Source organism: Condylostylus longicornis, unplaced genomic scaffold (assembly GCF_029603195.1).
Source record: "Condylostylus longicornis isolate FDR11 unplaced genomic scaffold, ASM2960319v2 ptg000117l, whole genome shotgun sequence".
NCBI lineage: Eukaryota > Metazoa > Arthropoda > Insecta > Diptera > Dolichopodidae > Condylostylus > Condylostylus longicornis.
Window position 1 is genome coordinate 1 of NW_026578085.1, and position 72,089 is coordinate 72,089.

Genomic DNA, 72,089 nt, shown 5'->3' on the forward strand with positions numbered 1-72,089 from the left:
TTATTATTATTTATTGTTTATTATTTATTATTATTATATTTATTATTTACTATTTATTATCTGTTATTTATTTATATTATTTATTATTTATTATTTATTATTTATTATTTATTATTTATTATTTATTATTTATTATTTATTATTTATTATTTATTATTTATTATTTATTATTTATTATTTATTATTTATTATTTATTATTTCTTATTTATTATTTATTATTTATTATTTATTATTTATTATCTATTATTTATTATTTATTATTTATTATTTATTATTTATTATTTATTATTTATTATTTATTATTTATTATTTATTATTTATTATTTATTATATATTATTTATTATTTATTATTTATTATTTATTATTTATTATTTATTATTTATTATTTATTATTTATTATTTATTATTTATTATTTATTATTTATTATTTATAATTTATTATTTATTATTTATTATTTCTTATTTATGATTTATTATTTATTTTTTAATTATTATTATTTATTATTTATTATTTATTATTTATTATTTATTATTTATTATTTATTATTTATTATTTATTATTTATTATTTATTATTTATTATTTATTATTTATTATTTATTATTTATTATATATTATTTATTATTTATTATTTAATTTTTATTATTTATTATTTATTATTTATTATATATTATTTATTATTTATTATTTATTATTTATTATTTATTATTTATTATATATTATTTATTATTTATTATTTATTATTTATTATTTATTATTTATTATTTATAATTTATTATTTATAATTTATTATTTATTATTTATTATTTATTATTTATGATTTATTATTTATTATTTATTATTTATTATTTATTATTTATTATTTATTATTTATTATTTATTATTTATTATTTATTATTTATATTTATTATTTATTATTTATTATTTATTATTTATTATTTATTATTTATAATTTATTATTTATTATTTATTATTTATTATTTATGATTTATTATTTATTTTTTATTATTTATTATTTATTATTTATTATTTATTATTTATTATTTATTATTTATTATTTATTATTTATTATTTATTATTTATTATTTATTATTTATTATTTATTATATATTATTTATTATTTATTATTTATTATTTTTTTATTTCTTATTTACTATTTATTATTTATTGTTTATTATTTATTATTATTATATTTATTATTTACTATTTAGTATCTGTTATTTATTTATATTATTTATTATTTATTATTTATTATTTATTATTTATTATTTATTATTTATTATTTATTATTTTATTATTTATTATTTATTATTTATTATTTATTATTTATTATTTATTATTTATTATTTATTATTTATTATTTATTATTTATTATTTATTATTTATTATTTATTATTTATTATTTATTATTTTATTATTTATTATTTATTATTTATTATTTATTATTTATTATATATTATTCATTATTTATTATTTATTATTTATTATTTATTATTTATTATTTATTATTTATTATTTATTATTTATTATTTATTATTTATTATTTATTATTCATTATTTATTATTTATTATTTATTATTTATTATTTATTATTTATTATTTATTATTTATTATTTATTATTTATTATTTATTATTTATTATTTATTATTTATTATTTTTTATTTCTTATTTATTATTTATTATTTATTGTTTATTATTTATTATTATTATATTTATTATTTACTATTTATTATCTGTTATTTATTTATATTATTTATTATTTATTATTTATTATTTATTATTTATTATTTATTATTTATTATTTATTATTTATTATTTATTATTTATTATTTATTATTTATTATTTATTATTTATTATTTATTATTTATTATTTATTATTTATTATTTATTATTTATTATTTATTATTTATTATTTATTATTTATTATTTATTATTTATTATTTATTATTTATTATATATTATATATTATTTATTATTTATTATTTATTATTTATTATTTATTATTTATTATTTATTATTTATTATTTATTATTTATAATTTATTATTTATTATTTATTATTTATGATTTATTATTTATTTTTTATTATTTATTATTTATTATTTATTATTTATTATTTATTATTTATTATTTATTATTTATTATTTATTATTTATTATTTATTATTTATTATTTATTATTTATTATATATTATTTAATTATTTATTATTTATTATTTATTATTTATTATTTTTTATTTATTATTTATTATTTATTATTTATTATTTATTATTTATTATTTATTATTTATTATTTATTATTTATTATTTATTATTTATTATTTATTATTTATTATTTATTATTTATTATTTATTATTTATTATTAATTATTTTTTACTTATTATTTATTATTTTTTATTTATTATTTGTTATTTATTATTTGTTCTTAATTTTTTATTATTTATTATATATTATTTATTATTAATATTTATTTTTTATTATTTGTTATTTATTAATTATTATTTATTATTTTTAACTTATTATTTATTATTTTTTATTTATTATTTATTATTTGTTCTTTATTTTTTTTTATTTATTATATATTATTTATTGTTAATATTTATTATTTGTTATTTTTTTTATTATTTGTTATTTATTATTTATTATTTATTTTTTTTTTTTTATTATTTATTATATATTATTTATTATTTATTATTTGTTGTTTATTATTTATTATTTATTATTATTATATTTATTATTTACTATTTATTATTTGTTATTTATTATTTAATATTTATTATTCATTATTTATTATTTGTTATTTATTATTTATTATTTATTATTTATTATTTATTATTTGTTATTTATTATTTATTATTTATTATTTATTATTTATTATTTATTATTTATTATTTATTATTTATTATTTATTATTTATTATTTATTATTTATTATTTATTATTTATTATTTATTATTTATTATTTATTATTTATTATTTATTATTTATTATTTATTATTTATTATTTTTTATTTCTTATTTACTATTTATTATTTATTGTTTATTATTTATTATTATTATATTTATTATTTACTATTTATTATCTGTTATTTATTTATATTATTTATTATTTATTATTTATTATTTATTATTTATTATTTATTATTTATTATTTATTATTTATTATTTATTATTCATTATTCATTATTTATTATCTATTATTTATTATTTATTATTTATTATTTATTATTTATTATTTATTATTTATTATTTATTATTTATTATTTATTATTTTTTATTTCTTATTTATTATTTATTATTTATTGTTTATTATTTATTATTATTATATTTATTATTTACTATTTATTATCTGTTATTTATTTATATTATTTATTATTTATTATTTATTATTTATTATTTATTATTTATTATTTATTATTTATTATTTATTATTTATTATTTATTATTTATTATTTATTATTTATTATTTATTATTTATTATTTATTATTTATTATTTATTATTTATTATTTATTATTTATTATTTATTATTTATTATTTATTATTTATTATTTATTATTTATTATTTATTATTTATTATTTATTATTTATTATTTATTATTTATTATTTATTATTTATTATTTATTATTTATTATTTATTATTTATTATTTATTATTTATTATTTATTATATATTATTTATTATTTATTATTTATTATTTATTATTTATTTTTATTATTTATTATTTATTATTTATAATTTATTATTTATTATTTATTATTTATTATTTATGATTTATTATTTATTTTTTATTATTTATTATTTATTATTTATTATTTATTATTTATTATTTATTATTTATTATTTATTATTTATTATTTATTATTTATTATATATTATTTATTATTTATTATTTATTATTTATTATTTATTATTTATTATTTTTTATTTATTATTTATTATTTATTATTTATTATTTATTATTTATTATTTATTATTTATTATTTATTATTTATTATTTATTATTTATTATTTATTATTTATTATTTATTATTTATTATTTATTATTTATTATTTATTATTTATTATTTATTATTTATTATTTATTATTTATTATTTATTATTTATTATTTATTATTTATTATTTATTATTTATTATTTATTATTTATTATTTATTATTTATTATTTATTATTCATTATTTATTATTTATTATTTATTATTTATTATTTATTATTTATTATTTATTATTTATTATTTATTATTTATTATTTATTATTTATTATTTATTATTTATTATTTATTATTTATTATTTATTATTTATTATTTATTTTTTTTTATTTCTTATTTACTATTTATTATTTATTGTTTATTATTTATTATTATTATATTTATTATTTACTATTTATTATCTGTTATTTATTTATATTATTTATTATTTATTATTTATTATTTATTATTTATTATTTATTATTTATTATATATTATTCATTATTTATTATTTATTATTTATTATTTATTATTTATTATTTATTATTTATTATTTATTATTTATTATTTATTATTTATTATTTATTATTTATTATTTATTATTTATTATTTATTATTTATTATTTATTATTTATTATTTATTATTTATTATTCATTATTTATTATTTATTATTTATTATTTATTATTTATTATTTATTATTTATTATTTATTATTTATTATATATTATTTTTTATTTCTTATTTATTATTTATTGTTTATTATTTATTATTATTATATTTATTATTTACTATTTATTATCTGTTATTTATTTATATTATTTATTATTTATTATTTATTATTTATTATTTATTATTTATTATTTATTATTTATTATTTATTATTTATTATTTATTATTTATTATTTATTATTTATTATTTATTATTTATTATTTATTATTTATTATTTCTTATTTATTATTTATTATTTATTATTTATTATTTATTATCTATTATTTATTATTTATTATTTATTATTTATTATTTATTATTTATTATTTATTATTTATTATTTATTATTTATTATTTATTATTTATTATATATTATTTATTATTTATTATTTATTATTTATTATTTATTATTTATTATTTATTATTTATTATTTATTATTTATTATTTATTATTTATAATTTATTATTTATTATTTATTATTTCTTATTTATGATTTATTATTTATTTTTTATTATTTATTATTTATTATTTATTATTTATTATTTATTATTTATTATTTATTATTTATTATTTATTATTTATTATTTATTATTTATTATTTATTATTTATTATATATTATTTATTATTTATTATTTATTTTTTATTATTTATTATTTATTATTTATTATATATTATTTATTATTTATTATTTATTATTTATTATTTATTATTTATTATATATTATTTATTATTTATTATTTATTATTTATTATTTATTATTTATTATTTATAATTTATTATTTATTATTTATTATTTATTATTTATGATTTATTATTTATTTTTTATTATTTATTATTTATTATTTATTATTTATTATTTATTATTTATTATTTATTATTTATTATTTATTATTTATTATTTATTATTTATTATTTATTATTTATTATTTATTATTTATTATTTATTATTTATTATTTATTATTTATAATTTATTATTTATTATTTATTATTTATTATTTATGATTTATTATTTATTTTTTATTATTTATTATTTATTATTTATTATTTATTATTTATTATTTATTATTTATTATTTATTATTTATTATTTATTATTTATTATTTATTATTTATTATTTATTATTTATTATTTATTATATATTATTTATTATTTATTATTTATTATTTTTTATTTCTTATTTACTATTTATTATTTATTGTTTATTATTTATTATTATTATATTTATTATTTACTATTTAGTATCTGTTATTTATTTATATTATTTATTATTTATTATTTATTATTTATTATTTATTATTTATTATTTATTATTTATTATTTATTATTTATTATTTATTATTTATTATTTATTATTTATTATTTATTATTTATTATTTATTATTTATTATTTATTATTTATTATTTATTATTTATTATTTATTATTTATTATTTATTATTTATTATTTATTATTTATTATTTATTATTTATTATTTATTATTTATTATTTATTATTTATTATTTATTATTTATTATTTATTATTTATTATTTATTATTTATTATATATTATTCATTATTTATTATTTATTATTTATTATTTATTATTTATTATTTATTATTTATTATTTATTATTTATTATTTATTATTTATTATTTATTATTTATTATTTATTATTTATTATTCATTATTTATTATTTATTATTTATTATTTATTATTTATTATTTATTATTTATTATTTATTATTTATTATTTATTATTTATTATTTATTATTTATTATTTTTTATTTCTTATTTATTATTTATTATTTATTGTTTATTATTTATTATTATTATATTTATTATTTACTATTTATTATCTGTTATTTATTTATATTATTTATTATTTATTATTTATTATTTATTATTTATTATTTATTATTTATTATTTATTATTTATTATTTATTATTTATTATTTATTATTTATTATTTATTATTTATTATTTATTATTTATTATTTATTATTTATTATTTATTATTTATTATTTATTATTTATTATTTATTATTTATTATTTATTATTTATTATTTATTATTTATTATTTATTATTTATTATTTATTATATATTATATATTATTTATTATTTATTATTTATTATTTATTATTTATTATTTATTATTTATTATTTATTATTTATAATTTATTATTTATTATTTATTATTTATGATTTATTATTTATTTTTTATTATTTATTATTTATTATTTATTATTTATTATTTATTATTTATTATTTATTATTTATTATTTATTATTTATTATATATTATTTATTATTTATTATTTATTATTTATTATTTATTATTTATTATTTTTTATTTATTATTTATTATTTATTATTTATTATTTATTATTTATTATTTATTATTTATTATTTATTATATATTATTTATTATTTATTATTTATTATTTATTATTTATTATTTATTATTTATTATTTATTATTTATTATTTATTATTTATTATTTATTATTTATTATTTATTATTAATTATTTTTTACTTATTATTTATTATTTTTTATTTATTATTTGTTATTTATTATTTGTTCTTAATTTTTTATTATTTATTATATATTATTTATTATTAATATTTATTTTTTATTATTTGTTATTTATTAATTATTATTTATTATTTTTAACTTATTATTTATTATTTTTTATTTATTATTTATTATTTGTTCTTTATTTTTTTTTATTTATTATATATTATTTATTATTAATATTTATTATTTGTTATTTTTTTTTATTATTTGTTATTTATTATTTATTATTTATTTTTTTTTTTTATTATTTATTATATATTATTTATTATTTATTATTTGTTGTTTATTATTTATTATTTATTATTATTATATTTATTATTTACTATTTATTATTTGTTATTTATTATTTAATATTTATTATTCATTATTTATTATTTGTTATTTATTATTTATTATTTATTATTTATTATTTATTATTTGTTATTTATTATTTATTATTTATTATTTATTATTTATTATTTATTATTTATTATTTATTATTTATTATTTATTATTTATTATTTATTATTTATTATTTATTATTTATTATTTATTATTTATTATTTATTATTTATTATATATTATTTATTATTTATTACTTATTATTTATTATTTATTATTTATCATTTATTATTTATTATTTTTTGTTTATTATTTATTATATATTATTTTTAATTTATTATTTATTATTTATTATTTATTATTTATTATTTGTTCTTTATTTTTTATTATTTATTATATATTATTTATTAATAATATTCATTATTTGTTATTTATTTTTTATTATTTGTTATTTATTATTTATTACTTATTTTTTATTATTTATTATTTATTATTTATTATTTATTATTTATTATTTATTAATTATTATTTATTATTTATTATTTATTATATATTATTTATTATATATTATTTTTAATTTATTATTTATTATTTAATATTTATTATTTATTATTTATTTTTTATTATTTATTATATATTATTTATTATTTATTATTTATTATTTATTATTTATTATTTATTATTTAATATTTATTATTTATTATTTATTATTTATTATTTATTATTTATTATTTATTATTTATTATTTATTATTTATTATTTATTATTTATTATTTATTATTTATTATTTATTATTTATTATTTATTATTTATTATTTATTATTTATTATTTATTATTTATTATTTATTATTTATTATTTAATATTTACTATTTATTATTTATTATTGAATATTTATAGATTATTATTTATTATTTATTATTTATTATTAATATTTATTATTTGTTATTTTTTTTTTATTATTTGTTATTTATTATTTATTATTTATTTTTTTTTTTTATTATTTATTATATATATTATTTATTATTTATTATTTGTTGTTTATTATTTATTATTTATTATTATTATATTTATTATTTACTATTTATTATTTGTTATTTATTATTTAATATTTATTATTCATTATTTATTATTTGTTATTTATTATTTATTATTTATTATTTGTTATTTATTATTTATTATTTATTATTTATTATTTATTATTTATTATTTATTATTTATTATTTATTATTTATTATTTATTATTTATTATTTATTATTTATTATTTATTATTTATTATTTATTATTTATTATTTATTATTTATTATTTATTATTTATTATTTATTATTTATTATTTATTATTTATTGTTTATCATTTATTATTTATTATTTTTTGTTTATTATTTATTATATATTATTTTTAATTTATTATTTATTATTTATTATTTATTATTTATTATTTATTATTTGTTCTTTATTTTTTATTATTTATTATTTATTATTTATTATTTATTATTTATTATTTATTATTTATTATTTATGATTTAATATTTATTTTTTATTATTTATTATTTATTATTTATTACTTATTATTTATTATTTATTATTTATTATTTATTATTTATTATTTATTATTTATTATTTATTATTTATTATTTATTATTTATTATTTATTATTTATTATTTATTATTTATTATTTATTATTTATTATTTATTATTTATTATTTATTATTTATTATTTATTATTTATTATTTATTATTTATTATTTATTATTTATTATTTATTATTTATTATTTATTATTTATTATTTATTATTTATTATTTATTATTTATTATTTATTATTTATTATTTATTATTTATTATTTATTATTTATTATTTATTATTTATTATTTATTATTTATTATTTATTATTTATTATTTATTATTTATTATTTATTATTTATTATTTATTATTTATTATTTATTATTTATTATTAATTATTTATTATTGAATATTTATAAATTATTATTTTTATTACTATTTATTATTTATTACTTATTATTTATTATTTATTATTTATTATTTATTATTTATTATTTATTATTTATTATTTATTATTTATTATATATTATTCATTTTTTATTATTTATTATTTATTATTTATTATTTATTATTTATTATTTATTATTTATTATTTATTATTTATTATTTATTATTTATTATTTATTATTTATTATTTATTATTTATTATTTATTATTTATTATTTATTATTTGTTATTTATTTTTTATTATTGATTATTTATTATTTATTATTTATTATTTATTATTTATTATTTATTATTTATTATTTATTATTTATTATTTATTATTTATTGTTTATCATTTATTATTTATTATTTTTTGTTTATTATTTATTATATATTATTTTTAATTTATTATTTATTATTTATTATTTATTATTTATTATTTGTTCTTTATTTTTTATTATTTATTATTTATTATTTATTATTTATTATTTATTGTTTATCATTTATTATTTATTATTTTTTGTTTATTATTTATTATATATTATTTTTAATTTATTATTTATTATATATTATTTATTATTTATTATTTGTTGTTTATTATTTATTATTTATTATTATTATATTTATTATTTACTATTTATTATTTGTTATTTATTATTTAATATTTATTATTCATTATTTATTATTTGTTATTTATTATTTATTATTTATTATTTATTATTTATTATTTGTTATTTATTATTTATTATTTATTATTTATTATTTATTATTTATTATTTAGTATTTATTATTTATTATTTATTATTTATTATTTATTATTTATTATTTATTATTTATTATTTATTATTTATTATTTATTATTTATTATTTATTATTTATTATTTATTATTTATTATTTATTATTTGTTATTTATTATTTATTATTGATTATTTATTATTTATTATTTATTATTTATTATTTATTATTTATTATTTATTATTTATTATTTATTGTTTATCATTTATTATTTATTATTTTTTGTTTATTATTTATTATATATTATTTTTAATTTATTATTTATTATATATTATTTATTATTTATTATTTGTTGTTTATTATTTATTATTTATTATTATTATATTTATTATTTACTATTTGTTATTTATTATTTAATATTTATTATTCATTATTTATTATTTGTTATTTATTATTTATTATTTATTATTTGTTATTTATTATTTATTTTTTATTATTTATTATTTATTATTTATTATTTATTATTTATTATTTATTATTTATTATTTATTATTTATTATTTATTATTTATTATTTATTATTTATTATTTATTATTTATTATTTATTATTTATTATTTATTATTTATTATTTATTATTTATTGTTTATCATTTATTATTTATTATTTTTTGTTTATTATTTATTATATATTATTTTTAATTTATTATTTATTATTTATTATTTATTATTTATTATTTATTATTTGTTCTTTATTTTTTATTATTTATTATTTATTATTTATTATTTATTATTTATTATTTATTATTTATGATTTATGATTTATTATTTATTTTTTATTATTTATTATTTATTATTTATTACTTATTATTTATTATTTATTATTTATTATTTATTACTTATTATTTATTATTTATTATTTATTATTTATTATTTATTATTTATTATTTATTATTTATTATTTATTATTTATTATTTATTATTTATTATTTATTATTTATTATTTATTATTTATTATTTATTATTTATTATTTATTATTTATTATTTATTATTTATTATTTATTATTTATTATTTATTATTTATTATTTATTATTTATTATTTATTATTTATTATTTATTATTTATTATTTATTATTTATTATTTATTATTTATTATTTATTATTTATTATTTATTATTTATTATTTATTATTTATTATTTATTATTTATTATTTATTATTTATTATTTATTATTTATTATTTATTATTTATTATTTATTATTTATTATTTATTATTTATTATTTATTATTTATTATTTATTATTTATTATTTATTATTTATTATTTATTATTTATTATTTATTATTTATTATTTATTATTTATTATTTATTATTTATTATTTATTATTTATTATTTATTATTTATTATTTATTATTTATTGTTTATTATTTATTATTTATTATTTATTATTTATTATTTATTATTTATTATTTATTATTTATTATTTATTATTTATTATTTATTATTAATTATTTATTATTGAATATTTATAAATTATTATTTTTATTATTATTTATTATTTATTACTTATTATTTATTATTTATTATTTATTATTTATTATTTATTATTTATTGTTTATTATTTATTATTTATTATATATTATTCATTATTTATTATTTATTATTTATTATTTATTATTTATTATTTATTATTTATTATTTATTATTTATTATTTATTATTTATTATTTATTATTTATTATTTATTATTTATTATTTATTATTTATTATTTATTATTTATTATTTATTATTTATTATTTATTATTTATTATTTATTATTTATTATTTATTATTTATTATTTATTATTTATTATTTATTATTTATTATTTGTTATTTATTATTTATTATTGATTATTTATTATTTATTATTTATTATTTATAATTTATTATTTATTATTTATTATTTTTTATTTCTTATTTATTATTAATTATTTATTGTTTATTATTTATTATTATTATATTTATTATTTACTATTTATTATCTGTTATTTACTTATATTAATTATTATTTATTATTTATTATTTATTATTTATTATTTATTATTTATTATTTATTATTTATTATTTATTATTTATTATTTATTATTTATTATTTATTATTTATTATTTATTATTTATTATTTATTATTTATTATTTATTATTTATTATTTATTATTTATTATTTATTATTTATTATATATTATTTATTATTTATTATTTATTATTTATTATTTATTATTTATTATTTATTATTTATTATTTATTATTTATTATTTATTATTTATTATTTATTATTTATTATTTATTATTTATGATTTATTATTTATTTTTTATTATTTATTATTTATTATTTATTATTTATTATTTATTATTTATTATTTATTATTTATTATTTATTATATATTATTTATTATTTATTATTTATTATTTATTATTTATTATTTATTATTTATTATTTATTATTTTTTATTTATTATTTATTATTTATTATTTATTATTTATTATTTATTATTTATTATTTATTATTTATTATTTATTATTTATTATTTATTATTTATTATTTATTATTTATTATTTATTATTTATTATTTATTATTTATTATTTATTATTTATTATTTATTATTTATTATTTATTATTTATTATTTATTATTTATTATTTATTTTTTATTATTTATTATTTATTATTTATTATTTATTATTTATTATTAATTATTTTTTACTTATTATTTATTATTTTTTATTTATTATTTATTATTTGTTATTTATTATTTGTTCTTAATTTTTTATTATTTATTATATATTATTTATTATTAATATTTATTTTTTATTATTTGTTATTTATTAATTATTATTTATTATTTTTTACTTATTATTTATTATTTTTTATTTATTATTTATTATTTGTTCTTTATTTTTCTTTATTTATTATATATTATTTATTATTAATATTTATTATTTGTTATTTTTTTTTTATTATTTGTTATTTATTATTTATTATTTATTTTTTTTTTTTATTATTTATTATATATTATTTATTATTTATTATTTGTTGTTATTTTCTATAAATTTTTGCTACTGATTCAATTCTACCGATTAACATTTTGATTAGAAGAAAGTATATAATCTACTATTTTTTTTTTTGAATGCTTTTAAATTCGGAACATCTTTTAAATGATTTGGCAATTCATTATAGAGTTTTAAACATCTATATAAACAATTTTGTTTTTAGTTATTAGATCTAAATAGAGACAGATAGAAATTAGATCTATTTCTTGTATTGTAATGATACAAGTCAATATTTCTATTCAGAATAAAGCTATGTTTCACTAGGCTATTTATAATTATATTTATGTTCACTATTAAATTCACATATTATATTTATATTCACTAGGTTATTATTATTATAATTATATTATTTATAATTTTATAAGCAGTTAGATATAACTCCCTGAGATTTATGTTATGTAAGCTCATGTAACTTCCAGAGTAGAGTTGACTAGTGGGATGAAGTGGAGAGTAAAAATGAATAATCTTAATAGCTTTTTTATGTGCTACATCCAGCCTATGCATTATTTTTTTTGTAGCACCACTCCAAACCGGATTCAGATACATCAGGTGAGACAGTATAAAAGAAGAGTATATTGAATACAAGGCGTTGGTAGAGACGTATCGACGTAGCCTTCTAAGAATAAAAATATAGGGCGAAATCTTCCCCAAAATATGGTCAACATGATCTACCCAATCTAATTTCTTGTCTAAAACTAATCCTAAATAATTACAGCTATCGACAATTCCTATACGGTTAGATTTAAAAACAATGTCGTCACTACTATAATTTTTGTTCCCTAGAAATAATATTTTAGTTTTATCGAAATTTAGTACCAGTCTATGATGCTCTAACCATTCCTCGATATTTCCAAGATCCTGCATTATAAGCCCCCATAACTCAGCTTCGGATTCAGCAGCATACTTAATACTCGTATCGTCAGCAAATAACTGCAGAGTACCCTTCAACTCCAACTTGGCCAGGTCATTAATATAGATTCTGAATAAGTCAGGCCCCAGAATTGAGCCCTGCGGCACTCCCCTACTACTAACTCTTCCAGAACTAACATAACTGCCATTACGAACTCTCTGGACTCTGCCCCGCAAGTAAGAGTCTAAAAAAGCAAGATGACTAGGTGTAAAATTAAAAGTTCTGAGCTTCTCCAAAAGAATCCTGTGATCCACACAGTCAAAAGCCTTCCTGAGGTCAAAAAGTAAACAAGCGACGAATTTACTCTTATCTAGATTCGTAGTAATAAAGTGAGTCAAACTAAGGCAAGCAGCACCCGTATTAGAGTGCCTTTCGAAACCAAACTGTTCCGGATGAAGGACACCATTATTTGAAATAAAAGTATTAAGACGCGCCTTGATTACCAACTCAAAAATTTTAGAGAAACCATTCAAAATGGATATTGGTCTGTAATTAGACGGATCCGTAGTACTTCCCCCCTTAAAAATCGGAACAACAATTGCCTCTTTCAACGATTGCGGGAAAGTGGAATTCTGGAAACACCTGTTTATCAAATTTGCTAATACAAGAGCCAATAAATTAGAGTACCTTTGAATAAATAATGTTGAAATATGATCATAGCCCGTAGCAGCAGAAGGCTTTAATGAAGAAATCACATCTTTGACTTCCCCGGAGCTCGTAGGGCACAAGTCAAAACCACTATGAATTGTTCTACTAAAACTCCCTATATAATTCAGATCCAAACTACCTGTGACAAAATTATTATTGACAGCTATTATTGTTGACAGCTATTACAATTTCTTCGTCCAAAGACTCACCATTAATATTTAATACCTTTATTGTGGACCTAGCAACTGATCTTTTGTTGTACATAATTTCGTTGTATGTCCTCCATACTTTCCTGCCATCAGAGCCACCACTCAACAGTTGGTTCGAAAAATAAACTTTTTTGGCCTGGTCAATCAATTTATTTACCTCATTCCTATATTTACGGTACAATTCTAATATATGTTCATCATCTCTATATTTTCGCGAGAATCTATAAAAGGAATCCCTAATTTTCATTTTTGACAAAATTTCTTCTGTCATCCACTCTTTTTTTTCCTAATATATCTGTTAGGGACCGTCTCCGTATTATTAGACACAACCTGACCCAAATCTCGAACTAGCGAGTCAAAACAAGTGTAAAAAGACAAGCAACTCCAAATCCTATCGGCATCTACCCCATCGTAATTTAAAACACTTCTAGTCATATCAACTGCTTCAGAAATCGGTTCTTGATCAATACTTACAAAAAACATCTGGTGATCCGACAGACAGCAATCGGAAATCAGAAAAGTATATTCAAATCTCAATAGATCCGTAACCAAGTGATCAATTATAGTTCCAGACGAGTTTCCAAACCTAGTGGCAAGATCAATTGAAAGCCTATTATATACAATAAAACCATTAGTAAATAATGCGTTCACATAAGCCCGAATAACTTCGTTATTCCTATTCAGAAGATCTAGATTAAAATCCCCAACCATAACTTAATTTGAAAATTTTGATGTAATATCATCAACCCTTTGTATAAAGTTATATTGATTTGTCTCATGTGACCTATAAACCGCTACAATATTTAAATTGTTCCTCAATAATTAAACAACTAAAAAATTTGATTTATCAAATTCCTCACTATGTACCAAAGTACTACAAATTTCCTCAATTATATAAATACCAACACCTCCATAAGAGTCTAGACGATTTGAAAAGTAAGCTACATATCCTGGTATATTAAAAAACTTGTTTTTCGACTCTCTTAACCATATTTCAGTTAAGACGACAATATGAATTTTACAAGAATAAGACCGTATCAAAGATTCCAAGGACCCCAATTTGTTCCTGAGACTTCGAATATTAAAATAAATCACATTTAAATTTTTATCAAAATTCAAAAATATGTAGGGTGTGCGCCACTGACAAAAAATGTTCAATGTGTAAGTCCGGTACTTCGTCATACAACATCATACAAAAGTGAAAAAAGATATCAACAACAAATTTTCAACAATATTACCATCATACAATATTGTCAAACAGAAATAATTCTTATCAATGCTATCATACAAAGAGTATTCAAAGCAAAATGATTTTATTATTGTAGTGATTATATCAGGTAAAATGTTATCAAAACAAAACAGTAATATGTAAACAGTAATATGTGGACCATAAAAATTTTAGAATTTTTGTTATAATTATTGAAAAATTTAGTAATCAACCTATTTAATTCAAAGAAGGTCAAATTGGTAGCTTTTAATATACATTTTTATACATTATATTTTGTAGAGATAGTAAAAAAAAAGTAAGAAATAGAAGATAAAATTATAAGAATTAGGAAATTTATATTTGATATTGGAATTTATAGAAATATTATAGCAAAATATATAGTTAAATGGAAATCGTTGAAGGGCAATTATCCTAGTATTTATAAATCGAAAAGAAAAAATGTTATGGTTGAAAATAATGTTCAATAAAGTTGGGTCAAACCAATGGTTTGTATTGTAGCACTTTTCCCTTCAACAAATGAAAATTTTGCTTTTAAATACAGTCTATGTAGTCTATGTACCTATCACACTATTAAAATTATTTTCATTCATATACAAAACTATTTCTAGGGTTGCATATATTTAGGATGAATGATTTATGCAGTCTTTGAAATAAAGCAAAAATTAATATAAAGTGGGGTTAACATAATGCTCGATTTTAAGGTTTAATTTTGTGAGTTAAGAAAAATAATTATATTTTTTAATTTCATGGAATTTACCGTTAACTTTTTGCGTTAATAGAAATTTGAAAAAGCTTGCGGTTTTGGAAATATAAGGTGTCAAAAATTCAAATTTTACAAATTTCAAGAGGCGATAACTTGAGAGGGGGTGGAGATGGAAAAAAATTTTCTTCTAGCGAAATGAACTATTTGATAATGTCTAAAAGCTCCTAAAATTTCAAACTTCTACAGGCTGTAGTTTGGAAAAAAAACGACATCAAAAATTTGCAAAAAAGGACTTTAGATAACGGTAAATTTGAACGGCCATTTTGTTTTTCTAAAGTTCAAATATAGTATGCCGCGCTAGGGGAAGCAAGCCGCTGCTTTTTGCGTTTGCAAAATTTCAAAAATGCTTATGGTTTCATTGCAACAAAAAGTTAAAAAAGGCCATTTTTAGGGTTTTGGGGGGGTATAACTTCTAGAGGGGAGCAGATAGGTAAAAATTTTGTTCTACAGAAATAAGTTTCTAGTAAAGATCTATGTACATATAAAATTTCAGCTTTCTATCTTCAAGGGTGTAGAAGTTTTGTAAACAGACACACGGACAGACGGACGGACGGACGGACGGACGGACAGACGGACGGACGGACGGACGGACGGACGGACGGACGGACGGACGGACGGACAGAGTGAAACTAATAAGCACTTTTTTTCAAAAAATTTTTGGAAAAGTGCTAAAAATGGACTTACCAAATCAGATAAAAGAATTTTAATTTCAAGGCATATGCTTTGTAGAAATAGTGGTAAAATTAAAGTGTTATAATTAGAATCATTTATAAAATGAAATTTATTAGTAGAATAAAGTTTATGTTTATTTAAAAAATGAATTTTCTTTTTAGAAGAATAAAGTTTATGTTCCAACAAAATAAAATACCGAGATATGATATAATTGGAGCCTGTAATCTGAAATAAAAAAGTGGTAGAATTGAACGAAGTATTTAAATACAAATTTATAGAATGAAATGTAATAAATATAATAAAAATATAGTATAATAGATATAAGATAGAGTAAAAGTATTTAAACAGAATAATTTTAAAAGTGTAAATGTAATAATATGATGTTAATGTATATATAACCTTATTTAATACATATATACCATGATAGAAAAAAAAATTTTTTTTATTAAATGTCAAAGTAATAATTATTAGTTTAAAGAAATATGAATTCATAAGCGAGTGAAAAGTAAGCAAAACAATTATAATAAAAAGAAAAATAATCACAAAAAAATGACAGAACTTGATTGAGGTTATGATTTTAAAATTATTAATTATTATTAAAAATATTTTTGATGCGATCAATATCACTATAATTAGATATAAAGAAGACCTTACTTTTTTCATGTTCTCGAAGAAAAATTGGTCCATCGTTGACCCATAAGAAGCGAAAGTTATGTAATTGTTTTAGCTTCTTTGCTTCATGAAGCAAATAAGTTTGTAACGAAGTTAAGTGGTGCCTAACAAAAATTTCTTTGTTTTCAATATTGCCCAATTCCAATTCAGCAGTCAGTAAATGCTTGTGTAATTTCTTCTTACTCATAAATTCAGTTTTTGCTTTTATTGTTTTAAAACGTAAGATATACAGATTGGTTGATTTTTATACCCTGCACTTCGTGAAGGGTATATTAACTTTGGTATGGAGTTTGTAACTACTTGAAGGAGTCATCTGCGGTATGGACATATATATATATTCTTGCTCAGCGTAAAATTCTGCGTCGATTTAGACATGTCCGTCCGTCCGTCCGATCGCACGATAACTCAAAAACGAATAATGCAATCGACACCAAACTTTCACAAGTTTTTTCTTTTGTGCCAAGGACGAACCCTATTGTTATTGGACTAATTCGGACAACGGGTTCGGGTAGCTGCCATACAACTCCAAGAGTTTATTTTAAATATTTCAAAAACTAATAAAGCTATAAATATAAAATTTTGTATACGTTTGTCCAATTATATTCTATACATGCTCTAAAAATTATAATGGGACTGGGGGCCCCTGTGGTTTGCTTATAAGCAGCATTATCTGTTGTAAAAACAAGATTGTGGCAATCAATTTTAAAATAAGTTTAGAAAAATTTGTACATATTATGGCATACATATGCAGGTATATACTTGTATATGCATAAATATCATATTGGTTTGAATACTAATGATAAATAAAAGTAATGGAAATATTTTAAATTTAATAAATTTTAAGATGTAATATGTGTCACTGTTAGTTACATAGATATGATTAAAATTCAAATTAAGAATTAGTTAACAATTAAGAACGAAAAATTTCCTTATAAACAACGTTATCTAGATAAGTACGTAACGTAACGTTATTCGTGTTCTTATGTCTCTCACAATTTTTAGTTTTATTTTTTTTAATTCCATTCCATGTTAAATACAACAACAAAAAATTATTTTACTCTTACTTAACTCATTTAAAATTTTTCGCTTCCTTTTCCTTTTAATTTTGTTTATGGTAGTAAAGCAAAAAAACAAAAAAAAATATTACTACTCTTTTTTTATTCTCTTTCACTTTTCGCTTTTCATTTTTTGTTTTTGTTTTACAGTATGTATAATCAATTGAGTAATGTATCTACCCAGTATTCTCTTTTGCTATTTTCATTTTTTTGTTTTTGTTATTTATTAGATTATATGTATACCTGTTTATGAACTGGAAAAATCTTGTAAAATATAATATAGATAGCTGCACCGGTTCGGGTGGCTGCCATACAACACCAACAGCAAATTTTTTATATTCGGAAAAATAATAAAGTCAGATTCATGAAACTTGGCAATCATGTGTCCAATTATAGGCCAGATACATTTCTGAAGCTTTACAGGAATTGTTTGACAGGTTCGGGTACCTGCCATACAACTCCAAAAGCTAACTTAAAATATTTGGAAAAATAATAAAGTCAGATTCAAGAGACTTTGCAGTCGTGTGTCCAATTATATGTCAGACATATTTCTGAAGTTTTGATGGAATTGCTTTACAGGTTCGAGCAGCTCCCATACAAGTCCAAAAGCTTATTCTAAATATTTGGAAAAATAATAAAGTCAGATTCATGAATTTGGCAGTTGTGTGTCCAAGTATCAGATCAGATATATTTGTGAAGTTTTAGTGGAATTGTTTGACAGGTTCAGGTACTTGCCATGCAACTCAAAAAGCTAACTTTAAATATTTGGAAAAATAATAAAGTCAGATTCATGAAACTTGGCAGTCGGGTGTCCAATTATAGGTCAGACATATCCGTGAAGTTTCTATAGAATGATTTCACAGGTTCGAGTAATTGCTACACAATAACGAAAGGTGCAGGGTATAATTCAATCGGTTTATACCGACTAAAACGTTTTTACTTGTTTTGGTTGATTTGATGACAAAGGCTTAACGTCTAAAATATCCTTTTTATCAATGTTCGCCTGAATTTTTTTCGCCATTTTCAACACAACACTTTTTGCATCATTTAAATTGCTGGGCAATCCAGCCAATATTACATTGTTTTTTACTTGATCTTGATTCGGTTTGTCAAGAAGACCTTCCATTTTGTAAATTTTTTCCTCCAATTTTTGGTTATTTGACTCAATAGATTCAATGCGTTTTTTCAATTCTTTATTTTCCTTTTCGAACTCCTGTTTTTGTCTAAGAGCACTATCAAGCTGTTGAGATTGAAATTGTTGCGACCTTCTAATATCTATTATAATTGTAGATAAAGTTTTTAAAAATGTAGCAACTTTATCTAAGCTACAATTAGTCAAATCAAAGGAGACAATTTCTTGAATTGAATCGGATACCTGTGCAGATTCATCAGTTTCTAAGTCACCTGCATGTTCGGACACATTATCCTGGCCGTCTATAATCACGAGAGTGTCATTATGTTCTGGTGGACATTGTGGACAGTTCCAAGGCTCATTACTCATCTCTTATTTTATTATTTAAGTTATATATAATTATCCCTTTCTATTTGATGAATATTAAATTGACTTAGATATTAAACAGTTATAAAAACTATGAATATATTTAACTATGAATATATGTATATATTATTTTACTTCTCAATAAAACTCTCAAGAATAAAGACGTGTTTTCTTCTTCTATATTTCCAACAAGGGTTATGGGCCCAGAATAGAAGAACGATACTTCAGAAGCAAAATTAAAATACAGTATTTTTTTAATCTTAAAATATTCAAGCAATCGATGAATATTTAAATTTGTTTTTGACAAAATAATATAAATAAACAATCTCGCGATTATTTAAAACAAATATTTTTGTAAGATGGCTTTTAATAATGCGATAAAAATTGATATTTTAACAACTGATAATTATGACACGTGGCTGATTTGATACTAAATATCCATTCATCTTTTCTGAAAGAAATAAAAGACTGTGGAACATCACATGAAGTATGGGTAAAGTTGAAAAATTTATGTGAATCGAAAGATCCAGCAAGGAGCAACGTTACTTAAAATTAATAATGACAAAATTAACAGGTAATAATTCGGTAAACGAGCACTTATGTAAATTTTTCGATCTTGTAGATAAATTGAAATCAATTGATATGATTGTTGACGATGATTTGCTGTCAGTGCTTTTATTATACAGTTTGCCGGAACAGTATGAGGGATTTAGAATTGCCATTGAATCGCGAGATATTTTGCCAAAACCAGATGTATTAAAAATTAAAATAATGGAAGAAAGTGATGCAAGAGCTGCAAATGTATCTATAGAAAATGAAACAAAGTCAGAAGTACTTTACATGAAACAACAAAAACTACTTAAAGAAACGTTTGATAAAAATGATTATGATAGGAAAAAATTTTTCAGAAAAAAGGTAATTTGTTATATATGTAAAAAATCAGGCCATAAAGCTAATGAATGTAGAGAAAAATTTAAGAACAAAGGTAGTCTGTCTATCGCACATGAATCTGTTTTCAATATTGAAACCAAAAATAATTTGGAGTGTGATATCGCAATGAGAATATTTTTTATGTGGAAAAATTTAATGATAAATGGGTATTAGATTCTGGTGCATCATCACACGTCTGTAAAGATAAAAGTATGTTTCAAAAGTTATATAATAATCGTAATTCTAAAATCAATCTTGCAAGTGATGCTGTAGTAGGATGTAGGGTTAGGAAACTATTAAATTAAAAGCTAATAGCAACCAAATTATAAATTCAAACGATGTATTTTATGTGCCGAAAGTCAGAAAAAATTTATTGTCAGTAAGCAAGATAACTAAAAACGGTTTCATCGTCAAATTTTTTGCGGATAAAGCTGTAATAGTGAACAATAATTAAGGTCGTTTTAAAAGCAATAAGAGTAGATGATTTATATGAAATTTATTTTGATAAATATCATGAGGTGAATTTCGCTAAGAGTGAAAATTTGCTTAAATTGTGGCATTACAAATACGGTTACTCAAATTATAAATCTTTAATTAAAATTATTAAAAACAAAAAAGTCTTCGGAATTAAGGAAAATATAATAAATAATATAGCACCCACATCTTGTGAGATATGCCTACAGGCCAAACAATGTAGACGCCCATTTATATCTAATAATAATTATTATAAAAGAAAACCTCTAGAACTTATACACAGTGATGTATGTGGACCTTTAAATATTACTTCTATGGGGGGGTGCGAAATATTTTATAACTTTTACAGACGATTCAACCCGGTGGACAGAAATTTACTTTATGAAACAAAAATCGGAAAGTTTAAATAAATTTAAAGACTTTAAAAGAAAAGTGGAATTGCATATTGGAGAAAAGATAAAAAGGCTCAGAACGGACAATGGTACAGAGTACGTCAATTTTCAGTTTTGTAATTTTTTAAAAGAACATGGTATAAAACACGAAACAACTGCTGTTTATTCTCCTCAACAGAATGGAATTTCAGAAAGAAAAAATCGAACACTTTTAGATATGGCCAGATGTCTTTTGCTTCAATCTGAACTCCTAAAATATTTATGGGCTGGAGCTATAGCAACAGCAAACCATATTCGGAATCGTTGTCCTTCTGACAGTCTGAATGGAGATATACCATATAAATTTTTGAATACAAGAAGTCCAAACATTGTTTATTTTAAATCTTTTGGATCTTTAGCGTATGTATTAAATAAAATACCATCTAAAGGCAAATTAGAAGCAAGATCAACTCCACATTATTTATTGGGATATGATGAAAATTCGAAAACGTATAGACTTTGGAACAAAAATAATCGTAGTGTAATTAAAAGTAGAGATATTGTTGTTGTAAATGAATTAGGAACTGAACCAGATAATAATACAAATTTTACAATTTTAAAAAGAGGAAATGAAAATTTAGAAATAAATGAAAAGGATGAAAATGAGATTGGTAATAAAAATAGTGAACTATCAGAAGTTATTAAATCAGAAAATTCAGAAATTCAGACAGAAAATTTTGAAGAAAAGGAAAAAATGCAAGAAAATGTAAAAGAGCAAAATGAGATCGAAAAAAATAGAAATATAAGAGCTAAAGGTCGTCCAAAATTAATAAAAACTGGTGCAAAAGGTAGACCAAGAAAGGTATATAGACAGAACAAAACTAATTTAGACATAAAAAAGGATAATGCAAGGGAAGAAAACGAAGAAAACTATGAAACTCCAGATGAAGATATTTTAATTACTTGTGAAAACGCTTCAGAAACCATTTTAGATATTGAAAAAAGTTCATATAGGGATGAATGGGAAAATGCTATAAAACGTGAATTAGAATCCCATAAGAAAAATAACACATGGATTATTGCTGACCGTAAAGATGATATGAAACCTGTAGGCTGCAAAAGGGGTTTTACTGAAAAAACTGATGAAAGTAGAAAATTGATTAAACGAAAAGCAAGACTCGTAGCTAAAGGCTACTCTCAAATTAAAGGCTTTAATTTTAGTGAAACATATGCCCCTGTAGCAAAAATGAAATCAATGAGAATACTAGCAGCAATTTCAGCTAAATGGAATTTAAAATTATATCAATTTGATGTTGTAACTGCATATTTAAATGCATCCTTGCAAGAAACAATTTATATGGATATACCAGAATATTATGAAAGATTATCAAATTTGAATTTAAATAAAAATAAAATTTTAAAATTAAATAAGGCAATATATGGACTAAAGCAAAGCGGTAAAGCTTGGAATAGTAAATTAAAAGCAAAATTATTAGATTGTGGTTTCTCGCAACTAAAAACAGAACCATGCTTATATAAGATAAATTTTGGAAATTTTAAATTAATTGTACTGATATATGTAGATGATATACTTGTAGCTACAAATAATGAAAATTTAGTCAAGTGGTTTAAAGAAAAACTTGCAAAAGATTTTGAAATTAAGTATATTGGTTTGGCAAAATATTGTTTGGGAATTGAAATTGAACAAAAATCAAGTGGTAATATTATATTAACGCAGAGAAAATATACAGAAAAAATATTAGAAAGATTTAATATGACAAACTGTAATCCAATTAGAACACCTCTAGAACAAAATGTAAAATTATGTAAAGAAATGTGTCCAAAAAATGAAAGAGAAAAAGAAGAGGTTGCCAAAGTGCCGTACCAAGAGTTGATTGGTTCATTCTTATTTTTAGCAATAACGACGAGACCAGATATTTTACATGCTGAGTCAGTTTAATAATAACTTTGGTAGAAAACACTGGATAGCAACAAAAAGAATTTTAAGATATATTAAAGGGACGAAACATTACGGCCTAAGATATACTTATGATAACAAAACCTTGATAGGTTACACTGATGCCGACTGGGGCTCAAACATAGACGACAGAAAATTGTTCACAGGATATATTTTTAAATTATCAGGCGCACCTATATCCTGGGATAGCCGCAAGCAAAAGACAATAGCACTTTCTAGTACGGAGGCTGAATATCTTTCATTAACAGAAGCAACAAAGGAATCTATTTATTTAAGAGAACTTTTACAAGAAATTGATTTTCAAATCACTCAACCAGTAACTATATTTAACGACAATAAAAGTGCTCAATTAATGGCAGTAAATAACATTATAAACAATCATAATAAACACATAGACATACGTCACCATTTTATTAGGGATGCTGTAGCAAACAAAAATGTTGTTATCAAGTATTTAAAAACTACAGACATGCCTGCAGATATACTGACGAAAGCAATAACATTTTGCTAACATCATATTTAAGTTATATATAATTATTCCTTTCTATTTGATGAATATTAAATTGACTTAAATATTAAACAGTTATAAAAACTATGAATATATTGAACTATGAATATATGTATATATTATTTTACTTCTCAATAACACTCTCAAGAGTAAAAACGTGTTTTCTTCTTCTATATTTCCAACATTATTTTTTATTTAATATTTATTATTTATTGTTTATTATTTATTATTTATTATTTATTATTTATTATTTATTATTTATTATTTATTATTTATTATTTATTATTTATTATTTATTATTTATTATTTATTATTTATTATTTATTATTTATTATTTATTATTTATTATTTATTATTTATTATTTATTATTTCTTATTTATTATTTATTATTTATTATTTATTATTTATTATTCATTATTTATTATTTGATATATGTTATTTATTATTTATTATTTTTTTTTTTTTTCCATTTGTTCACTCCTAGAAGGAGCATAGGGCTAGTGCATGATTTCTCATGCACTAGTTTCATAGCGTCATAGGGTTTAACTAGGTAGGTGACTAGCCTGCCGTAGTTTTTATTCATATATTAATTATTTGAGGTTATTAATATTTACTATTTATTTTTCTTAGTTTTTTTTTAATATCGAATATTAGGAATATTGGAAAATTACTTGTATAATATTTTTATTAGTATTGTATATTAAGTTATAATAATATTGAATATAATTTTTATAGTTTAATTTTTATTTAGACCTGACCGGGGTTTGAACCCGAGACCCTTCGGTTAAAGGACCGGTGCCATAACCACTGCACCAATGGTCAGACATTATTTATTATTTAATATGTGTTATTTATTATTTATTATTTGTTATTCTTTATTTATTATTTATTATTTACTGTTTATCATTTATTATTTACTGTTTATTATTTATTATTTACTGTTTGTTATTTATTATTTGTTATTTATTTTTTATTATTTATTATTTGTTATTTATTGTTTGTTCTTTATTTTTCATTATTTATTATAGATTATTTATTATTTAGTATTTATTATTTGTTAATAATTTTTTATTATTTATTATTTGTTATTTATTATTTATTATTTATTATTTATTATTTATTATTCAATATTTATTATTTATTATTTATTATTTATTATTTTTTATTTATTATTTATTTTTTTTTTTATTATTTATTATTTGTTATTTATTGTTTGTTCTTTATTTTTCATTATTTATTATAGATTATTTATTATTTAGTATTTATAATTTGTTAATAATTTTTTATTATTTATTATTTGTTATTTATTATTTATTATTTATTATTCAATATTTATTATTTATTATTTATTATTTATTATTTATTATTTATTATTTATTATTTATTATTTATTATTTATTATTTATTATTTATTATTTATTATTTATTATTTATTATTTATTATTTATTATTTATTATTTATTATTTATTATTTATTATTTATTATTTATTATTTATTATTTATTATTTATTATTTATTATTTATTATTTATTATTTATTATTTATTATGTATTATTTATTATTTCTTGTTTGTTATTTATTATTTATTATTTATTTTTTATTATTTATTACATATTATTTATTATTTTTTGCTTATTATTTATAATTTTTTATTTATTATTTATTATTTGTTATTTATTATTTGTTCTTTATTTTTTATTATATATTATTTATTATTTATTATTTGTTATTTAATATGTGTTATTTATTATTTATTATTTATTATGCATTATTTATTATTTCTTGTTTATTATTTATTATTTATTATTAATTTTTTATTATTTATTATATATTATTTTTTATTTTTTATTTATTATTTATTTTTTTTTTTTATTATTTATTATTTGTTATTTATTGTTTGTTCTTTATTTTTCATTATTTATTATAGATTATTTATTATTTAGTATTTATTATTTGTTAATAATTTTTTATTATTTATTATTTGTTATTTATTATTTATTATTTATTATTTATTATTCAATATTTATTATTTATTATTTATTATTTATTATTTATTATTTATTATTTATTATTTATTATTTATTATTTATTATTTATTATTTATTATTTATTATTTATTATTTATTATGTATTATTTATTATTTCTTGTTTATTATTTATTATTTATTATTTATTTTTTATTATTTATTACATATTATTTATTATTTTTTGCTTATTATTTATAATTTTTTATTTATTATTTATTATTTGTTATTTATTATTTGTTCTTTATTTTTTATTATATATTATTTATTATTTATTATTTGTTATTTAATATGTGTTATTTATTATTTATTATTTTTTATTTTTTATTCATTTTTTACTATTTAATATTTTTTATTTATAATTTATTATTTATTATTTATTATTTGTTATTTATTTTTTATTATTTATTGCTTATTTTTTTCTTTTATTATTTATCATTTATTATTTTATTTTTATTATTTATTATTTGTTATTTATTATTAATTTTTTATTATTTATAATTTATTATTCATTACGTATTATTGTTTTTTACTTATTATTATTATTGAAAACTTAATTTTGAATATTGAAAATCTAAATATTTAAAACGCATGCAAACTCATTAACATGAGATTGCGCTCTTATTGTTAAGATTTTATTTGTACATTTTTTTGCATTTTTACCAATAGTTTACATTTTTTTTTAATAGGATGCTATCATAATGGTACATTGTACGCTGATGGATCTTTCGTGCCAACACTACAGCCATGTTTAAACTGCAAATGTAATACAAGAACTTTGATATGCAGTTTGAAAATTTGCTCAGAAATGCCAGTACCACCCCCACGGGGTTGTATTCTTATTCAGAAGAAAAATAATTGTTGTCCATATTTGTCATGTTTGAAGCTTCACGATAAATATAATAATGCATTAAGTCAAAGAATTACATCTTATTTAGATTCTTATGAAAGAGAAGGTATTGATAGAGTTGTGAACGACAATTTTTTGCAAAAGCGGTCGGATGATAAAGATCTTTATGGTATTCGGGACAGTAAGTTTTTGTTATTTGTTCTGCATTTATATATTTAATGGTTTTGAAATTTTTTTTAGTTTGCGTAAAAAAAGGAACAATATATAAAGCTGGTTCAGCTATGTCATCCTCAAGTTTATGTTCATATTGTTATTGCATTGGTAAGAAATTTTATAGAGTAAATTTATCTACTTGTCGAAATGCCAATTAATTCTTTTATTTATTCAGGAGGTCAACAGAAATGTGTCAAACCAAAATGTATGCTTTCTCTTGGAGACTGTAAGCCCGTATTTGTTGCTTCAACTTGCTGCCCCGTAAGGTACGACTGTTCATACAAATCAGCTGGCGGCAAATCTTGGCTATATGGAAACAAGACAAAGACATCTAACAACAAGCATTACCAGAGAATGTCGCAAAGACTGCAACGAAACCGTGGTTGCCATTACGGAAACAATTTTTATCTGGAAGGACAAAAAACGCCCTCTGACAATGATAAACCATGTTATATATGTTTCTGTATAAAAGGGAAAAGAAAATGTGCTCCTAAAAAGTGCGCTCCATTTCTGCAAAGTTGTATCCCAATTATTCCAAAAGGACAATGTTGCCCTTCAAGCTATGATTGTAGTCCTTCAACACGTGAATGGGACCGTACGCATCGATCAAGGCAAATTGATTTATTGTCTTGGATTTTAGAATCTCAGAAAGATCTAAATAACTTCACTGAGTTAGGTATACCTAAAAAAACTTTACTGAAACAAACAACCGAGAAAAGTGTTATTGATGTGATTGGAGAAGGACTTCAAATTATAGATTCAAAAGCGAACACTGACTTCAATAACATAACGAAAACAAACGGAACTTCCAGTATCACTGAATTTTCAACAACAAATATTTTCTATGACAATTTATTGAAGGACCGAAATCCGAGCAACCTATCTAGTAGCAATAGCCCAGTTACAATTTATAATGTCAAATCTGAAGACCATGAAGGCGACATTAATTTGTTTGATTTATTTTTACAAACTGTTACAAATGTAACTGGACTAGATTTGAATGAAACAAGTGCTGCAACAACAACAAGCTCCACTTTAGTTCCTTCTTTGTTCAAAGAAGAGTTAGACGAAGATTATAAAGACTACGATGGTATAAATTTTTTTGATATATTTCTAGGGAAAACCGAAAAGAATTTAACTACGAGCGAAAAAGAAAATTTGAATGAAACTGAACCTATTTTTGATTATTTCGGGCTTTTCAATGATAATGAAACATATGATTATATCAGTGTCTCGGACTCTAACATTGAAAATGAAAATCACAAAATTGAGGATGGTTTAGAAAGCGAATCAAATTTATCAACTACTGACAATATTGAGCTTAGAAGCGAAATATATGACAACCCCAGCGAGACAACTACTTTTAAATTAAAACATGAAGATGCTATGCAACTAAATGAACACTTTTATAACAATAATGAAGGAAATTATTTTCAAAGTGCAAAAGAAAATTTAAATACGACACCTCATGAAAATTATTCAATGGAAGACGGTGAAGTTGATTCAATTTCAAACGATGAATCTTTTATGGAAGAAGTATTCCCCACTAAAAATAACATCCCATTTTATAAAACGACTACCCCATCACAAATGAAAATGGCAGATATTTCTGAACAAAAAACAACGGGTGCGAAAACCTTAGTTACAAAATCCATTTTCAACCCAACCAAAAAAGTGATATCATTCACAGAACCAATTCAAACTAAAAAACAGGAAATTTTTAATGAGTCATCTACAACTAAAAGTCAATTAAATATTGCTATTACAAAAAAAGTTAATGGTACTGAAGTAACACCAATTAAACTAGAAAGCAAACCACAAATTTCATTTTTGTCAACAGTCATAGATGAACTTCAATTACTTATAAGAAAAACTTCAAACGCGAGCTTTATCAATGGAAATGAAGCTATCAACAGTTACGAAATCCATAAAGCCAACAAAACTGTTATTGAAAGAAACAACGAGCCAAAAAAGGATTTATTAAGAATTCCGCCTTTCAAAAAAATAATCATAAACGAAAATTTAAATCACATTTTAAATAAAACAAGCACGGCTTTAAACTCAGAGCCAATTGTGGTTAAGTCAAATTCAACGGTGACAAAATTTAAAACGGTAATGAGTTCTATAAATGTGGGTTCGCAACCAATATTTGCAACAGAGAAAACCAGTTCACCTAATTTTATATTGTTAAGACCAACGACAAAAGTTGAATCTACTTTTCCGTCTAATAAATCAGTAAATTTGAATATGCTTGTAGCAAATGAGGAATATGATCGCGAAACCTTACCACCTAGTCTTCCAAATCTTGAAATTATTCCCTTTTTGCCTATTGATGCACTTCCTTTAAAGGAAAATATTCCCACTTTTCCCACTTTCTCCACTATTACAGAACAACATAAGAGCGATGAGAATATGTGGTCCGATTTGGTAGATAACGTAAGACCTTTTGAAAATTCAGGCAGCTTATCATCTTCACCATATATAAGTTCAAAAGATGATAGATTCAACGAAGTAAATCGCAATAAATTTTCACCGCCCAGGGAAATCGAGGGCGGTTTTGTTCCAAAGCAACCAATAGTTGATGGGAGTTTGTATTATGATACAAAACTAATTACTGAGTTAAGAACCACAACACCACCCCAAAGCTTTACAAAAAATGTTGAATATCAAATTGATAATGAAACTCCTATAGGTATGACTTCACCTTTTTTGATGATATATTTATTTGTATAAACATAATTTCAGCAATCACTTCAATAGATCCGTTCAAAGACGTCATTAAGACCGAACCACCTCCAGATCTTGATTTATTGATTGAAGATAAAGAAAAACGACTTGTTAGTAAAAACTCAAAAATATATAATGATAAGGAAATTGTTCATATAACAACTGATGCTACTTATAATTATGATATAGATTCCAAACAAAATAATGTTATTCAATTCAGTAACGTCAACTTTGAGAATTTGAGCATCGCTGAGAATAATAACGTACTAATGGAAAGTTTTCCATTAGATCGTCACGACAACAGTAGCTTGCCCGAGAAAAATAACAATATGTCCGACATATCTCAAATGGAGCGCCACAAAAATACGTCACACCACATGTTTGACGTAAGTCCAAATGTTGATGGTAATGTGAATATTCAGTTCCTAGAAAATGACATCCTAGTGGAAGATTTTCCTCTTGATAAACATGTTACTTACAAAAAAGTTAATAATCTAACTTTCGATAATGTCGATATGGTGACCGATGAAAATTGCCTTAATAGTGATAGCACTGGTATTGAAAGTTTTTTAGATTACTTTTTAGGAGTAAACAGCAACTCTAAGCTGAATTTAACAACAACCGGCATTCCACCATTTAAGGTCATACCACCAAGCATGCAGTTACTAACAAGCATTAATTCAGAAGTAACAAACCAGCAACTCCAATCTGATATAATGATGAAACAACAAAATCATGTTTATAAAAACAATTCGACAGATTTAAAAAATAAAGAAAACATTGGAGAATCTGAATTATATAAACCGAAACTACATCGTCCTTTTCCTTTCCCAAACACAAATGGGTCTGTTTATAAAAACGATAATAATTCTTCTTTTGTTTCAAATTCTAGCTTGATGTCAGATCCTTTCAAAGGTTTACCGAGTTTAATTCCTAGTTATCCTATCAAAAAACTTTCACAAAGCAAAAACTCGGACAATAACATACATTTAACATTTACACAAATGCAAAAAGAGCTGTTTACTGTAGAATCATACAAAACCCCGCAAAATAAAACCTATCTTCCCAACTTAGATTCATATATTGTAAACCCAGTCAATATCGAAGAACTGAAAAAACGACAGCAGCAACAGAAAGAAAGCAACGTACAAGCTCAAATATACTCTAAACCTGAACATACAAATAGCGTTAATGATCCATCAGGCATTTTAAAATTAGCCGGTTGCAATATATATGGTCGCATGTACCGTGTAGGAAGAATAATTTCAGAATTGTCAAATTCTTGTTTAGAATGCAGATGTACAGAAATAGGTGTTAATTGCATATCCCTGGAATGCTCTAGAACTCTTAACGAATGAACTTCATATGTATACAATAATATTGCACCGTTTTAACAGATCAAAATAAAGTTGCACAAGCTATTCGTGAAGCAGTGCGAATAGCTCAAATTGATTCGATTAATTTGTAAATTAATAAAATTTAGGAGTTTAGAGTTTATTGGGTTGATAACTAGCTAAAGTATGAACATTAGCAAAATATGTATTTGGAATATATGTTATACATGTATGAATGTGTGATTTATGATTTATATATTTTTATAATTTGAAAAAACGATTATTTTATAATTACTCATTTAACCTAATATAAACAAATAATATTTATACAATATTTAATAAACTAATTACAGACTGATTTTACATTTTTTAAGTTATTTTTCTTAAAATTCCTAAATATTTTGACGATTTCCTACTGTGGAGAATTTAGAATCCGGGACTAAAGACCCCAAGACTTCAAAGTTTTAATCTTTTATTTTATAAAGATATTACATAAAAATTTATATCAAGATCATTTTTAAGATAAACCCGTCTCAAAACCTTTTCATCCATGCGGCATACATATTTAATTGTAGCAGACTTGTTTCAACGAGAGAAACTTAGTAACATTTGTGGTATTCAAAACAAACTCTACCAATTTACTGACTGCAGTTCTAGCCCTCCGAAATTAGCAGTCAAAGGTTAAATTGAAACGCATCTGCAGTCAACGAAAGGTTGAGTTTTTATTTTGTTTTTGTTTAAACCGGTGTGAAAAATGGTACAGATGCAAAGATAGGCGGGCTGAACTCGTTGTCAGACCTATCAATAGCGAGTGGTTTTAACTCAACCTTAAACGCACCCCAGTGATCATAACTTCCTAAAACTAGCCAAATGGCTCTAGCGTGTTTTTGTGTCTATATTTCATGATGGAAGTGCTGTCATAGCACTTGAACCTAATTCGAGAGATCTCATTCGTGTCAGTCTTTCTGTCCTTACACTATTCTCTACAGGGCGAAAAATCCTAATATTTACATGCTACTCCAAACACACCCTATGTTTAGCGCTGTTTCTTACTTTTTCATTTTTTTCCGCGACACCTAAATTCCTATGACTGTCACTAGCGCACATACTAAGCAGCACCCTGTTCCAAATGATTGTATTTGCTTGATATGTGCTTGCTTGGCGCAACCTCATAGATGTATACCATATGTTCATCTAGGTTTTGTTTTATAGTTATTCGTCAATACTTTGTTGCCAATTCAGACTTACGACCTAAGACCCCATAAATCTCCCTGTATTACTTTTATAATTCTTTTTTTTCTGCTTTCTTTCTCTTCATCTGAACTTGACATCCAAAGTTTTGGAATCAATTTCCTTTTTTCCGTTGTTGGTTTTGATTTGATATTATTGGTAGGATGGATATGGGGCTATATGACTTTGCCGCATTTGAGGGTTTCTCCGTTTTTTTTTTTCAGAATAACCTCCACTACTTTCCAAACAGGACTTGTGTAAATAGAGCTATGGTATTTTCATCTAATACAAAATTGTGTACTAAACAAGCACTAAATAAATGAACTTTACATGTATCGTTTTCTGTCTATGATACCTATAATTTTTAATTGGTGGAATTCACTTCATCGGTTTTTTAGTACTCCTCGTTGTTTTCCACAACGAATGATTACTTTTTTATTTGAGAAAATCTGTTCACAATCGTTTTATTGTCTGGGTGACGTGACTCTTGCCATTACAGCCTCTGCCTTCTTGTTTGGTTAGAATTTAGAGAAGCGTTTTCAGAATTCAGAATCTAAGAGACCGTTAGTCTATAGTTCAGGATTCACATTTCTATTTCTAATAATTTCAAGTTTGAAGCTTAATCAATCTGCAGATCTGTTAATAAAAATAGGTTTGCTCACTTAGCTTTCTCACTAAGGTTTAATAAGACAGCAAAATAATCTAAATTTAAGTCAAATTTTTTCCAAAAAAGTTAATAAGATTCAGAATTTTATTAGCATCTATGTGCTAAAAAGTCGAATATTAAATAGAATGATAGCAACATCCCAATTCCTGAATAACTTTCCTTACTTCTCACCCCTGGTTTAAGTCACTCTAGAGCGTTATCATCAACTCCTTGTAAAAAGCTATTTCCATGTTTAAAAAAAATTATTTTTATATTACATCTCCGTCGAAATATGTTATATGATGAAACAACATCAAAGTTCTGCTTAGGAGAATTTATAACCTTAATTTTAACCATAATCATTCTTTCTTATTATTAACTACTTATTCATTCTTTCTTTTACATTCATCTGGCAACACACAACAGACATACTTCTTCTTTCACTGCGTTACAGTCCCTGTGGACCACCTTTACTATCCCCTTCCAAACGTCTCGATCTTTTGCGGTTGTTATGTAGTTGCTCACGTTCATTGCTTTTACGTCGTCGAGTACAGAATCCAACCACCACATTCTGGGTCTACCTCAACTTCTTGTTCCATATCCTCTTCTATTGAGGATAAATATTCATATATAAGTATACTCATATCAATAGATTTCATATAGTTATTTAAACAATCGTTTCATAAGATCTTTCTTAAGATTTTTCTTTCAAATGTGGCCAGTAGGTTACGTTCAGGTTTTTTCATTATCCAACATTCACACCCATAAGTAAGAACAGATTTTTGAAAGAAAGAAATTTGTAAAATTTGAATTTTTGATACCCTATATTTCCGAAGCCGCAAGCTTTCTATAATTTCTTCAAATTCAAATTTCTATAAACACAAAAAGTTAAAGGTAAATTCCATAACATTAGAAAATATAATTATTTTTCTTAACTCACATAATTAAACCTTAAAATCGAGCATTATGTTTACCCCACTTTATATTAATTTTTGCTTTATTTCAAAGACTGCATATATGCATCATCCTAAATATATGCAATTCTAGGAATAGTTTTGTATACGAATGAAAATAATTTTAATAGTGTGATAGGTATACCTAGACTATATTTAAAAGCAGAATTTTCACTTGTTGAAGGGAAAAGTGCTAGAATACAAACCATTGGTTTGACCCAACTTTATTAATTTTTGCTTTTACATACTAGAATAAATTCGTATATTATGCCTATGCACAGAAAATATTATTTCATACAGATGTACACATTCAATCCTACATATACATAAGTGAAATCGTCTCATATAATATATGTATATACGCAAAATGTAAAAATATTTAAAAATACACATGCACACATAATTTATATTGTTTAATATGGTCTACCTCAACTTCTTGTTCCATATCCTCTTCTATTGAGGATAAATATTCATATATAAGTATACTCATATCAATAGATTTCATATACTTATTTAAACAATCGTTTCATAAGATCTTTCTTAAGATTTTTCTTTCAAATGTGGCCAGTAGGTTACGTTCAGGTTTTTTCATTGTCCAACATTAACACCCATAAGTAAGAACAGATTTGCTTAAAGTTTTGTAAATACTCAATTTACTTTTTCTTGAAAGTAACCTAAATCGCATTAATTTTGCGTTTATATAAAGACATCTGTTTGCCGCATTTATTCTTTGTTTAATAGCATCAGTGGAATCATTGATACTTGAAAATATTACACAGTAATATTTTATTTGTGACACTTCTTCGAATTTATAATTTCAAACTTCCAAATTATCTTTGGAAATATCTTTGATAGCCCCCTTAATAATTTCCCAATTCTCAAAATCCCAATTCCCAATTCTTCAAAAATCAATGACTGGTATTCTGCCTTAACCCTATCATTTGATAATTTATTTGTGTTCTATTTTGTACGTTTGTAACAGTTTTTGTCAGTTTCATTTGATATCCGTTGTCTCATTTTTACTCTTATTAAATAGTGATCTTGGTCCCATTTTCCTCCTCTGCATGATTTTACATCCAATATTGTGGATGAGTGCCTCCTATCCTTCCACCAAGTAAGGACTCCTATATTAGTCCTTGCACCAAGTATTTTCAAAGTATGTTTAGGCACCTGTATATGTTTAAAAGAAATACTGACTGTTCACCCACAGATTATTTTCCAAAGCAAAATTTACTACACGTATTTCATTTTCATTTTTTTTCAGTACGTAATGAATACATCATGTTTAGATGTCCTGTCACATATTATTGATAGTTCGTCATAAAATAAATCCTTTCCTTCATCATTTGCATTATTTGTGTGAGCATACACCGCAACTACAGTTATATTTTGAAATTTTCCCTTTATCTTCAGTACGCACATTCGATTGTTGATGGGCTCAAAAGGTATAATACTGTTGCGAACTAGTATATTAATATAAAAGCCGGTCCCATACATACCATGATTTTCACCGCTGTAGTAAATAGAATAGTGTTTTTTTCTTACATCTCCTTGTCCTTTCCATCTTATTTCTTGAAATTCAGCTATTATTTTATGTTATATTTAATTAATTCGTCAGCAATTTCGGTCATTTTGCCAGACTGTAGCATTGTGTTTACTTTCCAATGCGCTATTTGTAAATCATAATCCTTATTTCGTTTTAGTGGTCTATTTCGTGATGATCGATCCGATTTCCAAGGCTGTTTTTCAGATTCCATGATAGCTTTGAATTCAGTATAGGAACCCGTCAGCCCTATGACCAGTACTGCACTCATTATGCTGCCACGTTCTGTTCTGTTGCCCGTTGGTCACCGCAAGGAGGTATAATGAGCACTTGGTGGCAGCAAAACCGTTGCAACGCTGGAACGCTTCAAGAGAACCGAAAAGTCCACGTCTACCCTGTCGCTTTCCAACCGACCACCACAGCAGATATACATCGATATTTATGCTTTTAAAAGAAATCTTTAATTTATGATTTCTACTTACAATGTCATTAGCACTTCACGAACCAATTTGTATTTTATTTACTGACATTTTTCAGAAATCGCTGCAGGGTTGCTAGATATACGTTTCGTATCTATTTTTAATAGTAGTTAATCTAATTGAGGTTTCATCGTTTGAATTAAACCATCATTTGGCTTATGCTGCAAATTTCCTTGGGTGTTGGCAGGGACGGACGGTTCATATATGCAAAGTATGCATTTGCAGTGGGTGACAAAAAGCAGGGGCGCCATTAAAAACTTTAAAAAACCATAAATTTAGAAAAAAATTTTTTTTAATACAAATTTAATTCAATTTACAGCGAAATCAACTTGATAAAATGTACCTACATACAAACATAATATTTTTTTCCTAATAATATAAAAAATGTGCATGAAAAAAAACGGTCAGTTACGCAAAACACTAAGTATTGATCTTCATATATTTTGACATGTACAATGAAATGTTCATAGCATGAAAATTATTCACACATTTTCTTACTCTACACTACTCTTTTATTTTTATTTATTGTACGAATACACAAAATATTTTTACCGACCGTATTGTGTAAACAATAGGTAGGTTATGTGATGGCAACAAATTTTGCATATCGAGTCTTCGGTGGGAACGTACTTCTCCATAGTAGGGAAGTGTAAGTAAACTATTTTTAGCAACCTGTCGGTCTGTCGGTCTGTGTATGCACGCATGTATCTCTAGTTCGGCTGAACCGATTTTGATGAAATTTTATATGTAAGTTTGTTTCCACCATGGCACGGATCGATCAACTTTTGGTATATATCAGGCCTCGGGAACTGCACTTTTTAGCGGGCCTGTTTTACATTTTTGAACATTTTGAAAAAATATTCAACCGATTTACTTGAAATTTTATATATAAGCTCAGCTCGACCGTCTGCAAAAATTCGTATGTTTTGGAAGAAATCAGGCATCGGCAACTGGGCGTTTACAACGGGCCAAATATACATTTTTGTGTATATAAAGAGAAATAATCAACCGATTTACTTGAAATTTCATATATAAGCTTTGCTCGATCATACGCAAAAATTCCTAACTTTTGGAAGAAATCAGGCATCAGCAACTGGGCGTTTACTACGGGCCAAATATACATTTTTGTGTATATAAAGAGAAATAATCAACCGATTTCATTGAAATTTAATATATGAATTCCCCGTATTAAAACAATGAACATGTAAATTTTTTGGAAAGATCAGGGCTCGAGAACTGATTTGCGGGCCGATTTTACATTTTTCACCATATCCACAGAGCGAATTGATGGAATTTCTTGAATTTTGATATTTGAGTTCTGGTTGTTACCGAAACTAACTGACGAGCATTTCAGGGAATTCGGGTAGCACAAAGCGAAACTCTACTAAGAGCCAAATTTACATTTTTCTAGAAATGTTAACTATAAGCTTACCAATGCCTTAAAAATTGGAAAGAAGTATTTAACGGGCATTTTTATAATATTCTGTTACACTTTCACTTAACTAGACAATATAAATTGCGGTCGGTTATGTGCTGACCAAATCAGATTCTTTTTCAATGATATGAATCATCTAAATTGCAATTTTTAGCACTTTTATAAAATTTTTTTGAAAAAAAGTGTTTATTAGTTTCACTCTGTCCGGCCGTCCGTCCGTCCGTGGACACTTTTTTTGTTTACAAAACTTTTACAACCTTGAAGATAGAAAGCTGAAATCATATGTACATAGATCTTTACTAGAAACTTACTTCCTTAGAACAAAATTTTTACCTATCTCCCCCCCTGTAGAAGTTATACCCTTCCAAAACCCTAAAATGGCCTTTTTTAACTATTTGTTGCAATGAAACCATAAGCATTTTTGAAATTTTGTAAACGCAGAAAGGCAGCGACTTGCTTCCCCTAGCGCAATATACTATAATCAAACTTTATAAAAACAAAATGGTTGTTAAAATTTACCGTTATCTAAAGTCCTTTTTTTCCAAATTTTTGATGTCGTTTTTCTTCTAGACCCCAGCTTGTAGAAGTTTGAAATTTTAGGGGCTTTTAGACATTAACAAATTGTTCATTTCGTCAGAAGAAAATTTTTTTCCACCCCCTCTCAAGTTATCGCCTCTTGAAATTTGTAAAATTTGAATTTTTGATACCCTATATTTCCGAAGCCGCAAGCTTTTTCAAATTTCTATAAACACAAAAAGTTAAAGGTAAATTCCATAACATTAGAAAATATAATTATTTTTCTTAACTCACATAATTAAACCTTAAAATCGAGCATTATGTTTACCCCACTTTATATTAATTTTTGCTTTATTTCAAAGACTGCATATATGCATCATCCTAAATATATGCAATTCTAGGAATAGTTTTGTATACGAATGAAAATAATTTTAATAGTGTGATAGGTATACCTAGACTATATTTAAAAGCAGAATTTTCACTTGTTGAAGGGAAAAGTGCTAGAATACAAACCATTGGTTTGACCCAACTTTATTAATTTTTGCTTTTACATACTAGAATAAATTCGTATATTATGCCTATGCACAGAAAATATTATTTCATACAGATGTACACATTCAATCCTACATATACATAAGTGAAATCGTCTCATATAATATATATACGCAAAATGTAAAAATATTTAAAAATACACATGCACACATAATTTATATTGTTTAATATGAATAAGATCAACACTCATGCGTACACATATAATTATCTCATAAAGCAAAACTTTTATTTTTCTGAGATTGCACCCTATCAACACTCGTTCGTACACATATAATTATATCACAATCACAAAGCAAAATTTTTTGATGTACACCAAACAAACAAACACATTATTATAATGTATTACTTTTTCTGTATACTATTGCATTAACATAGTAAATAACAAGAACAAAACAAAAATTAAGAATGAGAATAGAAAGAAATTAGAAAAGGAGAATGAGAGCAATATTCTTAAATAATGGAATGCATAGATTGATATTGAGCGCGCTCGAGTGGTGATTTAAGCTGTCGGTATAAAAGTTCCATCAATCCATTGGACTGAGGTTGGTAGAATGGGGCGCATTGTCGTTAATGCCCTAAAAAGTTTACATTTAAATTGTCTGCCCTGATTGAAAATTGTACCAGGAACACCGAATATCGAAACATAGTTTTGAACAAAGGTTTTCGCGATTGCACAATCAGTCATGACCTTGACAGGGTATATCATTTGATCGTCTATAATTTCCACAAAGTTTCCAGCCGTTGTTATTTTTTATGTGGACCATATAAAGTGGGAACGAAACTAATGAGCTTGATAGTCGGCATTTACCAATGTCAACTAAATGTTGAAATTCAACTTGGGCGAGCAAGGTTGCGTTAAGGTTGGAAATTTCTTAAAAAAATCCGTGAAATTATCCGGGGAACTACATTGCTTTAGAGACAGGGCCAGGTAACTATCGGTACCGATTACCGTCGAAACTTCTAACCTGGTAACAGCATCGACCAAGCCCTTGCGCTTAACATCGACGGGTAAACCAAATTTCGCCAGAAATTTGAAACCGATTATAGGATGTTATAAAAGATGGTGTTAGGAAGGGTAAACTTACTTTTTACTAAATGTAAACTTACGTTTTAATCCTAAATGTAATTGTAATAATTTCGAACCAAATGGGTTAATGATGTTAGCGTGCGGAATGATAGAAAAATCAGCACCAGTATCTACAATGAAGCAATATTTGGTCGCGTTGTCCCTACTAAACAAGCGGATTGTGTGTATATCCAGCGAACAAGCCGCGTTTGTCACAGGTGAAGCTACTTTGGGGCAACGAAATGTTGTCTCTTTGTTTCTACCTCGCTTACACTTCCTAAAAAATCGTATCTTGAAAAAATATGATGAACCCAAAAACTTCACGTAGGTCTCTTTCTTTGCTTTAAGCACTGTCATACTGAAATTAACATTACATCCCAAATATTGTTGTTTTTTTTTTCTGAGCAAATTACGCCGCGCTGGTACAAAAAGTAATTAATGAATATTTTGTTGTATTATTTACAAAATTAGTGCAGTTTGTAAATAAGAATCATAAAATATTTAATAAGAAGTGTTAAAAAAAGAATTCTATTTAATAACAACTTATAAAAGAAATCTAACAAATTAAAAACATTTCTATAGCTCCATTCAAATAAATGCGTTCTCATTTGCTAATGTTTTTATTTGCTAATGTGTAATTTTTCATTTTATATTGAAAAACAAAAAGCGCTATTTCCAAAAGAGCTATTATTATATCTTTATTACACTATTCATATATGAAAATTGGATTATTTACAAAATTGCTATGGATTATATACAATTATTTTATCCATATAACTGAAATGATTATAGCCCGTTGGAGTATAAAAAGCACTGAAGTATATTTACGATAAATAAAGATAAAAATTATTTCTACTTTGAGTAAAAATATTACCAGTTATGAAATAATTTATTTTCAAAGCAGAAATATGGCCTTCGAAATGGTTTATAGCCACTTTAGATATGCGTTTTATTTCAGTGAGTAGCATTGAAATTCCACCCAAGCAAATACATATATTAGTAGGGTCAATGTGTTTAATAAAAGTAGTTGAAATTTCTTGGCTTCTTCGGGTACTTGCCACACAACTTCAAAAGTTATTTGGCTATATCTCAGAAACTAAAAAAGCTGCGATATTGAAATTTCACACAAGCGAATATTTTAGTAGGGCCGACGTGTTTGGAAAAAGTCGTTAAAATTGCTTGGCTGTTTCTGGTAGCAACCATACAACCTCAATAGTAGTTCGGCCATATCTTAGAAAATATTGAAAAAATAGCACTGAAATTTTACATTAATATGGTAATACGACAACTTAAACTCAAAGACACGATCAACTTTATTTTTTCTTGTTTAAATTTGGTTTTCTTTTACAGGCATCTAAAATACAAAAAATATTTGAAATAGTTTTTAGTTCTTATTGGTGCCCAAAGTCTTCCTGCGCGTGCATTTAAGAAGCTTATTTCCGAACTTTCTGTATTAGTAACACAGCCGGTTATCATTTTTGGAGCAAAAATTTTTGGGACGCTATAACGAACGTGAACTTTTCCCACAGAAGAAGGCGATTGTCGCGACGATATTGACGATTTCCAAAACTAATATTTCACATCATTCATTGCAACCGTGACCAACGACGTTCCACTTCCCGATCACGGTTGTCTGCTAGCAGAATTACTATTGCGATTGTCGACAGAACTTATTCCAGGGTTATCGGAAGATCTACATCAATTCCTCAATTGATTTGTAACTCACACATACCAGTTCAAAGCTCGTGGCAAGCGCCAAAGGCAAAATTGTTAATTATGTTGGTATCGCAGTGGGTTCCCGCCAGCTGCTTCATGGTCCTGAAAAGGGTCGAAGGTTTGCGACCGCCGGCTTTTTCAAAAGTTTGTTGAGGTGTTCATACCGAAGCCTATCAATTGGAGCTGTTTGGGGAAGTGTGTATTTATTTTTGCCTGAGGGATCAGTGATGGTGTCTGTAACAGACTCACAAGTGTCTGCAGGTATCGCAGCAATCATTAGAAAAATTATGTGACGTCTACGTTACTGTAATAACATGAAATTCAGCTTCGGCTTTTATAGATCAAGTTGAGGGGTTGTTTGGTCAAAATGATGGAAGTTTAAATCGCGTTAAGTCAACATGTTGTTACGCGATATTGGATTCGATGAATACATCAACTGGTCCATTAAGCTTTCTGTTTTAGACATTATATTTGTTATAGTTGAAATCCAAGAGAAGACTTTTAAATGTGATACTAAATGTGAAATATACAAAAGTTTGGAAAGTACTAAAACAAAATAACAATATGTGCTGGATTCAAGTATAATTGTTGTATTAGTTTTTACAACTTCAACACTCCTCCTCAAATAAAATTGTAATTTCATTTGAATTTGCTTCAAAACCCAACTTATTTATAAAAAGATGTTTAGTAGATGTGAAAACCTTGGTAAACATATCTGCGAGCATTTCTGCGGGTATTTATTTCTGCGAAATAAATACTGGATTTCAATAATCTTAGTCTAAAATTTTGGGGCTTTAATTATCATTAAAAATTGTAATTGGCTAGTTAAAATTGGAAAAGCCTATCTCTATCAAAAAGTTCTTTAAATATATGGCTTCTTTTGTTGCCTCAGTTATAGTTAAATAATGAATTTGCCATTCATTCTTATGAAAATAAGCACATTGATCAGATTTCAATTATTTCATATTCGTATCTATTAATATTTTGTTTTTTATACCATTGTCGGCTTGCTTGTTTAAGGCCATAAACAGCTTTCTTAACTTTTAAAACCTTTAAATTTTCCTTTGGTATACGATCCAGCTCAAAATAAAATTCAGGTGGGTTAACATGAATTGTCTCATTTAAATTTGCATGAAGAGAGGGGCAAAAATGTCGACACCAGATTTTTGTACAGACCCTCTTAAAACTAATGGTGCTTTTCTTCTACTCAAGTTACCATTTTCAACAAACTCCTTATTGAAAACCCAACCACATCCAATCACTCTTTGATTTCTATTTCTGTTCACCAGCTCAAAAGTACTATTTTCTTATGACAATCGAAATAATACTTTCATAATATTTTCTTATGACATTTAAGTTCGTCTGATTTTAAAATATCTAGAATACTAATTGCATCATTTTAAGCGTAATTTCATAAAGAATATCATCGTCATCATTACCATCAATAAGTTCACGTAATTCATTTTCCGAATTTTCTTTTCCAATATTACTAACAGATCTCACAGTGTTATAAATTTATCTTGAAGAACCTGTCTTTCCAATCTTCGTCTTGCACGTGTTCTTTTAAAAATTTTTTTATCACTTAAGTTTATTGTAGCCTTATCAATTTCGTTATTAGCTTGTGATGCTTTTGCATCATTTTCTTTTTTACCAATTATACAATCATTTCATAGTCTCAGTTCCATAAAAAATTCTACCTGTTCATTATTTTCCACATCATCTAGGAAAATCTTTTCAGAGAATTTATTTATGAATACCACGCCACGACTATGTTATTTTTCTTGAATCTTTCTTCTATATTCTATGTACTTTACTATTTTCAGAATAACTGACAAATATAAATTTTTGCGATCTTGCATCAAATTTACTACTACACTTGCACGTGCGCATATGCCGCTTAACCAAAAATTTGCATTTAATCTAAATTCAAATACTTGCAAAAACACAATTTATTATATTTCTAATATGATTTGTTATCATTTAGCTTCTACCCAAAAAGGTTTAGATAGACCTAACTGAAGTATCACACATCGAGCCATTTCGAACAACGTTCAATTTTGGAGTGTACACTATACTTAACTGGTGCTAAATGCCACATCTTTTTAGAAAATTTTAAAACGTTGTGTTATAAAAGTGTTTTCAATTATCAGATCTTATACATTTAATTTTTCTTTCCAAGAAATTTTCAACTTTCAATTTATATTCCTTAAAATCTTCAAGTGCCTCATCTTTTGTTTTAAATATGTAAACTTCACACCATCTTGTGAAGTCATCTATAAAAGTTATGAAATATTTCGGCTTTGAAAATGACAGATAATTTATCGGACCACACAAGTCCACACGTATTAATTCTAATGGTTGTTTACTCCTACACGACTCCTACTAAAAGTTAACCTATTTTATTTTCTTATAATGCAAGTCTCACATTTTGGAAAATTTTTAAATTATCCCTCTTTAACTTTTATGAAAGATTTTCCCACCAAACTCTTCACTGAACGAATATTTATAAGACTTGGTTTATTATGCCATTTTAAAATTGAATTTGATGACACAGAATTTGCTTTTTCACAAATTTCGAGGTCCTCAATACTCTTATTAAGAACTTAAACAATTTATTGTTTAAGTTTTTTACGTACATTAATACAACTTATTAATTTTCTCAGCTCTTATAATAATTTGTCCATTTTTATTAATAATTGACGCATCCACATTTGTGAATTCAACTTTATAACCATCATATAACCATGTAATTTTTGTTATGGAAAGTAAATTAGATCTTAAATCAGAAACATAAAAGACGTCTTCCAATTTGATATCACTACTGTTGTGTATGTATTTTCCAAATTTATATGTTGCAATTTAACACTTTTAAACGTATTAAACTTTTCCTTTAGATTTCAAATATGTTATGTTGTACCACTATCTAAACACCATAAAGTTAAATCTTTTGAAGAACTATTGCCGATATTTGTCCGATACGTTTCTTCCTCAGCACTCTTATATTTTTGATTACACTCACTTGGCATATGCCCATTCTTCCTGCAATTTTATATAGACATAGTTTTAACTTACTTGAAATTTTCAAAATTTTAATTTTTATTTTGATTAACATACCGAGCTGTTATTGCTTTATTAAAAGAGCTTTATTATTTGAATATTTCATCATTTTTATCTTTAAAATTTCTGAATCAGGAAACTCTTTCCTCGGATCAATCGCAATCCTGAAATTGTCATAACTTTCAGGTAAATTATATAGTAAAAATATGGTCAAAAAATCTCGATTCACTTCCAGATCCACTTCTTTTAATTAGTAGACCACATTGAAAAATTCAGATATATGGATATGGATGTCAATATTTATTGACATTCTACATAAAATTAAGTTTTCAAGAAGAATTGGTCTTTCGAACAGGCTCCTTTGATTGATAAATTTTCTGCAATTTCAACCATATGTCGCTTGAAGATTTACAATCTTTCACATCTTTTAAAATCGGTGGACTTTTAGACAGCAACAACTTTTAATAATAGCTAAACCTTTAACATCAGTAGGTCGATAAATTTCTCAGGAACACGTAATCCCATGTGCCTGGTTTTATTAAAATGGCCTGCATTTGAATTTTACATGTACATTACTATTATAGGTCGCGATATTTTATCACTGAAAAATTGTAACTTATGAATTACGTGAACTTATTGATGGTGATGATAACGATGATGTTCTTTATGAAATTAGCGAGAATAATTCTCCAAATGATAAATTGATTAAAATGTTATCAAAACCCCGAGCTTTTATGTATAGAAAATAAAACGATAATTTCAGATAATTTTGTAACTAATCAAACCGACGCGCCGACATACTGATTTTTGACCCATCTGCGTACCATCTAATAACGTGTGTTCCCACCGGGCGACCTGAAAAGTCACGCTCCCAGTCCCGATAAGACGACTTCGATCCCTCACTCCGATCATTCCAACTGCTTCCTAACCTGAAAATGGCAGCCTTATCATCGGCATAAGCCTGGACACCAATTCCTTGACGAAGCAGCTCATCAAGAATTCCATCCACCACCAAACACCACATTAGCGGAGACAGAACCCCACCCTGTGGGCATCTCCTGGCCACACGCATCTTTAGGGTACTCCGCTCCACAGCAGTCTCTGCAACTCGCGTAGCCAACATGTTGGACATCCATTAAGAGGTGGTATCATCCATGTCCCTACGCCTCAGGGCCCTCGCAATCGCCTCGATATCCAAGAACGCACATAGCGCCACCTCTCCCTATTCTATTGTGTTCTCCAGTGAACTAGCAAAGCGAAACAGAGTGGTCTCTGTCGACCTTCCACTTGGACATAATTATCAACTATTTTCAAGACAACCCGCCAGGACTCGGGAATGTATTCGAAAGCCAAGCCGCTCCTAAATATTCTTATTAAGAGAGGCATAATTGGCTTCAGCCCTCGTTGCAGGAGTGCTGGTGAAATCGCATCCACTCCCGACGCCTTCAAGGGCTGGAAAATGCCAACAGCACACCTTTTCCTTCCCTCCGTAATTATCCGTGGAGCCCTCTTTCAATCCTCAGGACGTCGTGTCCTACATTCCCACACCACGGATCCGACATAGGAGGATAAGAGCTCTTTGTTCTTCGTTCTCCGTGGAGCCGCCTCCTTTAAGAAGCAGTCACTTGCACCCTGTCTATAGACAGGACTCTATACAGCCTCGCAGCCGCCGGCGATTCCGCTATGCTCCCGCGAACTGATCTAAAACTTCTGCGCTTAGCTCTGCGGATTTCCTTGCTGTAGGTCGTTAAGTTCACCTTGTACTCTTCCCAAGTATGATACGAAATAGAAACCTCCACTGACACTTTCCAGTCGCGTACCAGAAACCCCACATTCGGACTGCCGAATCCTCTCTAACCCTGGTTATAAAAATTGGGACATTTCCGTGTACAGCGACTTTCCAGAAACGGTCCCGCAGAATGTAAAACCGGTACCCCGCCTGATGGTTTCCGCGGAAGAGTCATCAATCGTTCCCGTCCTCTCGCTGCCCTATGTGCTTCCAAACCCAGCTATGTATTCCGCCGTTCTAGCCAGCGTTTTTCCCATTCTTTTCCCCCGCTCCTTGGGACGAAGACGGTGATTACACAAAGCTTGTCATCAATCGTTCCCGTCCTCTCGCTGCCCTATGTGCTTCCAAACCCAGCTATGTATTCCGCCGTTCTAGCCAGCGTTTTTCCCATTCTTTTCCCCCGCTCCTTGGGACGAAGACGGTGATTACACAAAGCTTGGGGAAGTCATCTCCTTTCCTTGCTATCAATTCCGGTCCGGTCCATGTGCCCAGAACTGGCGCCCGCTTGATCAGCCATTCAGCTGTCTTCTCATCTGCACAATCAACGAGTACCATCCCGGACTTGAAGTGTATTCCTTCAAATTGGATGATGTTATCCCAGCCCTTGGCTACCTCGTCGATTATCGCCTCCTCCAGCCCGGTGAGTTCCTGCTGGGTCAGCATTATGAAGGGGTATTCCCTCGACAAAACTGCCACCTTCACAAGTTTGGCAGTACAGCTAGTGCCGGGCTCCGTTTTCGAGGTGGAGAGTATAGGAGGCATTCTCATACTCCTTCTTTCACTTCTCATTCTCCGTCTTCTTTCTTTTGGCCTGTTCTTCTTGGGTTGTCAAGGACTCTGATCCGCGCTTGCTCCCTGAGCCAGTGGAGGTACGTCTCCAAGAGGCCTTCTCTTTTCTTCCGCCAGTTTTCTGGTCTCATCAGGTGATTCTCCCTACTCCAGGAAGCGCAAGTACTATCTGACACCTTCACCGCTGAGTCCTCGCCTCCTCGGATCACCCAAGCCTTCCAGGTTGACCCAGTGATGGCAGATAGGAAATCTTCCTCTTTCTGCCCCCACGGTGCATCCCGGAAGGTTTGCTCTCCACACCGATAGCCTGTGAGGATGTAGAGAGCTGGTGCCGACCGTCCTCCATGCCGGCCTTTCTTTTCCCGTTATTGCAAGAGACATCACGGAGGTTAGACTCCACCTCCCTTGCAACCTTCTCCTTTTCAGTTTTATACGGTTGCTCCCGGACCGTGACGGTGTTTTCCCATCGTGTCGATTTCGCTGTTTTTGTTTTTGTTTTTTGTGCCTTATTCATGTTTTGGTCCCAGAAGTAGCTAGGAAAAGGGTAGTCCGCTACACCAGAGCCCCGCGTGACGTAGTAAGATCAAAATACTCGCTGAGGTGACCCGGTATCAGAGAGACTCCGTTCGCGATATCCAGTATATCCCACTGCTACCAACTAGTCATCTAGGTACGGGTCGTGTAACACCATTTAATTGGGGGACTTATTGAAGGTAAGCTTACGCCGCTACTTCATGCCCAGGAGATTCTCTTAGTTTTCAGGCCTCACTTTCGATCTTGTCGGCATGGTTACACCCTCCAGGCACCACAGAGTCGTGGTATCCGGCGACATCACTCTCAAGATCATTGATCCTACTTCCGACCCTTCACCACGGCAAGGTGGAATCCCATCGAAGGACGCTCTACAATAATACACAAAGCCTTCTTTTTTGTGCATTTACTAGCTATGACCTTTATCACCACACTTTAGCAACACAAATCAATATTAGACTTGGACAGTTCATTATTATAGCCAATACATTTATGGCATTTTTTAATACTATTCTATTAATGTATCAATAGAATTAATCAATTTTTATTAATGTATTAAATACCATTTCTGATCGCTAGATTTTGAGACATTCAATCGATTTGTTTCAACATTATTTCATTTTTTTATTGCATTTTAAGTTTCGGTAAAAATAAGCTCTTCATTCATTCAAACTAATATTTTAGGGTTTTTTGTTAATGCACATCATATTTTCCACCAAGCTTATTTTCAATTTCCGTTTTTATTTTTTTAGCTAATTGCTTATTTGCATAACTTATTGATACCATCTGACAATTGGTGCAGTGGTTATGACACTAATCCTTTACCCGAAGGGTTTCGGGCCCAAAAAAAATATAATATATATAACTAGTCGTGTGTGCTTGCATTGCAAGCATTGCAAGTATTATGCCTGTAGTTTTGAAAGTGTGTTCCATTCTGTGGCTGAGATATTTTATGTTTACTTTATTTCTTCAAAAACACACCCGTAAAATACATATAAATATGTTTTTTCCTAATATATAATAAGATAAAACTTAAAATAAGAAAAGTTCTGATCATTACCAAAAAATACATTATTAAACAAATAATTAGTTCCTTTGAGATCTCATACCTTTTGAGTAATTTATTTTAGAACCTCGCTTTAAGTTTTATCTCATAAAATCGTAAAATACCTTTTACAATAAGCACTTTAAGCGATAAATTACTGTATACGCATAAAATAATTCGCTACTAAAATGCATGAATGTATACATTTGGAGTTTGCGAAAAAAACGCGTGACTGTAGAATGAGTTAACACCACTGCTAACGCATATAGGGTAATACGTATAGAATACGATTTATATGGAAAAAGTCCCAGGTTCGAACATTGAAAAATGCGATTTGCCAGATGAACTTTTTTTTATTGATAGTTTTATTTTTTTTTTAAATGAAATTAAAAAATCTGATGTGATCAGCACATAATCGACCGCAATGTGTATTTTCTAGTTAAGTGAAAATGTTACAGAATATTATAAAAATGTCTGTTAAATACTTTCCAATTTTTAGAACATTAGTAAGCTTATAGTTAACATACCTAGAAAAATGTAAATTTGGCTCTTAGTAGAATTTTACTTTGTGCTACCCGAATTCCCTGAAATACTCGCCAGTTAGTTTCGGTAACAACCAGAACTCGAATATCAAATTTCAAGAAATTCCATCAATTCGTTCCTTAGATATGATGAAAAATGTAAAATCGGCCCGCAGATCAGTTTTCGAGCCCTGATCTTTCCAAAAAATTTTTGTATTCATCGTTTTAATACGAAGAATTCAAATATTAAATTTCAATGAAATCGGTCGATTATTTCTCTTTTTATACACAAAAATATATATTTGGCCCGTAGTAAACGTCTAGTTGCTGACACCCGACTTCTTCCAAAATTTAGGAGGTTTCGTGGACGGTCGAGCAAAGCTTATATATGAAATTTCAAGCAAATGGGTTGAATAGTTTCTTTAAAATGGTCAAAAATGTAAAACAGGCCCGCTAAAAAGTGCAGTTCCCGCTAAAAAGTGCAGTTCCTGATATATCCCAAAAGTTGATCAATCTGTGCCACAGTCGAAATAAACTTAAAAATAAAATTTCATCAAAATCGGTTCTGCAGATCTTGAGATACACGCGTGCACACACAGACCGACAGACCGACGGACCGAAAGGTTGCTAAAAATAGTTTACTTACACTTCCCTATTATGGAGAAGTGCATTCCCACCGAAAACTCGATATGCAAAATTTGTTGCCATCACATAACTTATCTATTGTAGTCGTATACACAATACGGTCGGTAAAAAGCTTCACCCTTACAAGTCAATATCAATGAGTTTCTGTTCTAAATATTTTTTTCAAAATACCCTATTTGTAAAAAGTTCAATGCAATAGAATAACATTTTCTTATAAAACTTTTCTCTAAAAATATAAAAGGATGTAATACCATTTTGTAAAAAGAGGTCTCAAAGAATCTTACCTTTTCTGGGACCCTAGAAGCAAAACCCTATCTAATGCCTTTTGTCCCATTACTCTAGCCCTTCTAGAAGTAGCCGTACTTTTTGACACCTGAGAAGTAGCTATATATATATATATAATGTAAAATAGGATGGTTTTTGAACAGTTATACGAAATATGAATAAAATATAGAATTATAAAGGGAAATTCGAAGTACTACGTTCAAATAAAGAAAAGGTTTAGGCAAAAACAAAAAAATAGTTTTATTCAAATATAAGTATGCACATAAATGTATAAGAATTGAATATTTTAAAATTTTTCGTTCAAAAAATTAGAAATAAAATTTTATGTATGTACATATGAATGTAATTTTTCAAATAAAGAAAAGGTTTAGGCAAAAACAACATAATAATTGTATTCAAATATTTGTATGTACATATGAATGTATTAAAATTTAGCATTTCACAGTTTTTCGCTTGGAAAAATAAAAATTCTGTATGTATATTTTTTTAAAGCTTGCTGACGAAACATTATATCCAAAGCAATAACAAATGAAGTATTAATATTCAGATGCCACAAAACATCTGAGTCTTTGACAAAAGCTGACATTTATTTACGTTAAAATTATTTCGATTTTTCGAACCAAAAATATGTGAGATCATTATATTTTCAAATATTAGAAAATATTAAATATTCAATTAAATAACCTATATTTTCAAATATTAGAAATATTAAATAGGGACCCTAGAGGCAAAACCCTATCTAATGCCTTTTGTCCCATGTCTCTATTCCTTCTAGAAGTACCCGTACTTTGTGACACCTGAGAAGTAGCTATATATATATAATATATAACACTTATTAAAAAAAGAAAATTAGTATACAAGTAATTTTCATATTTTTATATATTCACAAGATTCGATATTAAAAACTAAGAAACATAAACAATAAGTATCAAAAACTGTAAATATTTAATATGAAGGAAAAAACTAGGTTGGCTATTCACCTTCCTAGTTAAAATATCTACGACGCAATAAAATTGGAGCCTGAATGTGATGTCATGCATTAACCCTATACTTCTTCTAGGAGTGAATAAAGGGAAAAAAATACTACACCATAATTTTTTGATTCTGCTCATCTGCAAAGGTGACGGACGGAAAGCTGACAGATTTATTTAATTCTATATTTCTTTTTTATCTTTGGGTTTATTAAGCGGTAATTTCAATTTACCTGCATAAGATAATGCCTTTTTATAATTTTTAAATTCAATAAATTTTATAATTTTTACTATTTTTTTAATTTTTTATTCCAGTATAATGTACAACATTTATTTTTGCTTTTGATTTATTGAACTTTGAATTTTATTGAAACTCCAATGAGTTAAATAACCAACCAATGAAAGAACATATTTCAATTATAATATTGATATTTTTTTTATTTCCTTAATATTTAAAAAACAATTATACATACTACACGCTCTCTCTGATACTTTTGAAGCTAAAAAATATTGTAAGAAAAAAGGAATTCAAATTCCTGTTAATAATGGATATTACTAAAAAACGATGAGTAATAAAATGCCAATTCTGTTCCTGCCGTTAACAATTATTACACCCATAATTTTTATAAATGAAAACATACGTGAAATGAGAATCATAATATAATACGCTTTTGCTTCTCGTTTCTTCGACAGGAATCGCTGATGCGTCTGCGATTTTGTGGAAACATTTTTAATAAAAAAAATTTAAACAAAATAAGTTTTGAATTACAAGAAATTTAAATAATAATAATAAAAAAAAACCTTGAAAGGAAAATCATAGTATATAATTCGCTTCTCGTTTTATCGATAAAAAATCGCTGACCATGCGTCTGCGATTTTTAATTAAAAAATAAAATGTATGTTAGGATAAGAACAACTGTTAGAAATAACAATTTTGTATTATAATTTAGTCCTAAGGAAGATTTAATAAAGTAATGAACGTAAAATAGATAAAACAAGGGTTTTATTTTATTTAAATAATGTACATACATATAACTGGCGAAAAGACAGTTGGATGCGCTTCGTGTTCTTTAAGTACAAATTCACTTAGTTATACTATATACTCGTATAATATAGGAGTAATAAAAAAAACGCGTTGTATTTTTATACAAGAAGTGCATCGAACAACTTTTTTGTACTGGATGTATTAACAAGAACTAATAAATAATATCAACAAAATTTTTTAACATAAAAAAACCCTAAAATCTAAATTCATCAAAAGAATTAATATAGTCAACAGCCTGGCATAAATTTTTGTAGGTTTCAACGAATGAAATAGGAGGAATATAAAAAAGATCAACCTTTATGGCAACATTTTCCTAAAACGAAAATTAGCGCTGATCTATCTTATTCGCATTATTCTTGTTTCATTATTGAAATTTCTTACAACATCTCTAAAAGAAAGACTTTAGGCGACTTATTGATGTGCAAATACAGTGCATCAGTATTGGATTTAGTATGTCGCTCAATTTTATTTGTATTGTGTAATATTAATATAGAAAGAAATAAGGAATAATATAAAATGTATATCAATTACCAATGTATATACAGTCATATTTTTTAATAACTAAAAAAGAAAATTGGAATTCTTAGTGAACGAAGTGACTAATCAGCTAAGTTCACATGACTAATAGGCACGGTCTTCAGTTTTTCGTTGCCCCAAGCAATTTCTAAAAAGTTCGCCTCCCCCCTTTCCACTGTTCCACCTCTTTTAAAACTGTAAACAAAATGTAATAAGCATTGCGCATTAAGCATCATAAAACACTTTCTTGAAACCTTATCATCCTGAATGCGGGATTAGTTATAGAATTAAAGCCTGGAACTAAACTTTCAGCTTTTTGTTTTATAAATTCAACAACAAGGTAACTTAATTAACTATATTTTATGTAGTTAGTATCAGATTAATTTCGATCATTTAACCTTGATTTTTTTGGTTTTAACAACCAAAAATTCACTTTTTGATGTAAGTGATACTAAACTGTAAACGGTTCTAAAAAAAAATATCAATAAACTAACTTTTTCAAAATTTATTTGAATATGACAAAAAGTATAAATTCATTTATTTATATACTTAAATTATTTAAATTTTATATTTTTAATAGAAAACTCAATCATTGTAAACTTTTATTCATAACTTTAAGTACAAGTGAAATTTTGCAATTTATATTAAAATTTGTGGTCCAAAAACTAAGCATTTTGTGTATCAGTTTTTATATTTCTCATTATATTTATACCTGTATGAACGTATATTCTAACTGTATACTAAATTTGCTTGGTATAAAAAATAATGGTCTGAGATGTAGAATCAAGTGTATGTTTTAGATCATCGTCGAATTCTGAGTCGATTTAGCTTTGTATGTCGTCCGTCTCAACGATAACTCAAAAACTAAATGAGCTAAGTTTATTATTGCTTGGCTCCTTCTGGTAGCTGCCATCCCAAGTAACCGTTTCCAAGAGTAAAACCTCAAAAAAATCGACCAAAAATCTCATAAAACTCTCATACCACACTCGAATACTCTCATATTTTTTTTCTTTTTTTTTTGTTTTTATGCAATTCTCGTAAGGTTTTTACAATAAAGACTTAGCACTTGTAGTGTTAAAAATTCTACTACTCTCATAGCAGAACTACCTTCAGAAAGCCTTAAAAAATCTCAATTCTCATAAAGTAATTTTTATAAGATGTCAACTCTTATAGAATTTTGTTCTTATAAGAATTCCTTTATAAGCAAATGTCATAATATGACAAATAAAATACGCAAAAACGTAAAAAATATGCTTATAAATTATACAATGCTTTAGGAAATCAGTTCGATTTTATAAAATGGAAAAATTTAATTGGAGAAAAGTAAGTAGATCATGTAGCTTTCGAAAAAAAGTCCAGAAAAATATCTAGAGTTAAAAGCATCATCAAATTTTAAAAAACCTGATGTAAATATTATAAAAGGTTCTAATTGTTATCAATCAGACTTAATCATGCCTGTCGATTCTACAAAATTTGCAATAAAATAATAACCTTTTAGAGTAGAGAATTATCAGTGACAACTTCAGTTTATGTGTTACAAACGGAAACGAATAAGGATATACATACATGTAAAAATTACTCCTTTAGGAATCCATTGTTCTAATAAGTCGAATTTAATTTTTATAAGTCTAGTTGTTAGGTTTGGCCATTTTAGTATTGTCATTTTTCCATATCTAAATTTCAACCCTAATAAGACTGAGAATCCTTTTTTTGGAAAGAAGTCCGAAAAATATTTATTGTACAGAAATTATTAAATTAAAATTAATGAAATGCAAAATTATAGTTTTATTTGAATATAATAAAGCTTTAGTTGGAATCTATGCACATTAGTATATTTAATTTTTGCTTAACAATTCTTAGATTTTAAAATTTATGTAAAAAAAAAAGAAATAAGATATTATAGGGTTAATAAATATGTATAAAAATTTTTTAAATTTTAATTATTTTTAGTTGGCGTTGCTTTTTTATACAATACAATACCAAGAAAATGGCGAAATACAATACCAACTGTCAATAAAATCAATAAAATGTTAATGCCAGCAACTTTTTGATTTATAATCATGGCAAAAAAATTATGTTAATTTCCCGTACTTGTAATTTTATAATATTAAATTTTTGAATACAAATATTTATTGATTACATATCATATACGTAAACATATGTTTATTTTATATCATTTTTGTTAAAAAAAATAATTATTAAAAGCGGAATAGATATATTTTTTATAAAGTTCGAAGTAAGACCGACATATTTATTCTAAAATGTATTGCTTTCTCTTTCTAATAACACCATTATAAGTGACTTGTGAAAGTTATATGCCTTAACTCAGTCTTACACTCGTTCTGTTAGGAGAGTATTATCTTTTAAAAACTCTTTTAATGGGAGCTTAACTCTCATTACTAGAATTAATAACTCTAGTAATTGCGCTCTTTTGTTCTTATAACGATGAGAAGGGTCATTTAGTGTTATACAAGACTGAGATTATAAGAATAATATTTTTTAAAAACTCTCAAGATAGCTCCACCAGAGTCTTTTGAGATGAAAATTGTTACTTGGGATACAACTTCAAGAGTTATTATTTATACATATTTCTGAAACTGTAAAAGTTGTGATATTGAAATTTCATACAAGCGAATATATTAGTAGGGTCAATGTGTTTGATGAAAGTTGTTGAAATTGCTTGGCTTCTTCTGGTAGATGCCATACAACTTCGATAGTAGTTTGACCATATCTTAAAAAACATTGAAAACACAGTACTGAATTTTTTCATAAATTGATATGGTAATACGACAACTTAAAGTCACAGTTATCTCATAGGATAATAAATTCGTACGGGTATCACAGAGTTGGCACGGCCAAATTTATTTTTTCTCGTTTTTACCTACATGAGCTTATAATAAACTGTGGTTTTGAAATTTCAAATTTTTGAAAGCCCAAGTTCTTTTAATTTTGGAGATAAATGTGTGAAATAAATTATAACGTACACCATTCATTTGTGACGTATGCAACTTCAGTTCAACGTAAAATTCTTAATTTGATTCTTAAACAAAATTTTTTCAATTTATATATACGTAGTACATATTACCAATTTATATTTAATTCTGTAATTGATAACAGTTTTTTCAAAAAAGAAAGAAAAACATAGTAGTAGAAATTCATAATTGTCATGTAATTTTGAAATTCATTTAAATTTTTTTGTTATTAAACAAACAAAAATCTTGGTACATATACACATCCCAATATAAAACTATATATTCCATTATTAAAGAATTGAGAATATTGTTTTTATTCTCTTACGGTATTTTCTGTCTACTCTCTTTCTACATTTTTGTTTTTGTTCTTGTTTTTAGCACTTTTCCAAAACATTTTTGAAAAGAAGTGCTTATTAGTTTCACTCCGTCCGACCGTCCGTCAGTCCGCCCGTCCATCCGTCCGTCCGTCCGCCCGTGTATCTGTTTACAAAACTTCTACACCCTTGCAGATAGAAACCTACCATTTTATATGTACATAGATTTTTGCTACAAACTAATTTTCGTAGAACATAATTTATCATCTCCCCTCTCTAAAAGTTATACCCCCTCAAAACCATAAAAATTCTATTTTTATACCCAGCACTTCGTGAAGGGTATATTAACTTTGGTATGGATTTTGTAAATACTTGAAGGAGTCATCTGCGGTATGGACATATATATATATTCTTGCTCAGCGTAAAATTCTGCGTCGATTTCCGTCCGTAAAAATTATAATTGCACAGCTGCACCGGTTCGGGTGGCTGCCATACAACTCCAACAGCAAATTTTTTATATTCGGCAAAATAATAAAATCAGATTCATAAAATTTGGCAGTCATGTGTCCAATTATAGGTCAAATATATTTCTGAAGTTTTACAGGAATTGTTTGACAGGTTCGGGTACCTGCCATACAACTCCAGAAGCTCATTTTAAATATTTGAAAAAATAATAAAGTCAGATTCATGAAACTTGGTAGTTGTATGTCGAGTTATAGGTCCGATATATTTTTGAAGTTTCGGTGGAATAGCTTGATAGGTTCGAGTAGCTCCCATACAAGTTTAAAAGCTTATTTTAAATATTTGGAAAATAATAAAGTCAAATTCATGAGACTTTGCAGTCGTGTGTCCAATTATAGGTCAGACGTATTTCTAAAGTTTCAGTGGGATTGCTTGACAGGTTCGAGTAGCTCCCATACAAGTCTAAAAGCTTATTCTTAATATTTGGAAAAATAATAAAGTCAGATTCATGAAACTTGGTAGTTGTGTGTCCGATTATAGATCAGATATATTTGTGAAGTTTTAGTGGAATTGCTTGACAGGTTCAGGTACTTGCCATACAACTCCAAAAGTTAATTTTAAATATTTAGAAAAATTATAAAGTCAGATTCATGAAACTTGACTGTCGGATGTCCAATTATAGGTCAGACATGTCCGTGAAGTTTCTACAGAACGATTTCACAGGTTCGAGTAATTGCTACACAATAACGAAAGGTGCAGGGTATAATTCAATCGGTTTTCACCGACTGAAACGTTTTTACTTGTTTATTCAATGTTTTATTATTTTTTACTTTGAATTCTCTCAGATATGTTGCCAAACATAATATGTTACCTGACATACCTTGAAAATATATTTAATCAAAATTATAGCTAAAATTTCGAGTTCAAGTTTCAATTTCTGATATGTTGCTCTGAAAATACCACATTTTATATGGTTTTAATTAATTTTTTTCATAGAAAACTCGAAATGAATGTAGGTTAAAATCATAATTTTTTAAGAAAAAAAAAGATGATTCAGAAATGTCATTTTGCTATAAGTACATTCTAAGTTTTAACACATACATTCATAAAAAAGTAATATCCGGACCTTGACATTTTTTATGTTAAGACTCATACCCATGTAATCCTATGATTGACTGATTGAGTACCTAAATTCAAAAAGTGTTTGTAGATTTCATATAATTAATATATAATTAATATATAGAGGGACAGGTAAATTTTCTTCTATACAGAAAAAGTTTCAAGTAAAGATCTATTTGCGTACATTTCAGTTTTATATTTTAAAGTGTGTGGAAGTTTTTATTTGCAACAAAAAAACTTTTAAATAAATTAAACTACTTTTTCGAATTGATTGCGTTAGTATGTTTTAGTTTTTTTTTCATAAACGATTTAGTTTTAATATTTCTATTACAATTTCTATGTTGTTTTTAACATGGTTATATAATTTTAAAATAATGTAAAATAATATGAAAATGCAAGAGAGAGATGAAGCTGGACATTTTTTTCCCTACAAAATCTCTCATAAAAAAGGTATCAAAATTGCTTTTTATTACAAGTTCATTGGGTTTTCATAATATGTAATACATTTCTCTACCTAATTGTGTATTTCGCTTTTTCAACTCATTTTTTATTCATTTTCAAATCAGAAATCTCGTTTTTTTTTTAACAGAATTTTTAGATTTTTTTTAACAGAACTTTAAATTGAAATTTTCAAACGAGTACCTATAAATGTTTTAAAAATTGTATTCGAAAATGTTTAAAAAGCTTTAGCAGTGTTTTTACAATGTAGGTATTAATACCGTACTTAATCGTATTAATATCGTACAATCGTATTAATACCGTACTTAAACTTTTTGTAAAGCATTATTGAAGTCACAGATTTTTATGAGCGGATTTGAATATTTTTTTTTATTTTTGAAATAAATAGTATCTTAGCAAATGACCCAAAAATTCAGACTGTAGATTGGCAAGTATTTATGTAAATTTTTGCCCTCTTGTATTTAGTATTAAGATAGGTCACACATACATAGGCAAGGTAAATATATAAATAGATTACTCTTGTTTACCTGCTATCAACATATGAATGAGGACACAAATAATTTTCTGCAAGCACTAACTACATGTTTGAAGAAGTTTTACAATTGTGTACAAAAAATTGTTTAAAAGTAGATACATACATATTTATTTTTAATAACTTAAAAACTAATTTAAATTATTTAAAACAATTACATAAGTATCTTTTTAATAACTGTGATGAGATAATACCGTAAATTGGTGAAATATACCACATTACATTATTTTCATTATCATTTTTGTTAGCCGACACTACTCAATTTACCTTATTGGGAATACAAAATGTACATGAAACAAAAAAAAAAGTTTCAGTCGGTATAAATCGACCGAATTATACCCTGCATCTTAGCAATCTGATAAAATGTTGAATCACTAAATAGGAAGAAAAAAAAAGAAATAAGAAAAGAAAACAACATAAAAAATTTTTAATCTGAATTAAGCGAATAAATAAAAAAGTATAAAAAAAGGTTAAAAATAAAATTTACAAGAAATCAAATTAAGTATAAAATAAATAATATTAACAAAAGTTTGAATTTATAAAAATCATTATAAAAATAGTTAATAATAAAAATTACATATAAGTTTTAGGAATGAAAATTATAATTTAATTTAAAATTAATCTTACAAAATAATTGTTAAAACTTACACCTAAATTAATAATAAGAATTAAGTATAAGGGCAAATTATAAACTAAGAATAAAATGTTTGTTTGATTATGCTAGATCAAAATTGTGCACTTGCAAGTGAAAAAGTTAAGATGAAAACTTAAAATTGGTATCAAGGAAAATTGCCGAAACACCAATAGACATGTCCGATCTATAATTGGATACACAACTGCCAAGTTTCGTGAATATAATTTCAGTACTTTTCCAAATATTTAAAATTAGCTTTTGGAGTTGTATGGCAGCTACCTAAATTTCTTAAGTCATTCCAACAAAACTTGAGGAATATATGTGACCTACAATTGGACACATGACTGCCAAGTTTCATGAATCTAGCTTTATTATTTTTGTGAATATTTAAAATTAGCGTTGGAGTTGTATGGTAGCCACCCGAACCAGTACAGTCATTTCATAAAAATTTTCAGAATATATGTGGAGCGTAATTTCACACATCTTTGAAAAATTTTATCTTAATATCTTTACTAGTTTTTAGCCGAACCCGTTGCTCGAATTGGACAAATTATATGCTAGTTCATTTAATTTGTCATTTCTGACAACATTAATATGATATGTATAAAAAAAGCGTGCTCGATTTTTTCGATACCCAATTCACTTTTATTTTACGTTTCCACTACGTATAGAACGCATTTAGGAAAAGTGTACAATGTCAAGAGCTTTTACTAAACTTTTGGGAATGTGATACTTTGACGTAAAGTTTACGTCGTAAGCACATTATTGAAGTCACGGATTATTCTAACAATTTGTTTTTGCATCATTTTGTTTGGGTTTTTTGTTTCATTATGGTATGTGTGTACATATTTTCTCATTTCTTAATAATTTTTTTGCTTCTGTTGGCTTTTTTTGTTTTATTTTGATATGTGGTATTAATACGTCTTAATGCGTATGTATGTATGTATGTATTAATACATGCGGTGTATTGAAAATTGATCACCGTACTTTTTGTTAAGAAATATGTATATTAGTTATTTTCGAATATATTAGATATGTTCATTGTGATTTGAAAAGTTTGAAAAATAGGTTTGAAAAACGGTTAAATACAAAATATATACAGAAATTATTTTTTTTGTTTAAATAATAACAAAATGAAATTTCATGTTCTTGCAAGCTAGAATAATAAACTACAGATAACAAAACACTTTTCAGATAAAACAAAAATAGTAAATATAATGGCATATACTCGGATATCTTCCAGGCCTCCAAGCTGAAATTATTTTCTGAAATTTTGAATTGGACAAAATTGCAAAAACAATTCTTAATGTTTTATGTTTTCGAAGTATGCCGATTGAAATATATTTTTTTTCTTTTTTTATGAAATTTTTGAGTATTATTTGTGACTCTCTTAGTATGGTTACTTGTATGGTCTTTAAAGCAATCTTATTTTATTATTTTAATTATTTTAATTATTTTTTTTTTTTGCTTTTTTTTTCAATTTCTTTTTAAATTCAATTTCTTATTCAAAAATTTTATTCCGTAATTCAGTACCCTTCCTTTTGACAAACAAGAAAGGTTTTCTGCACTAAAAATTGCCATTTTTAGCACTTTTCCAAAAAATTTTTGAAAAAAAGTGCTTATTAGTTTCACTCTGTCCGTCCGTCTGTCCGTGTGTCTGTTTACAAAATGTTTCTACACCCTTGAAGATAGAAAACTGAAATTTTATATGTACATAGATCTTTACTAGAAACTTATTTTCGTTGAACAAAATTTTTACCTATCTCCCCCCCTCTAGAAGTTATACTCCCCCAAAACCCCAAAAATGGCCTTTTTCAAATATTTGTTGCAATGAAACCATAAGCATTTCTGAAATTTTGCAAACTCATAAAGGCAGCGGCTTGCTTCCCCTAGCGCAGTATACTATAGTTAAACTTGAGAAAAAGAAAATGGTCGTTCAAATTCACCGTTACCTAAAGTCTTTTTTTTTTTTGCAAATTTTTGATTTCGTTTTTCTTCTAGACCCCAGCCTGTAGAAGCTTGAAATTTTAGCGACTTTTAGGCATTAACAAATAGTTCATTTCATTAGAAGAAAATTTTTTTCCATCGCCATCCTCTCTCAAGTTATTGCCTCTTGAAATTCGTAAAATTTGAATTTTTGAAGCCTTATATTTCCGAAACCGCATGCTTTTTCAAATTTCTATAAACACAAAAGCTAACGGTAAATTCCATGACATTAAAAAATATAATTATTTTTCTTAACTCACACAATTAACGCTTAAAATCGAGCATTATGTTAACCCCACTTTATATTAATTTTTGTTAATTTCAAAGACTGCATAAATCGTTAATTCTAAATATATGCAATTCTAGAAATAGTTTTGTATATGAATGAAAATGATTTTAATAGTGTGATAGGTATACATACTCGTAGACTGTATTTAAAAGCAGAATTTTCACTTGTTGAAGGGAAAAGTGCTACAATACAAACCATGGTTTGACACAACTTTATTTTTAAGGCATTTTTCAGAAGGAATTTGCCAATCGTTTTTTTTTTTTAATTTAAATTTTAAATTTAAAAACATATGTAGAATCAGCAGAGCTAAGAATATTGGTTAATTTCTTTCACTTAAATAAATTCCGACACCTCTTTCATTTAAACTCCATATAAATTTGGAATTTATTTTGGATTTTCTCTATGAGCTTGGTGGCCTATAGCCACCATGCCTGTATACCATTAAGTAAATACATAAAAAAAATATGTTTCGGAAAAAAAATTTTTCAATTTATTTTTCTAGTAGCTACATAACATATTTATATAAAAATATAAAATTTTAAATCCATTTTTCTTAAAGCTAGTATGAAACATAGTAAAACATTACCTTATCATATCGTATATGTATATACTCATCTAAATTACACAAAATTTTTTAATTTTCTTTTATTACTTAGGAGTTTTTTTACATTATTAAAATCTTAACATAGTAGGTAATCGATTAATCATTTTTTTTAATTAGTTCAATTCCTTTTTCCTAATGATTAGATCCGTTCTTTCTACTCCAAATGTAATGCTTTATTGTTATCTCTTTTATTAGAAAAATAAACGTAGGTATAGCATTTACGTTCTCCTTTTCTCGTAGACTATTGCCCTTTATAAAAACGCAGTACCTTGGAGGCATTGCTATTTCTACAAACTTTATCAACTATATTATTACATTTTATTTCAATATGCATACAATAAAAACTTTAAAAGTAACCAAATCTTAATAATTTATTAAACAATTTTTGTTTTAAATAAACTTTAGTATTATTTTTCAAAAGCATCTTTATTTTATTTTAAATATTACGACAAAATTTAATTAATATGAATTATAAATCTTCATTATATTTAATAACACAAATAAAAAATATAATTATTCACTAAATTTAAATTAAAATTAAATTTTAAACAGCAATCAAAATTATTATACCGCTTAGCGATCCTGGTATATTATATAAGAACCGCTACTGAATAACGAAAGACTTAAAAAGTATCACTGTTGCTAATTCAAAATTAGGTATTTTGAAATATTAAAAACTTTGTTATTATCAAAAAATAATTTCCGACACTCCTTCCACTTAAACTCCATATAAATTTGAAATTTATTTTTGATTTGTTCTCTGAGCCTGGTAGCCTGCAGTGATGCCAATATTTTTCGCATAGAAAGTACAAAACCCCCTCTGATGTAGTGTAAAAAAGTACAAAATTTTCTTGAGTTAGCGCAAAAAAGTGCTAAATAGGAATTTTTAAATTCTTAATAGAAGATTAATTTTTCTGTTTTATATTTTTGTTATACAAAGTTAAAACCAAATAAAGACGTTAATGTTATGAATTAAAAAAAAAAAGTTCATAAAAAGTACATATGTATGGGTAAAAATTCAGTGACAAGACCTCTGATCATACAAGATATTTTATCATTGCAACATTTCATCATTTTAGCAATTCATCATTGCACATTTAATCATTATAGCTATTCATCATTATAGCTATTCATTATTATAGCAATTCATCATTTTAGCAATTCATCGTTATAGCATTTTATCATAATAGTATTTTGTCATCATAACATTTCATCATTGCATAAGTGCATTTTGCAAACATAAGTAGATGAAGATGTTTTAAGTTTAATTTAAATTTTAAGGTATATAGTTATGGTATAGTAGTAATCTTATTTAAAAAAATTACTACAATAAAAAATTTAATGCATCAATATACGCACATTCATTATACAATAAAATAAAAAATTTAATATGGTCAGCAAATAACGAACCCCAGTGTATATTGTCTCGATTAGTAAAAGTATTCCAGAAGATTAGGAAAATACGTTTTAAACACTTCTTTACAATTTTAAGGACACTAATAAGCTTTTAGTTGAAATACCTAGAAAAATGTGAATTTGGTTCTTAGTAGAGTTTCATTTTGTGAAACTCCTCCGAGAAGTTCGTCAGTAACTTCTGGTAACAACCAGAGGTCAAATATTAAATTTCAACAAATTCCATCAATATTTTCCGTAGATATGGCAAAAAATGTAAAATCAATCCCCAGATCAGTTTCCGAACCCTGATCTTTCTAAAAAATTTACAGATTTATTTTAACACCTCGAATTTAATTATAGAATTTCAATAAAATCGGTTGATTATTTTTCATTAAACATGCAAATATACACTATTTGACCTGTAGTAAACGTCCAGTTGCTGACATCACATAGCCTACCTTATTGTATACACAATGCGGTCGGTAGAAAAGGTAAATCAATATAAACACTAAAATAATGCATAAAATATAAATAAATTTACATATTTAACAAAACAAAAAAGAAAATTTAAGTTAAATTAAAACACCTACATGTACATTAAGTTATTAATATACTGAGCAATTTTGGCAACATGCTAAATCAGTTTGCAGTTTTGTTGCACAATGGAAAAAAAATTAATGAAAAAAATTTACGGAGATTAAGAAATGTAAAAGAAATTTGTACAGGTAATAGATATATTAGTATCAACAATTTTGGTTAAATCCTATGTTTGCCACGTAAAGGGTTGTTTCACAAATAGGCTAGTTTTTGTTTTTTATTGTACCCTGCACCTTCATGATGGGTATATTAATTTTGGTTCGAAGTTTGCAACCACTTGAAGGTGTCATCTGCGGCGTGGACACATATATATATTCTTGCCCAGCGTAAGACATGTCCGTCAGTCCGCCAATTCGATCGCACGATATTTCAAGAATGAAAAAAGAAAATTCGACCAAACTTTCGCAAGTTGTTTCTTTTGTGCCAAAGGCGAAACCCTTCAATTTTTGGGAACGGAATCTTTGATAAAGTTCAAAAAATGTTCTACCAGCTCTACACTTGGCATTCAAAAATTGACAACTCTTATCCTCCATGCATCTACTTTATGTTTCAAAAGAATACTCAAGCAACTTACAACTTATCTCCACAAACAACTCTCCTGGATTTTGAAAAAGTTTGCATGACTGCTGCTCAAATTGTATTTCCTAAGGCACAAATTAAAGGCTACTACTTCCACATAAGCCAGAGTCTTCCGAGAAAAATTGGGAATGTTGCACTGAGAACAGTGTATTATGATCTAGAGCAGATACCAATACTTGAATGTTATTGAAGTTACTAATTTTCCTAGCTTTTGTTCCAATGGATGAGGTGGAAACTCTCTATTATGAACTAGGGTAGAGGCTTTCCCCATGAAGATAGCTGAAATCAATTGACGGGATATTTTGAGTCAACCTCTATGAAAGGTCCGGCGAGAAGGGATCTCTTTCCGGAATTAGGATCTGGAATTAATATGAAGCTGCCAGGACTGGACTTAGAAGAACTACAAACTGTTGTGAGAGATTCCACAATGCTCAGAAGGCCCTCTTCAACTGCAGCCATCTAGGAGTGTGGGATCTTCTTGAGGAAGTAAAGAAGGACATTGCAAAATACTGGCAGATGCTGAAGAAGGTCGCCTACAACCAAAAAAGAAGAAATATAGGAAATTAAGGGATAAGGTAATTGCTGCTGCACAGGGGTAGAATAAAGAAGATAAAATTAAGTATTTGAGAAAATTAATTAATTTGCTGTAGCACACCATAAACTCAAAACTTAATCTAATCAGTCAGATCATTTCATTAATAACCCTTTTTTTAAATGTTTTGAAATTAAATCTGTTTTGTGTATAATGTTTTTGTATTTGGCTGTAATGAATTTTGTTAATAAGTAAATGAAATAAAGTCAAGAAAAAACAACTAAGAACGTTTCAATCGATCTAAACCAACTGAATTATACCCTGAGCATTGAGGAATCTAAATATAAAAACTTGTTTTCGCAACATTTAGAATTAGCTCCCATGATTGTATGGCACTTACTCGGATCTGTCAAGCCATCCCATAAAAATTTCAACGATATGTGTAACATATAATTGGACACATTGCTGCAAAATCTCATGAACTTAACTTTAATATTTTTCCAAATATTTAAAATAAGCTTTTGGAATTGTATGAGAGCTACTCGCACTTGTCAAGTCATTCCATAAAAAATTCAACGAAATGTGTAACCTATAATTGGAGACATAACTGCCAAGTTTCATAAACTTAGCTTTATTATTTTTTCGAATATATTAAATTAGCTTTGGGAATTATGTGGCAGCTACCCGAACTAGTGCAGCCATTCCATTAAAATTTTTAAAGCATATGTAAAATTTAATTGGACACACGTATACAAAATTTAATGTTTATTTCTTTATTAGTTATTAAAATTATTCAAAATAATATCTAGGAGCTGTGTGACAGCTACCCGAACCCGTTATCTGAATTGGCCCAATAACAATACGGTTCATCCTTGGTACAAAAAAAAATACAATTTGCGCAAGTTTGGCCAATTTTGCTTTTTTCATTTTTGAAATATCGTGCAATAGGACGGATGGACTGACGAATATGTCTAAATCAACGCAAAATCTTGCACCGAGCAAGAATATTATATACTAGAAGCCCTTAGTGCGGACCGCACTAATTTCAAATATTTTTGAAAACAAATTTTTAAAAACAATTCTAAAAGACCTCGTAGAATCCGTGCTCACCTGTGGTGACTTATTTTAAGTCCCTATATCACAGGTGTAATTCTACAATTTAGAGAAACTAAGTATATGTATAAGTAGATTGTAGATTGTAGATTGCAAAGAAAGGGCAAAAGTGCATTGCGACTAGAAAATATAGATCTATTGTGCCCCACAACTTATTGCGGAACAAAGCCCTACAATACCCCATTGAGACCCACCTTCCTGATAAATTTAAGCAACCTTGAAGGGCCGACAGAACGCAGCTCCGCCGACGTGAGTACATAGTTACCCAGTACCTCCCTTCTCACGCGGGCGAGGGCCCCGCATTCCCTTAGAAAGTGCGCCGAGAACTCCTCATCCTGTTCGCAAAACCGGCACACATATTCACTTCCCAGGCCAAACCTTCTAAGGTGATATGTATAAGTAAAAGAGACATCAAATTTATCTCTGCGTTACTTAGTTATTTGTATGTTCAGCAATGATTTGACGCATAAGCGTTTTCTTATTTTCACCATTTTTGGCATTTTAAACTTTGATCACCGGTAACATTGAGACTCATCGTATCAAAATCTGAATGTATGTATTAAAATTAAAACTTAGATAAGTCAAGCTGTTAACTCGCAAAATATAAAAAATTAGGTTCTAACTTCACATAACAACTAACATACTCGTAATATGTTATTATATCCTTTGCAAGCACTATATGTTTAGTTAACATACCTAGAAAAATATAAACTTAGCTCTTATCAGAGGTATATTCTATGCTAACCACTTGGTCTTTGAAAAATTCCTTAGTTAATTCTGGTAGTAAACAGAATTTAAACTTATAATTTTAGCTCCATAGATATGATAACAAATCCCCTGGTTCGATTTCCGAGCCCTGAAATTTCCAAAAATATTTATAAGCTCACGGTGCTAACGAATGTAAACATTAAATTTCACGGATGTTGGGTGATTTTTTCTCTTTATATGCGCAAAAATGTAAACTTGGCGCGTATTTTTTGATCTATTTACTTTATATTTACATTATGTCGGATGTGTCGATTACCGCGGCTGTAAACGAATTGAACCCTAATACATATGTACACATTTACATATACAATATTTTTTCTGTTACAACTTACAACATAATATATGTATACGCATAAAAATTATTATAACACAAGATATGTATATGCTCTTTTTTGAGTGCTTCAATAAATATGTAAATTTATATTACATATGTACATACATACATATACATATGTATGCATTATTTTAGTGCTTATATTGATTTACCATTTTTTATTTTATTGTATAATGAATGCGCGTATATTAATGCATTTATAATTACGCATTTAATTTTTTATTGCAGTAATTTTTTTAAATAAGATTACTACTATACCATAATTATGTAACTTAAAATTTAAATTAAACTTAAAACATCTACATGTACATATTTATGTTTGCGAAATGCTCTTTATGCAATGATGAAATGTTATGGCGATGAATTGCTATAATGATGAATTACTATAATGATGAATTGCTATAATAATGAAATGTCTCGTATGATGAGATGTCAGGGAACCGTAAAAAGTCTTTTGCAAAAACCTTTTCTAATTTTCTCTTATTAACAATATATTTTTCCAAAACTAATAAACCAATTTTATATACAAACCAGAAAAAATATATTTTACACAGTCAACTCTGTGATACGTTAACGAATTTGCTATCCTATGTGCGAATAAATATATCATAGCAGATTATGGGACAGACTATAACCTTGAGTTACCATATTAATTGATTGGTTTTCTAAAATATGGCCAAACTACTATTGAAGTTGTATGGCAGGTACCAGAAAGAGCCAAGCAATTTCAACAAATTTTGTCAAACACATTGGCCCTACTAATATATCCGTTTGTGTGAAGTTTCAATATCACAGCTTTTATAGTTTCTGAGATATAGCCAAATAACTTTTGAAGTTGTATGGCAGCTTCCAGAAGGAGCCAGGCAATTTCAACGACTTTTATTAAACACATTGGTCCTACTAATATATTCGCTTGTGTGAAATTTAATATCACAGCTTTTATAGTTTCTGAGATATAGCCAAATAAATTTTGAAGTTGTATGGCAGTTACCCGAAACAGTACCCCCATCATGTCCAATTTAAATATGGTTGAGTTATCGTTTGGACGGATGGACAGACAAAGCTAAATCGACTCAGAATTCGACGCTGATCAAAAACATACACTTGAATCTATATCTAAGACCGTTATTTCTTAGCGTTGCAAACGCTAAATTGGCATCACTGGGTGACTGATAAATGTATATAGCATTAATTTTTTCCTAAAATTCTTAGCAAAAAGCAAAACAAAGATTTCGAAAAAATCATTTTAGTACAGCGAATGTTTGGTTCCGATTATAAAAACTGAAATTTTATTTTGCTCGTGTTGTACTATTTTTGCTTATAGTATTTGTAGTCTCCAACAAAAACTTTTTTTATGACGGCCTGAATTTCAATTCAGTTTTAACACAAAATCGATTCTAGCCGCAAACGGTAAAAGTACATTTTGCCCCGAAATATGGTATCAAAGTATTATTATTTTAAATTGTAAACTTTTAAACTCATTGTTGTATTTTCATTTAATTTGGAAGGAGTTTTTCATGATAATTTCATGCTGTATAATTCTGCCAGCCATTAGGGATGTTGAAGAAATGTTTTTAATTTCGATTGCGTTTTTACTCTAAATTATTTGGATTTATTAGATTATTATTGTAGTTTGCAGAATTGTAACTATCATATTTAATGTATATTTCGTGTCACATTGTTTCCAAAATTTCTTTTTCTAATATTGCACGTGCGCTCTTAATTATTTGGTTTTAGTACTTCGAATTATAATTATTTGTTTAAGTTATTTGTTAAGTCGTTATTAAATTGGCTAAACCACTTACTCATTATCGTCTATACCAATTCACAGGCGGTTACCGTTTCTGTGAAATTCTGCAACCGTACTGGCTTATCTTACAATATTACTTTGGGTAAAGCCTTTTATTTCAATTTATAAAATTTGATTTCAAAAATTAAAATTTTACTTATGACGTTATATAAGAGATTTTCATAAACACTATACTTCAAACAATAATGTGATACATACGCAATATATTTTCAACAGTTGTATAAAAACTTTTGCTGTTTTGAATTCGCACTATTGTGTTCATGAACAAAAAATGTTCTTAACAAAAAAAAATTATTCATTTTGGGCCAAATAGTGGAAAACACTATTTCAGGAAAAATAAACATTAAGAAAAACAAAAAAAAAGAAAATTAAAACAAAAAAAAATTTTGTTATGTTTAAGTACAACAATTATTAACAAACGAATTCCTAAAAAAAACCGCAAAAGCTAGTAAAAAACAAGTATAGCTGATTTAAATGCGCTAGCCATGATAATTAAAAATTTTAATAATAGATAAGCAATGTTTATGAAGATATTTGATTAGCAACATTTGTTTATGAACACAAATATAGTGCAGTTCTCGCTATATATCGCGATATACTGAGTTTATGAAAAGGCCTATAATATTATACATTATTCTTAAATTGAAATAATTTTTAAATAACATTTTTAAACGGTCAATTTTGGTTAAATTTATTATTACCGACCGTATTGTGTAAACAATAGGTAGGTTATGTGATGGCAACAAATTTTGCATATCGAGTTTTCGGTGGGAACGTACTTCTCCATAGTAGGGAAGTGTAAATAAACTATTTTTAGCAACCTGTCGGTCTGTCGGTCTGTCCGTTTGTCGGTCTGTCGGTCTGTCGGTCTGTGTGTGCACGCGTGTAACTCAAGTTCGGCTGAACCGATTTTGATGAAATTTTATATGTAAGTTTGTTCCTACCATGGCACGGATCGATCAACTTTTGGTATATATCAGGCCTCGGGAACAGCACTTTTTAGCGGGCCTGTTTTACATTTTGGAACATTTTGCAGAAAATATTCAACCGATTTACTTGAAATTTTATATATAAGCTCAGCTCGACCGTCCGGAAAAATTCGTATGTTTTGGAAGAAATCAGGCATCGGCAACTAGACGTTTACTACGGGTCAAACATACACTTTTGTGTATATAAAGAGAAATAATCAACCGATTTCATTGAAATTTAATATATAAATTCCTCATATTAAAGCAATGAACATATAACTTTTTTGGAAAGATCAGGGCTCGAGAACTGATTTCCGGGCCGATTTTACATTTTTCACCATATCCACAGAACAAATTGATGGAATTTCTTGAAATTTGATATTTGAGTTCTGGTTGTTACCAAAAATAACTGGCGAGCATTTCAGGGAATTCGGGTAGCACAAAGCGAAACTCTACTAAGAGCCAAATTTACATTTTTCTAGGTATGTTAACTATAAGCTTACTAATGTCCTAACAATTGAAAGGAAGTATTTAAAAGACATTTTTATAATATTCTGTAACACTTTCATTTAACTAGACAATACACAATGCGGTCGGTTATGTGCTGACCACATCAGATTTTTTTTAATTTTAATATTTTTACTCATAATTTTTTTGCCACTAATATAATATTTTTTTCCACTAGATCTTTCAGAAACTTATTTCCGTAGAAGAAAATTTTTACCTATCTCCCCCCAAAACCATAAAAATGCCAGTTTTTAACTATTTATTTCAGTGAAACCATAAGCATTTTTCAAATTTTGAAAACGCAGAAAAACAATGGGTTACTTCTTCTATCGCGGCATACTA

At 24.7% G+C, this 72,089-nt stretch overlaps 1 protein-coding gene across 1 annotated transcript; it reads left to right on the top strand.

Annotated features, from left to right (window-relative positions):
* The first annotated feature begins 21,590 nt into the window (after positions 1–21,590).
* Positions 21,591–32,777, top strand: LOC129614726 (uncharacterized). Its single transcript, XM_055529567.1, has 9 exons — positions 21,591–21,863; positions 23,007–23,348; positions 23,709–24,122; positions 24,240–24,430; positions 24,849–25,126; positions 28,009–28,350; positions 28,410–28,490; positions 28,558–31,074; positions 31,128–32,777. The coding sequence occupies exons 1-9, from the start codon at positions 21,591–21,593 to the stop codon at positions 32,465–32,467; spliced, it is 5,778 nt and encodes a 1,925-aa protein (XP_055385542.1). The 3' UTR covers positions 32,468–32,777.
* The last annotated feature ends 39,312 nt before the right edge of the window (positions 32,778–72,089 follow it).

What these genes read in the sequence shown, in the direction of transcription:
- LOC129614726 (XM_055529567.1), top strand. Translation starts at nt 21,591, where the DNA reads ATGACAAAATTAACAGGTAATAATTCGGTAAACGAGCACTTATGTAAA. An exon ending in TATATTTAACGACAATAAAA is followed by an intron (nt 25,127 to 28,008) that starts GTGCTCAATTAA and finishes TTTTTTTAATAG; the next exon opens with GATGCTATCATAATGGTACA. An exon ending in TGATAATGAAACTCCTATAG is followed by an intron (nt 31,075 to 31,127) that starts GTATGACTTCAC and finishes ACATAATTTCAG; the next exon opens with CAATCACTTCAATAGATCCG.